Source organism: Sceloporus occidentalis, unplaced genomic scaffold, assembly GCF_023333645.1.
Source record: "Sceloporus occidentalis isolate IW3139 unplaced genomic scaffold, rSceOcc1.0.p SCAF_157, whole genome shotgun sequence".
Classification (NCBI taxonomy): domain Eukaryota; kingdom Metazoa; phylum Chordata; class Lepidosauria; order Squamata; family Phrynosomatidae; genus Sceloporus; species Sceloporus occidentalis.
Window position 1 is genome coordinate 1542096 of NW_028317137.1, and position 67616 is coordinate 1609711.

General features: G+C 46.7%; 10 protein-coding genes across 11 annotated transcripts; 6 read left to right on the plus strand and 4 right to left on the minus strand.

Annotated features, from left to right (window-relative positions):
- Positions 1-369: 369 nt before the first annotated feature.
- Positions 370-3333, plus strand: LOC149280382 (zinc transporter Slc39a7-like). Its single transcript, XM_089500706.1, has 7 exons — positions 370-819; positions 1047-1215; positions 1328-1393; positions 1621-1743; positions 1950-2090; positions 2246-2442; positions 3082-3333. Exons 1-7 carry the CDS (start codon positions 370-372, stop codon positions 3331-3333), a joined length of 1398 nt encoding a protein of 465 aa, XP_089356832.1.
- A 2035-nt stretch (positions 3334-5368) lies between these two features.
- On the plus strand, positions 5369-9795 carry LOC149280383 ((3R)-3-hydroxyacyl-CoA dehydrogenase-like). The gene is made up of 10 exons (XM_089500631.1): positions 5369-5414; positions 6153-6355; positions 6437-6553; positions 6724-6819; positions 6901-6986; positions 7061-7145; positions 7596-7638; positions 7957-8031; positions 8971-9096; positions 9728-9795. The coding sequence occupies exons 1-10, from the start codon at positions 5369-5371 to the stop codon at positions 9793-9795; spliced, it is 945 nt and encodes a 314-aa protein (XP_089356757.1).
- A 751-nt stretch (positions 9796-10546) lies between these two features.
- LOC149280384 (E3 ubiquitin-protein ligase RING2-A) lies at positions 10547-12671 on the plus strand. The gene is made up of 6 exons (XM_089500689.1): positions 10547-10624; positions 10723-10883; positions 11372-11587; positions 11683-11982; positions 12074-12251; positions 12570-12671. The coding sequence occupies exons 1-6, from the start codon at positions 10547-10549 to the stop codon at positions 12669-12671; spliced, it is 1035 nt and encodes a 344-aa protein (XP_089356815.1).
- Positions 12672-14236: 1565 nt separating this feature from the next.
- Positions 14237-22254, minus strand: LOC149280385 (vacuolar protein sorting-associated protein 52 homolog). 2 transcript variants are annotated; one of them, XM_089500676.1, is made up of 19 exons: positions 22182-22254; positions 21984-22036; positions 21663-21738; positions 21176-21243; positions 20794-20969; positions 20572-20722; positions 18505-18605; positions 18143-18275; positions 17950-18007; positions 17412-17545; positions 16945-17100; positions 16178-16296; positions 15837-15960; positions 15447-15542; positions 14990-15097; positions 14841-14906; positions 14655-14766; positions 14465-14583; positions 14237-14383 (listed from the first exon to the last, which is right to left on the minus strand). In XM_089500676.1, exons 1-19 carry the CDS (start codon positions 22252-22254, stop codon positions 14237-14239), a joined length of 2070 nt encoding a protein of 689 aa, XP_089356802.1. The 2 variants fall into 2 exon arrangements, with proteins under 2 accessions (XP_089356802.1, XP_089356803.1); XM_089500677.1 differs by lacking the exons at positions 17412-17545; positions 17950-18007; positions 21176-21243; ... (1 more) ...; positions 21984-22036; positions 22182-22254 and having other exon boundaries at positions 20794-20966.
- A 1161-nt stretch (positions 22255-23415) lies between these two features.
- On the plus strand, positions 23416-26436 carry LOC149280386 (small ribosomal subunit protein uS13-like). Its single transcript, XM_089500632.1, has 6 exons — positions 23416-23508; positions 23846-23944; positions 24457-24543; positions 24780-24881; positions 24983-25074; positions 26333-26436. The coding sequence occupies exons 1-6, from the start codon at positions 23416-23418 to the stop codon at positions 26406-26408; spliced, it is 549 nt and encodes a 182-aa protein (XP_089356758.1). The 3' UTR covers positions 26409-26436.
- Positions 26437-27952: 1516 nt separating this feature from the next.
- On the plus strand, positions 27953-33948 carry WDR46 (WD repeat domain 46). The gene is made up of 16 exons (XM_089500633.1): positions 27953-27979; positions 28592-28759; positions 28854-28934; positions 29455-29567; positions 29725-29812; positions 30003-30064; positions 30201-30305; positions 30761-30911; positions 31666-31801; positions 31981-32080; positions 32194-32347; positions 32477-32624; positions 32764-32858; positions 32990-33085; positions 33581-33694; positions 33841-33948. Exons 1-16 carry the CDS (start codon positions 27953-27955, stop codon positions 33946-33948), a joined length of 1746 nt encoding a protein of 581 aa, XP_089356759.1.
- Positions 33949-34498: 550 nt separating this feature from the next.
- Positions 34499-36811, minus strand: LOC149280388 (beta-1,3-galactosyltransferase 4-like). The gene is made up of 3 exons (XM_089500634.1): positions 36759-36811; positions 36426-36533; positions 34499-35393 (listed from the first exon to the last, which is right to left on the minus strand). Exons 1-3 carry the CDS (start codon positions 36809-36811, stop codon positions 34499-34501), a joined length of 1056 nt encoding a protein of 351 aa, XP_089356760.1.
- Positions 36812-37559: 748 nt separating this feature from the next.
- LOC149280389 (prefoldin subunit 6-like) lies at positions 37560-39198 on the plus strand. The gene is made up of 4 exons (XM_089500701.1): positions 37560-37623; positions 38091-38161; positions 38660-38784; positions 39078-39198. The coding sequence occupies exons 1-4, from the start codon at positions 37560-37562 to the stop codon at positions 39196-39198; spliced, it is 381 nt and encodes a 126-aa protein (XP_089356827.1).
- A 1020-nt stretch (positions 39199-40218) lies between these two features.
- LOC149280390 (ral guanine nucleotide dissociation stimulator-like 2) lies at positions 40219-47905 on the minus strand. Its single transcript, XM_089500635.1, has 15 exons — positions 47861-47905; positions 46766-46929; positions 45908-45961; positions 45414-45681; positions 44994-45212; positions 44613-44716; positions 44034-44118; positions 43885-43950; positions 43469-43543; positions 42806-42838; positions 42387-42508; positions 41556-41613; positions 40733-40999; positions 40543-40651; positions 40219-40412 (listed from the first exon to the last, which is right to left on the minus strand). The coding sequence occupies exons 1-15, from the start codon at positions 47903-47905 to the stop codon at positions 40219-40221; spliced, it is 1863 nt and encodes a 620-aa protein (XP_089356761.1).
- An 18171-nt stretch (positions 47906-66076) lies between these two features.
- Positions 66077-67411, minus strand: LOC149280391 (zinc finger and BTB domain-containing protein 22-like). The gene has a single exon (XM_089500636.1). The coding sequence runs from the start codon at positions 67409-67411 to the stop codon at positions 66077-66079; it is 1335 nt and encodes a 444-aa protein (XP_089356762.1).
- Between the last annotated feature and the right edge of the window lie 205 nt (positions 67412-67616).

Here is a 67616-nt window from a genome sequence, read left to right on the forward strand (position 1 = left end):
CGTTGTGTGACGACCTGTCCATAGGAAGGCGCCTGGGATGGGTTATTGATATTTTTTCTACATTTATTATATTTTTAGCAATTTCCTTGCTTGGAGATCGTTCTTTTTCGATGCGTCTCTTCTTGTTTTTGACCTGTGATGGAGCATTGTCATTATACACCGCTGTGTGTAACATTAGCAGGGTCACGGCGTGGGATACTAGCCCATAATGCAAGCAAAAGTGTGACATCAGCCATTCAATACAATGTCTGGCCGGTTCCGTGTAGCCTGGAGACCATTTAAATACCTCGAGGTATCTGATGTTATCTTCTCTCATAGTGAATGTCCTAATTAGTCTCCTGATCTTATCAGTTTTGCCCCTTAGGTAAAATGGGTCGTGTTTGGTTGCAAAGAGATGGTGTGGCGTGCATCATGTTGCTGGCGCTGATTGTGTTAAACTCCGTAATGTGCATGGTCTCTGCTCATTCACATGAAGATATGCACCACGGGCACAGCCATGGCCACCACGGGCACAGCCATGGCCACCACGGGCACAGCCATGGCCACCACGGGCACAGCCATGGCCACCACGGGCACAGCCATGAGGGTATGCACCATGGACACAGCCACGAGGAACTTCATCATGGACACAGCCACGAGGAACTTCATCATGGACACAGCCACGAGGGACTCGTTCATGGTCGAGATAAATGGAAGGTTGATGCAGCAGCGCAGAAAATAGCAGGAGAGGAGAGCAAAGAAGAGGTCAAGAATGTAGTTCCTCCATCACATACTCAAGGGTCAAGGGAAAAAATGGAGCCTGTCCAGCTGTGGACCTATGTGAGTAATGACAATATGACTGTTCATTTTAGTGTCTTATCGGCAGTAGCTCTCCTTCCTCTCTCCTTGGAGAGTTCATTGTATTGTATGACAGCGACGGAGTAATTTGAGTCTTGATTGTTTCTCCCTCGTTGTGTTAAGATGAATGTGATGTTTGCTGCATCCTCTGTACATTGTCGGTCCTCCCTTGCTGTGGATTGCTCTCTGACGCTTTATTTCCCTTGCAGGCTATCTGCGCCACGCTCCTGATCTCAGCCGCCCCCTTCTTCATCCTCTTCCTGATCCCAGTGCAGTCTAAAAGCAGCCAAAACCAGTCCCTGCTCAAACTCCTCCTGAGCTTTGCCTCGGGGGGTCTTCTCGGAGATGCCTTTTTGCATCTCATTCCCCATGCACTGGGTACGCAAACCATCTTCCTCGCATTTCTTGTTCCAGATATATTTTTCCATTCCCTACCTTGACCTTCCCTTTATTTATTCGAGATGCCTCACGTTTCTCTGTGTTTCCTTAGAGCCACATTCGCACCACGTGGAGATGGAAGAGCACAGTGACTCGCATGGCCATGGCCACTCTCATAGTAAGTACACCGACCCACCTAAACGGCATAGATAATACATTCGACATAACTCTGCTGGCCAGAAGATTGTCTTTCTGGAGAAGATGTTCCTTAAGGTTTCCACGATTGATGCTATTCTGTGTTTTTTGGAGGTTTTTTTTCACCATCTGTCTCCCTTGCCATCCCTTTATGCCATGTCCCCCGCCCTGCCACGTCTTTGCCTTATCCTTCTCTCTCCGTTCCCCTAGGTCACAGTCACGGTCACATGATGTCTGTTGGACTCTGGGTTCTTGCTGGAATAATCGCCTTCCTTGTTGTTGAGAAATTTGTGCGACACCTGAAAGGAGGTCACGGGCATGGACATAGCCACGGTAAGTTGTGTATGAGGAGGTCATTGCTTTTATTTTTTTGGAGGAAGAACATTACCCTTCACTGTCATTCTGAGAACATCCCTATGGGTGAGAAATGCCCACCATTGCTTTAGAACTTCTGCCCCCCGCCCCTTCTGTGGATCTGGATCTCTTATTACTTTGTCACTTAACACATAGCATCATCCTTCTTGTGCTGGTTCCCACAGCATCCAGAGAGAGCTCCTCTGATGATTCAAAAGAGGAGGAAGATGTAAAAGACGATGGGAAAGGAGGAGTCCGGCAGAGGAAGAAAGGAAATAATGCTGCCCAGAAAACCAAGAAGACCAAAGAAGGGTCGTCTGGATCGGGTACGTCTGTCTAGTGAATGGTTTCATGGGAAATACTTGTGAAGGTCATAAGTTGGCCCATTATGGCGTTTTCATATAAATCACACCTTGAAGGAATGTACCACGTCTTTGTCTTGTTATCCCTGGCACCATCTCCCGATGTCTGCCTCTCACAGATATGACCGTGTCGGGATACTTGAATCTGGCAGCCGACTTCACTCACAACTTCACAGACGGTTTAGCCATTGGCGCCTCCTTCCTGGTTAGCAGCAACGTCGGCATCGTCACCACGATCACCATCCTCCTCCATGAAGTTCCACACGAGATCGGAGACTTTGCCATCCTTGTGCAGAGCGGATGCACCAAGAAAAAGGTCAGCACTAGCCTTCCGTACTAGAAAATCACGGCCTGTCCCTTTCGTCCACAAATACGCTTTCCCCCCCCCCGCATCCTCACTGATTAGGCTCCAAACGTTTGACGTGTGGTACCGGTAAACGGGACGGAGCTGCCATTGTTGCATGTAGCCCACCCAGCAGCCATGTCAGCGAGAAGATAACTGGGTGGGGGATTTTACATTATATATATATTTTTTTTTACTCATACTTTTTCCTAGCTAATTGGCGAGCACGATGTATAGATGGAAAGTTAACCCCTACAATGTGGCACCTTGTCACTTGTTTTAATAAAGGGGGCTCATGAAAAGGAGCTTTTCTCTTCCAAAGGTATTGGAGATAGAAAGGGGTAGATAAGCATTTTTCTGAGCCCTCTGATGCAATCCTGTGTAACATCACACCTGGTCCCAAGGAGCCGAGTACAAACAGGCATGTGATGTCATAGGGGGGTCAAGACCCCTGCTTGTGTTATTGCCATTGGCTCGGCATCAGCCATCCCTTCTCTTTATCAGGAGATAAGAGGCTTTGTGGGCATTAAACATCAGCGTTTAATATACACAGGCTATGGGCGCGTTTACCTGCATGTCGTCTCATGAACTTCTGATTTTTGTGTCTGCCAGGCGATGATGTTACAGCTCAGTACGGCCCTGGGGGCCCTCGCCGGCACTGCCTGTTCGCTGCTGGCCGAAGGCATCGGGGAAGCAGCCACCCTGTGGATCCTGCCGTTCACGGCGGGCGGTTTTATATACATCGCTACCGTCTCTGTCATCCCAGAGCTCCTTAAAGACTCGAACCCGTCCCAGTCCATCCGGGAGACGTTCGGCCTGCTGCTAGGAGTCGCCATGATGGTCTTTATTGCGCAGTTTGAGTAGAGTGTTTCTGGTGTCGGCAGGGACGATGGGACCAGGGCAACTGTGGTGGACCTTCATTAGAAAGACATTAATTACTGTCATTTAGGGGCATGTAAGTGTCACATCATGAGAAAAAGGAACGTCATTGCTGGATTGCAATGACATCACCAGGTTGTGATGTCATCCTCAAACAGTGCCAGTGTAGTGGGCAGTCATCCTGTGCCAGCAGTGATGTCAAAACCCTTCTGGGTTTGACCCCCTGGTGTTCTATCACGATCTCGAAATAATTCCAAAACCATGTGATTCCGAATTATAATCTGGATTTTTCCTTTGGACCAAATCTCATCATTTCGTCACAGCCCGTACCTGTCAGCACTCCATTCCCTGCTGGTCCAACATTCCTCCTGTAAATCAGCTTTTTATACCATTAGCAAGGCTTTTGGGTCATATGGAAGTAGAGGTAGAATTTGGTGCCCCCGACATCTCCCTGCTCCAAATGATTTAATTTATAAGAGGAGTGCCCGGAAAATAATGGAGCGTTAGATCCACTAGGGGAACCTCGAAGGTCATTTCAAGGTCAACGAGAACCTGTCCATCATGAGACACAGGTAGAGAGACGGGGAAGTCGGCGGGTTCCTCTCGGGTGGATACCGATCCCGTCATCCCGCTCTGGCATCTTTTAGGTCAGTGATTGGGGGAGCTGTTGGTTGGCTGCCTCCGAGTTCTGCTGCTGATGAGCCATGACGGCCAGGAACCTGTATATGGACAACCTGAATCTAAAATTCTGGGGGGGCATATCAGCCAGCACCCCATCTCCCCGCCAGGTGATAACACGCTGATTGGATGTTCACAATGCGATCGTAGAATAGAACGTACCGACGAAGCTCTATTTGCCTCTGTAACCAGCTTCTTTCCTTGTATTCTGTTGGTCTACTTCAGCTGCTAAAAGCATTTATTAGGTTTTTGTGGGGATTTTTTTTCTACTGGGAAAAAAATAAAAACTTAAATCATGGGTTTTTTTCACTTTATTAAAGGGTTAATTTCCCACAGTAAATAAGGCAAGTGTGTCATTTTGGATACAGTTTACAATGTCAGCAAATATACAGATGCAATTGGAAACACCAAGCCATGACAAAGGGGTTTATTCACTAAAGCGAGAGTTGTGGCGTCGACTCATTTCACTATACATTATACAGGGCCATGCCTGTTCCATGTCTCTGCAAGAAGAGCTGAGCTGGCCCTGCATATTGCATAGTTTTACCGATTTAAGAAGGTAGATGTAGAATCTGCAGCCCTGCTGCGGTACGAATAGCCTTACAAGTCTTGCTACCGATTGGCGGGGGCAGGAAGGCACTCAAATCAATGGGAGTGCTTCTCGTGCAAGATGTTTACCCCCTATAGCATGGCTATATGGTGGGGGGAGGGGCAAATGCATACAGGGGGATTCTGCAGAATTCCCCCACGCATTTCAAAAACCATCGCCATAGAAAATGTAAAGGGGCAACACAGCTATCAAAGTGTATATAACGGCAGGAGTGCCCCTTTAATAATACTGGCAAGTGGTGACTTACACTTTATTGGCCCGTTACAGATCCTGATGTAGCAACTAGTTAATGGCGGCAGCTCTATGGCTCTGAAAACCTGTATTCAAGCAGAGATTTAAGCTCTGTGTGATATAGCGGAGAAAAGCACCCGTTGGCATGCCGCTATCATTAAATCAGAGTAAAGTATGAAGGACCCTGAGACCAGGGGTCAAGTCCTGCTTTAATAATAATTCAGTGGAAGCTTCGCAGACAGCAGATTATTCCAGGAAAGGGCCCTGCCCCCTGTTGCTGCCCCTGCGTAGTAACACAAACCGCTCTATCCCATCCCCCAGAGGGTTCTGCTACTACTGGATGCAAAATCTCATCCTGCCTACAGAAAGCCCCGCCCTGTGCCTCTTAGCTTACGCTGATTGGTCTGTGTTCTTTGCCGCTCGCCTTGATTTCATCTCTTTGGTAATAAGCAGGTACTCTGTCTGTTTCCGCGTCGCTTTGGTACGCGTATTACCGGTGTCATGGCTGCCTCCTGCAGGTTGAAGTCCATGCTGGCTCTGGTGACAGGTCGCTTCATTACACTTATCTGTTGTATTAATGGCGTTATAGCAGCGCTTTGCGTGATTTAAGTGTGTGACAGCCACAGACTCGCAGCTTATTACCCGTACAGGGCTGCCACAGGCTGCCGGTGACAACGGGGGTCAAATGTAACACCCGATAAATGAAAGGCTGATGAGGGTCCCTGTCAGTCTGCCAAGCCTGGCGCCTTCCACTGCGGGACTGCGGGTGTCGCTTATCGTGAAGACATGAGAAAGTGCCATTTTCCCCAGGGGCACCTATAGGGAATATATATATATATATACTGTACATATACATATATACTGTGTACACACACATTTATACTGTGTATATATATTATGTGTGTGTATTTGTATATATATATATGTGTATATATATATATTTGCAGTGTATTCTCCATATACATCTATATGCTGCAAGGCTGTCCTGGGTCACTACTGCTCTTGGTTAAAAAAGGCCATGGAGGGGTCACCCTGTGCTTTCATATCGAATTAAATAGAGATACACAAAACATACACATCATTGCATTAAAACCAAAGGATAATCTTTAATAGAAATAACCATTATTTTTCTCACCGATTACTGTCCTTTTGGAGACTTTTACTATTTTGTGTTTTTCCAGCACTTACTGTATATACTGTCTGTGGCCCGGTTTATCCTTTCATAGGCTGTATTGGAAACAGAGATTTTTTTCCAGGTTAAGATAAATCTCTGATTATTCCAAAGGTGGCGGCAGCGGGATAGGACGGGCTGTCTCTCAGAGACTCTCTCTAGAAGGAGCATCAGTGGTGGTGGTTGATTTAAATATTGACTCAGCCGAGAGTACGCTGCAGACTCTCTCACGTGGCCTCCCCGGACAGGAACATGCAGCGTTTTCAGTTGATGTCTCCAAATCCGAGAGCGTCACGTCCTTAATGGAACAGATCCAGGTAACGAGGCAGTGTACGGAAGTAAAATGTGTGTCGGGAACAAAAGAACATGTAAATCCTCTGTCTCTCTGTGTCCTGCAGACCAAATATTCTCAGCCCCCTCGTGTTGCTGTCAGCAGTGCCGGAATCACACGAGATGAGTTTCTTCTTCACCTGTCAGAGGACTCCTTTGATTCTGTGCTGAGCGTCAACCTCAAGGTGATTAAACGGAACCTTATAGAAACACGGCTGTTAGACCACATTGGGGCTGTCTCTTCGGAGAGCTGAAGAAGTAAATATCTATCGCTAATTTGAAATGGGTAATCATTAGCTTGAAAGCTTCTCTTCTGGTGGCTCCTTGTGAAAGGCTAGTGCTTCTTCTCTCGCAGGGTCCATTCCTTATCACACAAGCTGTGGCCCGATCGCTTGTGGCCAGTGGACAATCTGGAGGTTCCATCATCAACATTGGGAGTATTGTTGGAAAGGTGAGATGTAGTTTTCTCACATGGTAGCAGATGAGCTTCATGGAAGGCACAGTGCTGACACTGACATTCTTGGTGTTGCAGGTGGGCAATCTAGGGCAGTCTAATTACGCTGCATCAAAAGCTGGCGTAGAGGGCCTGACAAAGACAGCAGCCAAAGAGCTAGCCAGGTTAGCCCAGCTCTCTCGGCTTCTTGCTTGCCTTGTATTTGCCCCCCTGTAACCATTTGATTTTACCCGATCAGGTATGGGATCCGGTGTAACGCTGTGCTGCCAGGATTCATTTCCACACCCATGACGGATAAAGTTCCCCAGAAGGTTCTAGACAAGGTGAATCATTCTGGATTAGAGTATCTTCTAGCGCTTTCTCTTTTCCTTGCTCCAGTTAATCTACACCTGATCTTATTTCACGCTCCGTTCACTTGCTTTCTGTAACATACCTTTTTGAAAGGGGTCATCTACCTTCAGGAGAAGCTGCAGCTCCAGAGCTGCAGAATAACACCTTCTCTGTGGTATAATGTTACATTGTTTGGCTGCTTGAGCCTGTAAATCAGAGGCAGGGAAGCACTCTTATTGAAATCACCAGGTGGAATTTCTGTGCATGCGCACAGGGGGGTCTCCTCTTATTTCATTCTGTACCATTTCTCAGTCCGATTTATTGTCCCAGGTTTCTCCTGCATTGCAAAGAGCTTTTTTTAATCTAGGGCTGTCTGAGGACCTGCTTCCTGACACTTTCCTCTCCCTGTTAATGGAAATCTCTTCCTTTCCGTCTCTTTTCAGTTCGCTGGGATGGTCCCTTTGGGCAGACTTGGTAAACCTGAAGGTAGGAACCCATAAATGTATTTATTATTGATTTATTATATTGTGCCGCCATTTTCTGCTGCACTGATGTTTTATTGACATAATCATCATGCCAATGGTCACAAAATAGTGAGGATGTTATCACGGCTGCTGTTTTGCGGAGGGGAAGTTTAATGTATCTCCGAGCCGCCTGCTTTACAATAAATACGTTGTAAGCTTACGTTGTACTGCGATATGTAGACTGCTCAGGCATTTTTTAATGAAAACTAAAAGCATGATTTAGGGGGTCTAAAATTAAACACAGCGTGTCATTTCTCTGCCCCCCCCCCCCGTTTTCCAGATGTTGCCCACGTGTGTGCGTTCCTGGCATCGGATGACAGCAAGTATATCACAGGAGCCAGCATTGAAGTGACTGGTAATAACTTCTGATGTGCCACTGACATCAGTATTATCGCCTCTGTAGTTGTGTTACCGTTTTCTAGTATTGATAAAGTTTTTTTTTTTGTTTTTTTTAAATGCTGTGGTTACAGGGAGCGGCCTTACTGGTCTCTCATTGGCTGCTGGAGACGCGTTGGTTTTATACATCTGTGTACGTGGTCGCTCAGACGAAGGCATTTAGTCGTTCTGTTCACCTGATTTTATTTGTTGTTTTTTTTTACAGGTGGGCTTTTCATGTAACTCGTCCGGTTACCATCAAGAATAATCTGCCTCATTAAGGGACACGGCTCCATTACACCTCTCTGTGCCTTATAGCCAGGGTTCAGAACGGAGACCTACGGTATATCCTCTAACACTTTAGGTGCTCGAACAGCTCAGGATTGGGTTAATGAAGGGTTATATCGATGATTAAGACATTCTCTTAATGTCCTGAGTAGCCGAGGTCTTGCTAGTCATTGTATGTGTTCAACGGATTGTAAAAGCAGTACTTCAAAGTTAGCCAGCACTAAAGATGGCCGCTGGTGTCACTCCAAAAGGCAAATAAGATGGTCATTATATATTAACTATATATAAAATGTATATGAATCAAATATAGGATATTATCAATGGATTAATAAAATATACATTTATATATACGTTAAAGAAAACGTATTGTAATTATGTATAATTTACAACACTAACAATAAAGATATGACTACAAAAAGAGGCAGACAGTGTTTCATTGAACTCCCGCCTTGGGCACCGATTGGTAACTACAGAGAAGACTCGCTGGTGATTGGCTGTTCTATGAGAGGGTCTCGCGCGTGATTGGACCCATGCGCCCCTTTGTGGAGATTGGCTAAATACTTATGGAGGCGTGTTTGCCTTGGGGCTTGGAGCTGATTGGCTGACGCTAACTGCTGGGTGTGGTTTGTAGTCCGCGTCCTGCTGTGCTGCGTTAGAGTTAACTCTTCGTACCGGAAGTTGCGCGCTACTGGAAAGGGGACGCGTTTCCTGTTTTTCTCTCCGAGCGTCCCCGAAAACCGGGGCTCACGTGACGCAGGTAACGTAGAAGTGGGTTAGTGCGTCTCATGTTCTAATATAATACGTGTTCAGGGCGCTGAGGCGGTACCGCGAATACTGCATTTGTTCGAAACCGACGCTTTTGGTATCATTTAAGTTCTAGAAGTATATGTCATTCATCCTGTGGGGAATATAATGTGTATATTATTTGTGTGTAAGACGTATAGAATGTTTATTGCACGTTTTTTCGAGTTTGTATTTGGAGGCCTAAATGGGTAACTTCGTATTACCGGGAATGTTCATTATTTTGTTACTGAGCTTCTCGAGTAACCGCCTCGCCAAGGAGAACAAAAAGGAGGGAAACTGAGTAACAATCTGCCCTCCTTATAACAACAAACACGGGGAGCTTTTCCGAGCCAGAGGAGGGGGGTCGGTACCGGAGGGCTTGGGTTTGGATACATTTGGAATGATCTAATGATACAAAGTAACTGATTGACGGAAGGAAGCTGACAGCTGCTTCTAGGGATGGAGGTTTTCTGCATTATAGGACTTTGATTATATTGTAGAGTTTGATGACCAGAAACAGCCCACTTCTGACATTTATATAAAAGCGATCAGGAGATGAAGATACCTTATTATTTCGTAATACGCCCATCTCGCGCTTGCCGCAGTAACATGCGCCTTATTGACTTCTGTCCTCAACTACGGGAAGTGTCGGCAGCTGCTTGACGGCATATAAAACTTGTTTGGCCCTATCTAGTCTGCCCCAAAACCTTAATCAGTCCTCGGCTCAAATTCAAGAGCGGTGTGCTTTCCCTGTGCGTAGATAAATCCCCTTGCTGTATTAGCCTCTACCACTTCTGCCAGGAGGCTGTTCTACTTACTGAGAGTTTGGTAGATAAAGTTAAACTTTCTTACGTTACATCTCAGCCTCTCGCCCTCTAGTTTTTGATTATCTGCCTCTTGTTGCGGCACGTCAAATCCTGCTTGCCTACTTTTCATTGATTCAAACAGACCAGGGTTGTTTATTCTGGTGATGGGCAGTATAACTCCGGTATTGTGTTCCATATGAGCAGTAAATATTACGCGGCGGAACCACGTTTAATGCCTGAACTGATTTACGAAGAATAGTTTAAAATGAAAGTTGATGATAATCCAAAACTTCCGTTGAGGGAAGAAAGACAATTAAAATGATGGCGCTCCGTGTGTACGAAACAGTATCTGTGCCTTTACTCCCTCATCATAAAGTAGCTACAGTCTTTAGATACATAATATATTAAAATCATGAAATCCAGGACATCTACCTTCTATCCCCCCAAGCATTGCCTGGTGGAACAGACACCATTTGGCCTTCTCACGCAACAGGATTTGTTTGGAAAGGCTGGTTTCCGGAAGCCTGTCCCACGCTATCCATTTGTGGCTTTCAGCTGGGCTCGCACCTAACGCAGATACTTCTCCTCTCTTTTTGGCTCCAACAGGTTTGTGTGACGATGGCCACTCCAGTGAGTGCGCAGTGCTCCAGTAAGACGTGGGAGCTGAGTTTATACGAGCTTCACCGCACCCCGCAGGTACGTTTGCATGCAGCAGAGAATTAAAGTAATAAAGCTCATTGGATCATCTTATGGGCAGATGTCATGGAGATATTCGCTCGTTCTTGTCTCTGTAGGAAGCAATCATGGATGGCACTGAGATAGCGGTCTCTCCACGCAGTCTGCACAGCGAGCTCATGTGTCCCATTTGCCTTGACATGTTAAAGAACACGATGACCACCAAGGAATGTCTTCACCGCTTCTGCTCGGACTGCATCGTCACAGCTCTGCGCAGCGGGTCGGTGTCTGCATGCCCTTCCATCAGCGTGGTGTATAGTTGGAGTAGTAACTGTATATTGGCCAAAAATACAATTTTAACCCTCTTTTTGTTTTGCATACTGGAGCCCATTTTTCATGGACTCCATGCACCTATCAGCTGCAGTAAAATGCATGATTTTTTGGTTATTGGAGTTGGGGAAATAGGTTGTCTCATTTTCCTCCTCCCCTTGCTGCCTCCACTGTAAGCAGGAAGTGTAAGCATGAGGCATACTTAAGTACACTTCCTCCGCATGCTCTGTAGTCTGTAGAGGTCGTTGAAATACATCCTATAGCATGTGCTAACTAAACACTGATGACAAGTTTATCAAACTACACATATTTTGTCATTCAGTTGTGGATGCCAGTGTGGCACGTATACATTTTCAATTTGCTTTAAGTGTATGTTTGTGGATCTTTTTGTTTAATATTTAATACAATATCAATGAAAGCATTTAATTTCTCCTTTAGGAACAAGGAATGTCCCACGTGTCGGAAGAAGCTGGTCTCTAAACGCTCCCTCCGCCCCGACCCAAACTTTGATGCTCTGATCTCCAAAATCTACCCAAGCAGAGATGAGTACGAGGCTCATCAGGACAGAGTGCTCGCAAAACTGAGCCGTCTACACAACCAACAGGCCCTCAGCAGCAGCATTGAGGAGGGACTTAAGCTGCAGGCCCAGCACAGGTACAGAGTGGTAATGCACCCCAGCCGGATTCACTATACAGCAGCAGATGGGGCTGATGTGCTTCGTTCCTCATTAATGCCTGTCTTCCTACCAGGGCACAACGGGTACGAAAACCTCAACACGAATCGGACAATACGACATTCAGTGGTGGGGAGGACAACTGTGACAGCCGATCGCACGTCAGCAACCCTTCTGTGCACAGCAACCAAGAAGCAGGGCCAAGTCGCAAGAGGCCTCGCGGCTCAGAAGATTCTGGGGCCGAACCAGACCTTTCCCACGAGGGTGGCGGACGAAGCCCTGACCCTCCAGGGGGAGGAGAAACCGGGAGTGAGATTGAGCTGGTGTTCAGGGCACATCCGCTGCTGGTGGAGAAGGATGGATACAGTCAGACCAGGTAAAAAAAAATAGTCACACAGACTGATTTTCAGAGAAAAGGAGGGGAAACGAGCTTTGCAGTGAAACGCGTCCTTTGGTTTTCTTCCCAGGTATGTGAAGACCACAGCAAACGCTACAGTTGATCACCTGTCCAAGTACTTGGCTCTGCGCATTGCCTTGGAGGAGGAGGCTCTCAGGGGAGGCACGGAGGGAGTGAGTCTGGAGGACGTCAGTGAGAAGCAGTACACCATCTACATCTGCTCTGGGGGGGCAGGAGGACAATATACTGTAAGTGTTGATGGCTTGTTCCGTGTTTTACTAAATTGGTGAAACTATAAGCGATTTAAATAAGCCGGCAGCGGGCTGGTGTCTGTTTCTTCCGTTATTATGCTGAATAGTAAAAGAAAAGCTGGGAAACCTTAATAGAGAACAAAAAGTAGCACAGAAACTTAGCTGCAGCAGTCAATTTGTTGGAGTCCCGACTTAAACGCTTCTGCTTATAGTGGTAGGATACTTGTTTATGCTTTTGTTAAAACATCTTGCAACATGTCCCCGCAAAATAATTGTTATAAGCCACTAATATTTTTTTTGTCTCATCCTCTTTAGACCCTGAATGGTTCATTAACGCTTGAACTAGTCAATGAGAAGTACTGGAAAGTGAGTAAGCCTCTGGAGCTGTATTACGCTCCAACCAAGGAGCAGAAGTAGAGGAAGGACCCCATGGAAGGTGGGGAAGAGACTGGCGTCTTCCACCCCACCCGGCATTGCTGTTTGCGGAGTCGTGCCATTGAAGCAGCGGATTACAGGAAGACTCCTGGAGAGTGCAGCCTGCAGCAGAGCGGAGGTGTTCACCACACCAACATTGTCTGGCGTTTTGTATGTGATCCAGCGTGCCGCTGGTGAATTGGACTCCGATGGCGTGAGACACTACAGACGATTTCTCTTTGTTATGATGTGGGTTACAGCATTGTTGCAATGCCCCTAACAAACCCTGGCAATAAGGAGGGTATGACTAAAGCAGTATCTCTATTACACTGACTTTGTCCCTACGTAACACCCCGTCACATGGCTGTTCGGCCACTTTTAAGACAGCCGTAAGGAGACAAAGTCTCCGGCGAGTAAGAGCAATAACCGGCTCCAGCTGCACCCCACGGTCCGGACCGCAGGAACAAGAGTTCCACAAACACACCTCCCGCTTTATCATCTCGATTTCAATATCAATATTCCGGGTTTGTATATGACTTTAACTCCCCCTTTTTCTTACGTGTTCTTATTTAAGCAAATTTATTCTTTATTTTCTTTAAAAAAAAAAAAAAGAGAAATATCTTAAAGTGGAACCCGGATTATTTATTCCCTCTTTTCTATTAACATCAACATGTTCTTAGTATCCTTTTTAATCATGTATACCATCACCATTACGCTATCACTGTGCCATGCTCTTCCCAGCACCAAAGCCCAATCCAAAGCCGTGCGGAGAGGGAAAATAAACCCCTTCAGATCGTATGCAGCTCCAGCCCAAATGGAGCGTAGCTTGGGTTCCGTGTTACCTCCTCATTACGGGATTGCTTTGCATTGATCCCATTACCTGTAATCATTCTTAATACTCGTTTCTTAGATGCGTTCTGTACTCTGCTGTAGCAAATGCCTTCGCTTGAGCGACAGAACGGTAGCTTCGGTTCCTCTGAGGGTACAGCCTGGGTACAATGACTACTGGACTATGCGATGGTGGGGGGTCGGGCACACTGGGATACGGCCCCTGTCTCGCACTTACACGGCAAGCAGTTGTGAGTAAGGGATACGTTGTTGTACTGAACTGCTCTCTGTACAGACTGGGTTTATTTTTTAGTAAAAGTGGCTTTTGTGCTTGATTTATTTACGTAAGACTATGGAGTATGTGATTTGTTTTCGGTACGTTTGGGGCGCTGGACATTAAGCGAGACGCATGCAAAGAACCGAAAAGGCAGGAAACAAAAGTGTCTGAGGAGTTGTTGGTCAATGAGCGCAAGAAATGGCAGTTTAGCGCGTTCTTCATAAATGCATTAACGTCCTTATATCTATAATAACCGCAGAAGAGAACGTAGGTGGCAGAATTATAAACTTTATTTATGAAGGTAGAGACCAAGACTCATCATATACACTAAAAGCAGAATAGGACGCGACCAGAGAACCAAGTCTGTCTCAATAAATAGAAATGTACATTAAGTCCTACGAGCGGGAGAGACTCGCATCGCGTTATATCCACCGCTGACTAGAGATACGGCTGCGGCGCCTGCTCAGAAGTTCGGCTTGTGTTTCTTCAGTTCGACCATCAGATGATGCAGATTGATTAACTCTGAACAAACCGGCAGATTGCGCAGAGGGGGCTGGGAGAGGATTTTATGAAACCGGTGATAGTACTGGATCAGCTGTGTGAGCGCCCCCTACAGACACGGAATGTTAACAGGTCAGCATCGCGTCTACAACTAGAAGGTTTTCCTTCACAAAACGTTGGTCTGCGTTACCTGGATAATGCTTGTCCCGTTTTTGAAGTTTGTGAAAGACCTCATAACGTCCTGACTCAGCGTCTCCACCGCTTGCTTCCACGTGGCGGAGAATCCGCGAACCAGCTGAGCCACGTGTGCTGTAAGAGAACATGCATCAGGATCCAGGCGGCCATCGCCTCGAAATGATTGTATCAGAGAAAAATCTCACCTTCTTCGCTCCGCAAGCGGTCTGGCTGGCCCTTCTCCATGAGAGATTCCGACTCCTTAACGAAAGAAATCATTCCTCCGAACGAAGGGGAGAGGATCTCCTCTATGAATTCCTGGGGAAGGTGGACACGTTATAGACACGGAGGCTGGAGGGACGCCGGGTAGAGGTGGCCGGGTAAGTACTGACCTGAGTCCGAGCCGATAGCAGCTGCTGGAAGCTCTCCACTTCTTTGCTGTCTGATGACGCTCGTTCCTGAAAAGTTAAAACAGACTTGAAAGTTCCTGCCTCGAGACGGAGGCTCCACCTGTTAACATGCAGTCTGTTTAAAGATTTACCATCAGGACGCCGAGCATCATATCATAATTGTTAATCAGGAATACGAGCTGCTCCTTTCGGGCAGAAAACTCCGCTGCCATTCGCAGGACAAAATTCTCCACCTCGACCTACGAGGGAAAGAGAACGTGAGACGTGCAAGGAACACACCCATCAATCCGAGCCAGCGATAAGCAACATGTCCCATTAACTTGGAAGAATAAATGTACTTTACTTGAAGTAAGGTGTAATGATTTCTCGTGGAATTCCAAAGCACAATGAACTCGATCTATCTGCGTATATGTGGTTCTAGGACATGTAGAAACCTCGACATGCCAAAAGGGGTTAATAACGTAACGAGCCTTTTTTATACATTGCCATAGAAACCAGTTCTTAATACATGAGCCTCTCACCTGCTTACAGCGGCAGCGCGGATATCATAAAAGGTACGTTTTAAGCGCAACCACTAACCCCTCGTACCTGGAGCTGGCCGAGGAGGACGTTGGTCTTTTCGTTTGGAAACGTTTGGTTTATGCTCACAATGGCCGATGAGAACTCTGCGTAACGTCGGGTTATCTAGAAGAAGAGAGTTTGCGCATGAAGACACTCTTTAATCCCGAAAAGCAAAAGTGCGGATATCCATACAGCAAAGAAATTCATTTCAGGCTCAGATGTGGGTTTATCCTTTAGAAATATTACTGCTGGCATCTTAAATATTTGATTATTACCTCAAAGAAGTCCCAAATTCCACAAAACCCCCATCAGGCGGTGCAAGAATCAGCGGAAACATTAAAATTCTACAACCGAAAGAGCGTGAAAAGGCAAAATTCACCCAGAAAGGATAAAGATGGATAAATATGGGGTTCTCACATAGTGCGGTCTTGTATCGAGGGTTCCCAGCTTCTGAGGATCTGTATTTCGGATGCTCTGGATATTTAACTCCAGGATGTACTGGAATCTCGGCCACAGCATGTCTAAGACCGCGTCCCAGTACCTGCGCGACGAAGAATAAGAGCAGCTCAGGGTCGATGGAATCCTCAGCGCGGCCAGAATTATCCCGGCTACCAAAAAATAATGTTAAATAGGAGGGACGCGATCGAATCCGCTCAACCGTCAAGAGAAAATCTTACAGCAAAAGAAAAAGTAATAAAGATAATAAGTAATCGGAATGTGACACGCGTGGTGCGTGTAGATATCTCGGTTAGGCTCACTTGTCCACGGCAGGGATTTCCCGTCTTTGAGTGATGCCTTTAAACCTCAGCACAATGTGAATACAGAGGAAAATGGCGATGCTGTCATAACAGTCCGACACATAAGAGTCCATGTGCTTCTGCAGAAAAAAGAAAAACAGAAAAAACGTCAAGAAAAACCGACTCTCTCCTCAGCCAGTCACTCATACTCATACTCATTCCCGCATGTCCAGGTAAACCGCTGGGTCGCTGATAAACATCGGGCCAGGCTGCAGCCCGTAGACATGGTAGGTACGCCTTGTGAGTTGGAGAAGGGAAATGGTCAATGGGTGACGGCCAACGGGTTTAAGTCCTGTAATTCCCTGGCTTTCTATTGGTCAGTTTGAATGTTAATTGGCGTATCGCATATTCTGTATCTGCAGGCTAGTGATGAGTACACTGTCCAGGCACTTCCCAGAATTCACACACACGTTCAAAAGTTTGGGGTCACTCAGCTATTTTCATGGGAAACAAGGACATTTCTGGCTGTAACATAATTGCCAAAGGGTTTCTAACGATCAGATTAGCGAACACAACGTGACATTGGTAATTTCCAAGTGACCCCAAACCTTTGAATGGTAATTATAATATATATATATATATATATATATATATATATTACGGTGCTCTATACAGTAGCTCTAATCATGCGTGTAGCGATGGCCGCACATGCGTGACATGGCCTGGATCTGAAACATCGCAGCGGGGATTGGGACGGTACTTTGCGATTCAGTTCAGAGCTCACTCACCAAGAACATGGCCAGGCTCCTTCCCATCACAGAGTTGAAGAGCTCCTGGGCTGCAGATCCGGTTACCAGAAAGAAGTCCGACAGGAAGAGGAACTCCCGGCAGCTGTTGTCAAGCAGAGCATAGTGCTGGCTGCGGAACAGAGACTCGAAGGGGTACTGGATGGGAGACGAACGAGAAAACATTGAAAAACTACGGGGATCAGGAGAGGATCAGGGTGTTCAAGAAGACCTTGTCTGCCATCGATCTTCGGTCTTCACAAGCCCACTTCCCCCAACAGGGGCGCAAAGACTAAAATGTCTACTTTGGGGAGTTAATTTTCAGAATAGTTACTCCATACACTCGTTCTGTTTGTATTGGACAACTGGGCCATTTTAATTACCCAGTTCAGATTCTGATATCAGCACAATGTACACTCCGTTAAGTGACCCTCAATCCCAGTCTCTTACTGGCCCTCGGTTCCACTCACTCGGACGTCGCTCCTCTGCGCTGTGTGAGGCACGATGATGGGTCCCTCCAGCTCGGTCGGGCTGATGATCGCAGCTCTGTTGCCAACCGTAAACACCGTGTTCTTGCTACGCAAAGCTGGCTTTGAGAAGAAGCGTAACGAAGCTAAGGAGAACCACCAACAACCGGAGAGCGGAATATCAGAGGACCAGACAGTTTGTAGATCAGTAGATCCGTAACATCCAGAAAACATGGCAGTCCTCTGGGTTACACGAGATTCACTGACCCAAAAGACACCATAAGCTTAAGGAGATCCTACTGCTGGGTTTGACCGACTCGGCCCAAAATGGGATATTTCCCACGTATGACAACTTTTGGCCTGGTTGTCCACTAGGACAACCAGGAAGATTCAACAGCTTCATGTCGGGGTCCCTGGGGGGCAACCATTAGCAAGTCCACTAGTCAGCTGAGTTTGGGAGATGGAGCGGTCCAGAGCTACAAGACTCAACTGAAGTGATCCGAGTCCCTCTGTAACCCCTGACCGGGGAAAAAAAGGATATTTTTTTTAGCTGTGTCTTCAATCCCCATAAGATCATCTTTTTCAGCAACTTCTTCATACTGAAAAAAATAAGATGGGGAACAACATAAGGCTGGGACACAAGATTAATAAAATGGGGAGAGGGATGAAAGGAGACAGAGAACAGAGAGAACCCCCTGCTGTGCATAACACCCCCCCCCCCACGATCCGCTCACCTGCACTTTCATCAGTCGGCTGGTGTAGGATTTGAAGTAGGACAGGTATACTTTGCTCATCGTCTCCACGTACTCGTCCTGGATTTCCTGAGCCACCGACCGCTCGTTCCCCAGGAGGAACTGATAGAAGAACCTGCAGGAAAAGGGGGATCCATAAAATGCTGATGGGCAGAGGTGTGTGAGCAGTGCATTCTGGGAAACATTGGAGCAGCACAGGGTCTTTCTATTCATTTTGTGCATTAACCTTCCCTGAGAGTCAATCTCACCTGTATTAGAGCAGCGCATGCTGAGGGGCTGTGCGTAATCTCACCTGTGTTTGAGCAGCGCATGCTGGGGGGGGGGGAGTTGTGCGTTAATCTCACCTGTGTTTAAGCAGCGCATTCTGCGGGATCTGATAATTGGTCATAGGTTTACGGAAGGAGTAAATTTTCTGCAGGATAAACTCACGGACTTTAGACACAGCCTGGAATTGAAAACAGAAACAGGAGCATCAATTAAAAGCGATGATTAATGGGGGCGGCCAGGGGCGGAAAGGAAAAAAGTTATAATAATAATAATAATATAATAGTATTACTACTACTACGAATATAATACTACTACTACTACTACTAATATAATACTACTACTACTACTAATGATAATATAATACTACTACTAATATAATACTACTACTACTAATATAATACTACTACTACTACTAATAATAATAATAATAATATAATACCACTACTAATATAATATTACTACTACTACTACTAATAATAATAATATAATACTACTAATAATAATAATATAATACTACTACTACTAATATAATACTACTAATACTAATATAATACTACTACTACTACTAATATAATACTACTACTAATAATATAATACTACTACTACTAATAATTATAATATAATACTACTACTACTACTACTACTAATATAATACTACTACTAATAATATAATACCGTATTTGCTCGATTATAAGACGACCCTGATTATAAGACGACCCCCCAAAATCTGAATATTAACTTAGGAAAAAAAGAAAAAGCCTGAATATAAGACGACCCTAAAGGAAAAAAGTTTTACCAGTAAATGTTAATTCATGTAAACTATTTTTTTAAATAAAAGCTATGATTGAGAAAAATATTTTTTTTGTTTTTATTTCCTTGTATTTTCCAACCTGTCCCCCAGTTACGCACATCTGCCCCCAGGCTTGCCACACCAATATGGCACTGTGGCCCATGATATGCCTTTTAACCCTCTATATGCCACTGTGCCCCATGGTATGCCTTTTGACCCCCTATGTGCCACTCTGCCTCCAGAAATGCCTTATACCCCTATATCCCATTCTGGCATTTAGGGGGTTAAAATGCATATTATGGGGCAGAGTGGCATATAGGGAGGTATAAGGCATTCCAGGAGGCAGTGGCATTAAGGGAGTTAAAAGGCATTGTATAGAGCACTCTATAAGGCATTTCAGGAGGCAGAGTGCTCTATTAAATGCCCCCTTAACGCCACTCTGCCTCCTGAAATGCCTTATAACTCCCTATATGCCACTCTGCCCCATAATATGCCTTTTAACCCCCTAAGTGCCAGAGTGGCATATAGGGGTATAAGGCATTCCAGAAATGCCCTATGTCCCCCATTTAACACACACACGCACACACACTTACCGGTGCTTCCAAATTCCTGCTGTATTGCCGGGGCAGCGGGTTGACGTCTCCTTCCGCTGCAGCCGGAAGGAGGTGGAGTTGGCAGCGGGGGGTTGTCTGCGTCCGTCGCGGATACCTTTCCCGGCTGTCAGAGATCAGAGTTCCGGCACCTGTGCGGGGAACTCTGATTTCTGACAGTCGGGGAAGGTATCCGCGACGGACGCAGACAACCCCCGCTGCTAGCCACACCTCCTTCCGGCTGCAGCGGACGTTGTCTACGCGGATCGCGTAGACGTCAACCCGCTGCCCCGGCAATACAGCAGGAAGCACCGGTAAGTAAGTGTGGGGGGGGGGACAGGAGGATCCAGGTCCCCTGCAGCGGTGCGGGGGATCTGGATCTTAGTCTCATAATCAGACCTCTATTTGAGGTCTGATTAGAAGACGACCCCGATTAGAAGACGAGGGGTATTTTTCAGAGCATTTGCTCTGAAAAAAACCTCGTCTTATAATCGAGCAAATACGGTACTACTACTACTACTAATATAATACTACTACTAATATAATAATACTACTACTAATAATAATAATATAATACTACTAATACTATAATAATAATAATACTAATAATAAAAGTAATAATAATAATATAATGCTACTACTAATAATAATTATATAATACTACTAATAATAATAATAACTATACAGATAAGCGCGGGTGAGAACGCCGAAGCGTCAGATGTTCGTCGAGCTGTATGTGAACGCGGATCAGAATGATCTCTCACCTTGATCTTCAGTTTGTGGAGGGTCTCCTGCACGTCGGCGCAGGCCTTGGTGTCTCTGAACGCCTGCTCCTTCACATAATTTATTTTATTATTTAATTCCTGTAACTGTTCTACGAACTGCTGATCCGTCACGGCGACGTCCAGAATAACGCTGCAACGGGAGGGAGAGATTACGGGCCGTGCGCGAGAGAGGCCGGCGCCGCGCTGCATGTCTCTTCTTACCTGATCATCGTGTTGGGGATGATGAGCTCGTCCACCAGCTCGCTCAGCTCGCTTCTCACCGTCTGTCTGTTCTTCAGCTTGACGTTCATCGCCAGCGACATCTCCTGCAAGGTGTGAATCTCGGAGCTGATGGAGCTGAGGTCAGACTGGAAACCCCCGAGCATGAGGCCCATTCTCTTCAACAGAGGAAAAAGAAAAACCATTATTACGTCATAAGCGGGAAAACGGGAAAGATTTGAAGGATGGAGAGCCTGGGGGGGTCAAGAACGCATCCAACCAAAAGAGAAGATGGCAGCAGAGACAGAAGAAGAGGCAGGAACGGGCAGCGGAACGTCAGGGACATCTAGAACATCGGACATATTCCACACATACTGCGTCTCACCTCCAGGATGGCATCGCATGCGATGATCTGGTTATGGAGGGATGCGATGTTCTGGCTCTGCTCGATATCTACAACAGGCTAAGGAAAGGGATGCAGACGGGGAGCCGCTAACGGGGCACAAAACAGAAGCGTCTATTTACTAAAGCGAGACGCCAGTCTTCAGATCCTTGGCTTCGCTATACATTATGAAGGCCCATTCCCAACAAGCTTCTGCTGCAGGAAGAACGTGGCCGGCCCTGTATGATGTATAGTTATATCAGTATGAATTCTCCAGAAGTTACCGTTGAATTATGCATTATACGGGGCCAGCTCAGCCCTTCTCGCTGGAGGAACCTGCTCTCATTCTTAATGAATAGTGAAGTTAGGGCGTTGAAGCCACCGCGCTCTCCTACAAACTCTCCTACAAACTCTCCCACCAACTCTGCCTTCAGTGTGCAGAGCCCAGATTGGGGCGGACTAATGGCCAGATGACACGTTTAAAGGATACAGTCTTTGATTGAGACGTGTTCGATCTGCTGTAGCTCCATCTCCACCTGCTTGGAGTATTGTCTGAGATCCACGCCCTGGGAGAACAAAAATAAGGGAGTGTGGAAAACAGAGGGGGAGGGGTAATTGGGAGAAGAGCACCGGTTACCCCAAGTCCTACCCAGTGAGTAACCTACCCTCCGGGGCGCTACTCTTTCACCCGCACAAATAGTTTTATCCGGCGAGGGAACAAGGACTATGCCTAGTACGTCACATGTCATTTAACGTGTCCTTTCCGCGTAACAGTCGCGTGTTCTCTGGATGCTCTACGTCTCTTACTTACCGTTTTCAGGGCTTCTTGAACAAGAGCGTCTTCTAAGTTCTCCTGAATGTGAACTAAAAAAAAGAAGAGAACAAATAAGAAACAGGAGATGAAACGAGAAGGACGAGCAGAATCACAGGGAATCACATCATCGGCAGCTTGTGCAGACACAGAGCTTAGTGAATAAGGCTCAAAAAGAAAAAAGAATAGGATACTAACTGCCGACGTTGTCCATCGTGATGTCATCAGAGGTCAGATCGAGCTCCCCGAGGCTCAGCGTGAGATCCTCCATCTAGAGACAAGCAATATATCATGCAATGAATGAATTAAATGAGGCGCAAATTAAAGGGGAAGTCCCGCTATTCTTACTATTGCTCGTATCGGTTTAAAAACTGATTTGATGTCATTTTCACCCCGTAATATAATGCTGCATATCAGCCATTTGTATAAGTGTTCACTGTTATCTGATCCCAAAACTAGACAAACACCCAGACTCCTTATCATGCTGCCTATGGCAAAAATAGAATGACTCAGTCTCAATCACCCAGCCAGACACTCTGACTAATGAAAGACTATAGAGGAAGGACTTCATTAGCATTGCCATAAAGCATCAGCTCAGTGTGGTGTTTGAGAAAACCCTACAGATGTGGCTCCTAGAGAAGGGGGGGCAGGCAATGGTGTAAGAACAGCCCCGCACTGAGCAAGAGGTCATTATTTATTGGGTTCTATAACGCCATCATATTCCACAGGGCTGTACAACAGGTAATGTTGTAATAATGCTATTAAGACCTGTCTTCAAGCTGTGATATAGGACGTTTATTTTAAAGGACGAGAAAGAACATGAGGCCAGAATCTAACACTAGAGGGTCAGAGGTTTAAATGGAACTTTTTTTTTTACTGAAAGGGTGGTAGAAGTGGTACAGCCTCCTAGCAGAAGTGGTAGAGGGTAATACAGTGAGGGAATTTAAACATGCATGGGATAGGGATTTGGCTCTTGAATCTAAGACGAGACGAGACCAACGACTAAGGTCTGAGGATCTTCACTGTGTATATAAACGGTCAGGATCCAGTCCCCAGCAGAGGTGGACCTGTCACCATTACCCAGATAGCAATGAATCCACCTGCTGTGCTCACTTGATGACATCAGAGGACAAAGCAAAGCGTAATAGCTACAGGGGAGCGAGCTGGGCGCGGTAAACTCAGGCCCCGTTGCCCATATGAGGTGAGCTGTCAGGGGTTCCAAACAAACCTACTCACCCCGGCCATCTCTCCAGCTGATAGACGCTGCTACTGCTCCGGTTCAATCCCACTTCCGGGTTCCAACACGAACTACAATCCCCAGCAAGCCAGAGGATGATGTGAACGGAAGTGATGTTAGAACTCCGCGGCGGGATCTCTATAAGAAGGGCGCGCGTCACTTCCTTTTTCTCTCTCTCCCCCTGCAGCCGCAGCCATGGTGAGGAATATTCATGGTTTGGGTAGCGGTTGTCGGCAATCCGTTGCCATCCGCGGCTGGGGAGGCTCAGCTCTCTGTGCTGGCCGCGGGGTCGGCTCTGGGAGGGCTTGTGGGAGACTTACGGGACGGTAGTGTGGGAGGAAGGCCCGGCAGGGAGATATGGCGGGTCGCATTAGCCTGAGCGGTCCGTAGTGGCTGGGAGCCCGTGTATGGAGAGCTGCGGGCATTAGCCCGGGCCGCTAAGGCTTTAGTCCGCTTTATACGTTAAGCTGTCGGTGTCCCATGCTTTATACCGGGCGGTGAAGTTTACCGGGGATACCGGCCTGTGTGTTGGGTTTATAGTGTGTATATGTATATAGTGGCCCCCTGGATAGCCAGGAGCTCTATGGCCCATGAAGCACAAGTGTAACCTGGTTGTCTTTTCCAGTCTCTCGTCATCCCCGAGAAGTTCCAGCACATTCTGCGTGTCCTCAACACCAACATTGATGGACGCAGGAAAATTGCCTTTGCCATAACAGCCATTAAGGTAACTGTCCGTGTGTGCGATGCGAGGGTCCGTGATCCAGATATACTCGGCGTCCCGCCACGCTCTCCCCGTGACCCGTCACGTTAAACTGCGGCTGCTTTTAAATGCTATGCTGATGATTTAAAAGGCTTACTTTCCTGCACTAGCTGTATTGGTAAAGTTAAAGGGTTAACTGCGCTGTAGTGTTAATCGTATACCGCTGTAAGCGGACAGGTGAGATGTCTGTAATTTATGTAAAAAGTCCCATAACTATTACAGCACGGTTCGTGGCGTGCAGTAGCCTGTGCATTTCTAGATATACCTTTACTTGTAGTGTAATGTGTTTGGGCTACTGGTTGGGCTGGCTGGGCTCTTACATTTGCTTATCTCATTGGTAGCCCTGGAATTGGGGAGACTTAATAGACTGTAAGCTTGCGAGACCAGGTTCCCCTCCTGTCCCAGTATGTGTTGACATGCTTGCCATGGTTCTATGGATTCTATGCATTGAATGTAACGTTTGCCGTACATTACAGGGTGTTGGGCGCCGTTACGCTCATGTGGTTCTTCGTAAGGCTGACATCGACTTGTCAAAGCGAGCTGGAGAACTGACAGAGGATGAGGTAAGAATAGATATGTTGTGGATTTGCAGGTCCAAGCTGACCCTGTTGATTGGAAGTCATTGAATGATGGCTTCCTGGCAGCGTGGACTGTTTAAGACCCCCGCTGTTAGGAACACTTAGTGGAGAACTCCATGTTATAGAAGCCTTGAAATCAGGAACATTAGAAGTGTCTTGCGGGATACATGACTTCTCCTGGTCTTGCGGGATACATGACGTCTTCTGTGCTTTCCTCTCAGGTTGAACGTGTTGTCACCATTATGCAAAATCCTCGTCAGTACAAGATCCCAGACTGGTTCCTGAACAGACAGAAAGACATCAAGGACGGAAAATACAGCCAGGTATTGTACCCGGGATCTTGGTCTGTGAGGGAATGTTGAAAGGGTTGATGAAGTTCTGCACATCAGTGGCCTGGTTTGTATTAATAATTTTCTGCCTTCAGGTTCTGGCTAACGGTCTGGACAACAAACTCCGTGAAGATCTTGAGCGGCTCAAGAAGATCAAAGCCCACAGAGGGCTGCGTCACTTTTGGGGGTGAGTTGGCTTGGCAGTCCAAAGTGGCTGTGTTCCCTTCTGTTGGTTGTCTATGGAGAACAGATGGGTTCTATACCTATGTGGTTGGGGTTTTTTATCTGCCCTCCATGGTGGCTGTTCCTATGAATAGTGAATTGGAATGAGACGTCTGAGAGGCTGCTAGTCTGCATCATAACCCAGTGACCGGAGGCACAGAATATGATGCATAACATACTTGTTGCAGAGCCGGTCTCCTGAAACGTTGTCATTGGGACCGGTCGGTGGTGCTCACCCTGTGCCAAATCCCAATGTAATATTTTGTTGGATGTTCTGGGTCTTCCAACCCCTGTGATGCTTCAATTGCCATAAACGTATTTCTGTAACTGGGTTTTCTGTGCCTAAAGGGCACTCCAGCCATCACGTGCACTTTAATGCATATTATAGGTGTGAATGCGGAGTGCTTTCGGGTCGCTGGCTGCCAATTGGTAGCAAATATTGTCTAACCAGAGAGGCTGCAGCTTCTACCTCTGTCAAATTTGTAGTTCTAACAAAGACCCGATGTGCCTCGAAGTCATGGTTTGAAGTGCAAAACATGCGGTTATTAAAACAACCTGCAGAAAGTTTGACTGTTGCTTGCAGTTTGCTGATCCCTGTCTCGCTTGTCACTGAAGCTTATATTAATCTGTGTTCAGAAAAGGTGCCTTAAGGCTATAGGTGGTCCCTCAATCTCCCAGGGCATTAATGCAGACAGCATCTGATTTCAGTTAACTATGCAATGATTATACTGTCTGTTACCGATATGTTTCCTTGTAACGAGGCTCTGTATTCATCCTGGCCAGGCAGCCTTAGAGCGTGGGGGGGGGGGGGGGTCGGCAGCTGCCGGATTTGTGAGGGGAAATAAATGGCTGTATTAAACAAATTGTGTTTAAGATACTGGGCTTGGTATACGACTTGTGCTACACAACTAGCTGAGCTGTGGTCTATAGATGGGGCGCTGCAGCGCATGTACAGCAGTACCCAAAGTATACGTCCTGCTTCAGTCACTGGCTGACGGGGCAAAAATAACGGTCGCTTCTAACGGCGCGGGATTTACACGCAGTATTTATACTCATAACTCCACTCCCCGGTCAGTTATATTGAGTAAGGGGAGCCGGTGCTTAATACCCCATCATGGAGCCTTACTGCCCTCGCTGGGTTCAGTAGGCAGGTAGCCATCTTATCGCTGCAAATACCTCTTCTGATTTGGTCCTGTCTAATGTATTTCCCTTCTCCATTACAGCCTGCGTGTCAGAGGTCAGCACACAAAGACCACCGGACGCCGTGGACGCACAGTGGGAGTGTCCAAGAAGAAGTAACATGTTTGCCTGTGTTATTTGTCAATAAAGCTCTGTACAAAATTTAAGTTTGGCTGTATTGTGCTTAATTCAATGGAAGAAAGTGCTGCGATGGTGAATTAAGACTCGGCCAGGCTTATAAATGTCATATACTCCACACGGTACATTTTCCTCATCATTATACAGGGTGGGGGTCTTCCCTATACATGTTGGCCTGATCTTCCTATATATATATATATATCATAGTGAGCACCAGACTTCTACAGAAGCTGTATGGAGTCTGGTGCAATAACTTGTTGGGACGGGATGCTGTAAACTTGTGTTACATTGTGACATGCAGGGCATGGACTTCCTTCAGTTACTTTATCAGCCTTCACTGCTGTTACGTTGCCATCTCACTTAGATGGCCCCTTGATGTATATTATAGAATAATCTGGCTCTAGAAACTCCCGTAGTCTGCATTAGTTGTGCTAGCGGATATAGACTGTAAAGCATGCCGCTGCTGGATGGGGCTTCATCGTGTCCGATGCCCGATCTTTAAATTACTGAGTGCATGGAGAACGTACTTGGTGTTATTCACCGAGGAGGGCAGTTGTGGTTTCAACTCTCCATTCACTACACAGAGCGCCAAGACTTGTCTCAAAATAGAAGTGTAAATTGCACTCAATAGATGAGTGAAGACTTTATAATCTGAGTCTCCGTGTAGCAGAGGCTCGCTGGTTTTGGTTCTGTATAGTGAAGGGTCTGAAACGGCTCTCCATTTAGAGAACAGACTCAAAAGTGGGTTACCAGCTGGATCTGTTTGTGCGTCGCTACATAAAACGGGCTGACTACTGCAGCAGGTCCCTGGGTGATGTATAGTTAACTCAGATTTTTCAATGTGTCTCTGATCATTTAGTTATACATTATACATTTTCACTCTGTTAGCCCTTCAAAGTGAATAGTTAAAGCCACATCCCACCTGTATGAATGGACCCCGCTAAGTACTTATCTTGTAGTAGTCCAGTGAAACAGATTAAGGATCCATGTTACAGGGCACATGTATGTTTGGAGGTTAAATATAAAAACCTCCCTTGACAGAAGGGAGGGAATGTTTTGCGTGTTATAGACACGGGTGTCTGAGATTCCACGGATGTAAAGCTTGCTGGAGTACGCACAGAATCGGCGTAGTGTGTATGGAACGCAATGACGCTTATAAGCGGGACACTACGGTAACATTTTACGCTTCTACGCGTAGCAGGACGGCCTCCCGAGTACCGTACTCTCTAGAATATTAAAAAGCCCTGCCCGTGCGTTTCCATATACACCATTAACTCCATACGGTGTTATATCATCATATGCCTGGCTGAGGATCATAGCAGTTGCGCTGCTCGGCCGTAGTCGCCGTTTATGCTGGGTTTTCGCTATCTTTCCTTATCAGTAACAGCAGCTGCAGACACGAGTTTGCCCGTAACCAAGATGGCCGACGGCGCTTTCCCCTTCCGCTTTATTGTAAGAAGACACTCTCTGGTCGTGCTTGTTTTAACTTTATTTGCACAACTTCCGGCAACATTACAGAGTCCGACATGGCGCCGGCCAAACCTGAGAAGCGGGTGAGACACGTGGGGCGTTTAAACATTTATAAATGGCAGTAAATGCGTTTAGTTCTGGGTTTAATACGCGGGGGTGGCGTGCGGAGATATGATCCTGCTAATAGACCGGATTCTTTACCGGAGTATATGGGGAATGTACACATCCGCGGGCATGTAGCGTATTCTGCGTTAATAATCTGGTAATAAAATCCGCTTCATGGTTTCTATATTGTGGTCATTTCTATATTATTTGGTTCCGTTTAACGGATTATATCATAAAACATACACGTGAATGCGTTTTTGTGTCATTTCAATGCAAGTAGGTACTGGGACCAGACACTAAAAAGTAAGCTGCACAAACTGTCACAGTAATTGCCAAAGCCCTTTACTTTACTGAGAGGGCGGTAGATATGTGGAGCAGTCTCCCAGTACAGGTGGTAGAGGTGCATACAGGGATATATTATGAATATAAACGACTAAGGTTTGGGTTCCACGTCAGGAAAAAACAGACAGACTAGATGGGTCTCGTCAGCCGTCAGATTCTATTTTTCTAAAGGCCAGACATAAAACGGGTAAACTCCGATAAGTGGTAGAATCCTGAATATAATTATACATTAATTGCTAAAATTACAGAAAATGAAGCGATACTATGAGGAGAGCGACGAGAAGAAAGCGCCGGGGGCCGCTGAGGAGAGCGCAGAGGCGGCACCTGTAAAGGACCCCGCTCCTCCGGGGGAGAAAACTCCGGGAGGGCGATCGCGGAACCAAACGAAACGGCAAAAGAATGATCTGATTTCAGGGGTAACGACCGATCCGACGTTTCCACGCAGAGCTTGATTGCCAAACCCCCTCTGTGTCGGTCGTCTCTCGGGTAACTCTGTTCTGTCTCCCGCAGGCTAAAGATCCGTTTCCCGGTCCGGTTCCGATTTCCAAAAAGCTGATATCAAAATACGAGAGAGCAAGAAAAGCAGAATTGGTAAATGAAACGGGTTATTGTGGTCATTTTATACAGAATAATACCATCCGCGGTTATATTGTCTCACTAAACCCTTTTAGTAAGTTGGAGAAAGCAGCTTGATCCGGTCGCTGAAAGCCACTGGCTGCGGCGGGAGACCCGGTTTTTATCTTAAATAAATAGGAATTATAGCTTATTACTGATTTGGTATAAAACGAGCACCTCTTACTACAGGAGCAGTCAGAAAATGGCTTGCCTGGGCCGGTCCGCTGGATCAGCGCAGAAAACTTGATGTGTCTCAGAAGTTTGGTTTTCTGAAAAATTCCAGCTGGGATTAAAGTTATTTTGGGTTCTGTCAGAGAAGCCCAAGTTCTTTTAAGTCTTTAATGGCCCGGTCACGTCATACGGAGTCCGCCGGCGGTTGGGGTCGTTTTATCGAAGGCATGCTGTGTGATCGGTCCGCCAGTAAGCGCACATTGAGGTTGAAAACGTTTATAGCTGCAGGGTGCCGGATCGCTTTCTGATGCGTCCCTTGTTCTAGGATTCTACGTACTTTGATCACGTTAAGCATCGTGTGAAGTCTCAAGAGGAAAAGATCCAGACGGCCGTGGGGTTAGCAGCGAAGCATGACATACTGCTGCCGGAGGAGGAAGGGTAAGAGCAGCGAGCTGGGAGTAATGGGGTGGGGGGGGATCTCCCCATCCCTGAGCACTGCGTGCACCACATCACAATGTTCCCTTCAATGATTAAAGGGTGCACCGCGTGTACCTGCTGCGAGGCATGACTGTTGTCTTCCTTCCACACCATTCAGGTTCCTTGAAGGTGATGAAGGCCAAGACACGTGCACCATAACCCAGGAGGACATTGTGGAAGCGGTGGACATCACCAGCGCGTCAAAGGTGAAAGAGCGGCTCAGATTTCTACTAATCTAACAATCTTCTTTCCTTTGGTTTCTCTTTCGATGTTTCTCATTCGTCGTTTACCTTTCCATCGGTCCTTTTTCTTTCCTCGTCTTCCCGTTATGCTTTTCACCTCCTGAATCCCTTCCACCTTCCAATCTCCGTTAAATCGCTTTTTATTCTCTTGCAGCACTTTAACCTGGTTCTCAATCAGTTTGGTCCGTACAGAATCAACTACTCAGGAAATGGGAGGTATGCTGTCCCGGAGCTCTCCAAGGCTTCGGCTTTTATTTCCTTACCGTTGTCGGCCTCTGATCTTTCACATCCGCAGCTATTTAGTTTTCTATCGCTCTGTTTTCCGGTTGTGACGTTCAGTGTTGTCTCTCAGGCACCTTCTCCTGGCTGGACAGCGAGGCCATGTCGCAGCTTTAGACTGGCAGTCCAAGAGACTCACGTGTGAAATGAACGTGATGGAGACGATCAACGATGTGAGGTAAGAAGTAATCACGTTGTCTCTCTCTCTCTCTCTCTCATTTACCGTGTGCCTTAGGGTTCACAATTGTGGTGTATTGTGGGTATCGTGGTGTATCATTGGCTCATTGGTCTGCTAGACAGGGTAACAAGCGGGTGCCTGAGAGGAGCTTAGCGGCTTCAAAGCGTGTTTCATGTAGAAGAACCAGATAAGAAATGTCATTAAATATAATAAGTGTGTCTCAGCCGGTGTACAGCGCCTGGTCGCAGAGAGTAATGTGTGTTTTGGAAAGCAAACGAGGGCAGATCAGCCTGTATTCTATAAATGCTATGAAACTGCTTTATACCAACACCTGTTTACTAGAGCAACCACTACAAACCGGTAAATGCTGCAGAAACACAGCAGGGATGTGACCAGGCGGGCCGGCCACCTCGTGTATTCTTCCTCTCTGTAACACGCATGTCTTTGTCCCGTAGGTGGCTGCACACACACAGCATGTTCGCCGTGGCCCAGCGCCGCTGGCTGCACATCTACGATTCCTTGGGAATGGAGCTTCATTGCATCAAGAAGTTTAACGATGTTCTGCGCATGGAGTTCCTGCGCTACCACTTCCTGCTCGCAACCTGCGTGAGTGCACACTCCCCTCGCTGACAAACTCCTCCGGCGCGGGTGTCTTCTTATCTTACCCTGGTTTCTGTACCCTCCCGTCTTCCCGTGCAGATGTTTCTTTTCATTTACTCCACTCCATTGACACAGACCTGGGAGAGAACATCAGCTTTGCTTATGTCTTTTAATCAATTTTAATGTAAAAGAGGCATTTTAGTGTCTGAGGCGGCCTCAGCAACGCAGAATCAAAGTACTTTGTAAGGAAAGAGGCAGATGCATACGGCAGGATTCAGCAGAGAGGGATTGCACATTTACCAGGATCGCTCGGCTATCGTGCATTAAAGTGTATATGATAGCTAGCGTCCCTTGAAGTATGGCCTTCTGGAAAGCATCTACCTGGTTTAACTTATGCTCGGGAAAAAAAGTCAGGAGTTGGTGCTGTCGCGCTTCCAGCTACTAACAGAGTTAAAATCCCATTTCAAATCATTCTGTGCTGATCCTCGCACATTCTGTCCACATTCTATGCTGATCCTCGCACATTCTGTCCACATTCTATGCTGATCCTCGCACATTCTGTCCACATTCTATGCTGATCCTCACACATTCTGTCCACATTCTATGCTGATCCTCACACATTCTGTCCACATTCTATGCTGATCCTCGCACATTCTGTCCACATTCTATGCTGATCCTCGCACATTCTGTCCACATTCTATGCTGATCCTCACACATTCTGTCCACATTCTATGCTGATCCTCGCACATTCTGTCCACAGAGCTCCACGGGGTTCCTGCAGTATTTGGATGTCTCCATCGGGCAGGAAATAGTGGCCACTAATGTGAAGAGGGGCAGATTGGGCGTCATGTGCCAGAACCCCTACAATGCAGTCATACACCTCGGCCATTCCAATGGTCAGTACATTTACTCTCTTCATTAAGTTCATTTTAATCATCGATTTCATCTGTATGTACGTTTGCTCTTTAAGGAGACGACGTGAAGCGTTTAGTTCTTTTATTTGAAATTATATACGTTATTGGTGTGCGGTAAGTGAGGAAAGAGTTTGTTGGCCTGAATCTTGTCCCTTTTGCAGGAACTGTCTCTCTCTGGAGTCCTTCTATGAAGGAGCCCCTAGTGAAGATGATGTGTCACCGCGGGGCTGTCAGAGCCTTAAGCGTCGATAAGACCGGGATGTAAGTGTCAGCGGAACCTCTTGCCGCACAGTTAAATGATTTCTCCCGCTATATCTTCCGGTATCTACTCCACATACCCGTAATATATTCCCCACGTGGCCTTTCTCTCTCAGGTACATGGCTTCCTCCGGCTTGGACAGGACGCTGAGAATCTTCGATCTACGTACCTTCCAACCTCTTCACTCGAGTGTTCTGCCTTTGGGAGCGGGGACTCTGTGCCACAGCCAGAAAGGGCTCTTGGCAGCGGGGACCGGGGACATTGTGCAGGTGAGTTTGGGGATGGAACGAGGAAGACGAGAGGGAGAGTGACAGCTCAGGGCAAGAGAAAGCTGGGAGATAACCGCCGTGGCATTTGTGGAGTTCGTGATTGGGCTTTGTCATCTGTACTTTATCCAGGTGTATAAGGACACTCACATTGCGCCCCCCAGCGCCCCCTACTTGTGTCTGTCAGTCAAGGGACCAGCCCATGGGCTTCACTTCTGCCCGTTTGAAGACGTCTTGGGCATCGGCCATGGAGCGGGTTTCACCAGTATGATTGTGCCTGGTAAGGACGATGTCTGATCCTTCTCAATCCATCTCTCGCTTCCCTTGATTGTTCTTTCAGTTGGCTTTCTACCCCTCTCTAAACCCCTAGTTTACCCCGGAACCCCGTCTTCCACCATTAATTCTGTTCTTTTTAATAGGTGCCGGGGAGCCAAACTTTGACGCCTTGGAGTGTAACCCATATGAGAACAAAAAGCAGCAACGAGAATGGGAGGTCAAGGCCTTACTGGAGAAGGTGAGGATGGAGGGATTCTTGGTGACCTTGGGAAAATGGCTTCCTGCTAGAGGGTCAGGGAAGTGTTCATAAAACCTTAGAACTTCTGTCACTCTTTGTATCGTCTCAACTAACGGCTTTCTGCCCCACAGATTCCTGCAGATCTCATCACCCTGGATCCCACCCAGCTTGGTGAAGTTGATGCCATTACGCTGGAGCAGAAACGCAAGGAGCAAGTGGAGAGGCTGGTGAGCATCTCAGTGAGAGAATATGTCCGGCTTGGGGGGGGGTTGAAAGATTTAAATAACGTACAGGAGGGAAGTTTTCTCAAAGGAGGAGAAATGTTACAACTAGAGGGTCAGAGGCTTAGATGGAATGAACTTATACTTAACTGAGAGCATGGTAGATACATGGAACAGCCTCCCATCAGAAGTGGTAGAGGGTAACAGTGAGGGAATAAAACATGCATGGGATAGGCATATGGCTCCTGAATCTAAGATGAGACCAAGGAATAATGGGCAGACTAGACGGGGGGCGAATGGTTTTCTGATGTCAGATTCTATGCTTTTGTGTTTTCATGTCCTACCCGCACTCTACTCTCTTGTCAAATGGGTCCTCGCTGCTCTCCTCTCTCTTCCCCATCACTCTTTTCCACCCCACATCCTTTGTTGTGCTAATAACACAATAATCTTTAATCGCTCTGCTGTCTTCTTCCATCCACATCTCTCGCTCTCTTCTTTCAGGGATTTGATCCTTTCGAGAAGACTCGCTTTGTGCCTCGCCATAAATTAAAGGGTAGGAGTTCATCTGGAAATCTACTGAAACGTAAGAAGAAGGTCGCTCATGAACAAAAGAGGGTGAGTGGGCATCACCGTTACACTAACGCATACTTTAACGAGCGGATGCTGATATTCCGGCTCGCAGTTCGGTAAATAAAATATTACTCTCTGCAGTGAACGCCGGTCGTTCTGAGGGCTGACGTTATTTCCGCTTCTTTTTTCAGGTGGAGATTCGGAACAGCGTCACAGCCCACGAGACCCAGAGGAAAGAGAGCCCTGCTACGGATACCCAGGAGGGTCAGAGGTCAACCCTGGACAGGTTCAAGAAGTGATCAGCGCGAGACTTTTTCATACAGATCATGGCCTGGATTGGGCATAATCTGTAGACCTTTTTGTTTTACAAAACTCGGCGCAAGAAAAGTAGGAACTGAACTCCTGTTTCAGTCCTGCCCAGAAGGATAAGCGTGGCCCTAAAATTGCACAGCTCAGAGTACACCATAGGCTTTAATACTTTCATAACCAAGAGGTTGACTGTTTCTGGGCCCAGCATCCCATAAACCTTATAGTACAACCCGATACCGAGACAGCTCTGGTTTACTTAATGACTGTATCTGCACCCTTTAAATTCCACCTCTTTCTGTGTATATATGTTTCATAATAAAATTCCTTAAACCAGCGGTGTCTTAAATATATCTTGTTGGATATACATTTTCATTAGAAAAATAAAGCCAGATTTACGCAGGTGAAGACTCGGCGTGTGTTCTCGGAGAGGCAGAGATGAAGTCATCTGGTTCCTTGTTCTCCTTTCATGGAATTCACTGACATGACGCGTAATAACAAAACATGATCTCATAACCGTTCTACCCGCTCCTTGCAGTACATTTACAGCACCCCAAAACCCCCATTTTCTACCAGCTTCCCAAAAGCTAAACACTGCACCATTGCCAGCGGGCACCATGCCTCCTCTGCCATCTCGCGCATAATCCATGCCTCTACCATGCGTTTGGGAGGAACGCCGTGTGACGTGAACATGGTTCTGTAACAGCAGCCCTTGCGCGGTAGCGCTCTGGATCCTGCGATCTTTGCGACGTGCCGGGGGGCCACGCCGGCAGCCTGCGCTAGTATTCCAACGTACACGTCCTCCATCGAGAGCAACGGGCCTCTCTTCACCTCCTGCAACATAAGTACGGCAGCCTCCCGTGATAAAACATAGCCCGTGCCGCTGCAGTACGGCGGGAAATAGCCGCCGGGATATACGTCCCGTGATGTATAATGACGGCTTTCCGGGTCCCTTATAGGGCCGACGTGCCAGTGGACCCGGCCCAGGTACTGCAGTCCATCTTGTCCGCTTAAAAACTTGGATAAAGACGGGGTGTTCACAAAGACATCATCATCGGTCTTCAGCATGAACCGAGCGCTTCGACATTTCTGTAGCCCCCACGCCAGCCCCGCCAACGTCTTAAGCGTTAGGTTGCGGTACGTGTCCGCGAAGGCAACCTGAACGATATCCCTGTGAAGCTCGGCTTCGTGAACGACGGCCTCGTTTTCTTTTCCTGAATTTGAAACGGCCAGAACGAAAAGGGTGAGAGAGTTTGAGGCTGCGGAGGTCGAGGGGCTTCCCCAGGTCTGACGGATGGCATCCCGGCGGTCCCGATGCGACGGCGCGCTGGACACCAGAATGAGAAGGAAAGGAGCTTGTGAGCAAGCATTGGAAGGGGAGATGAGAAAGGAAGGGAGGCCGTGACGGAAGAACGAGTAGGAATTAGGGTGAGACGGACTGGAATAAAATAAGGGGAGAAGGCAAGAGAGACTCTCCTCCAACTGCCCTGTTAAGGAAAATATGAGAAATAAACCGGCAAGAAGTATAAGAAGTAAGAGGGAAGACCGGCGAGGCAGGAGGAACCGGCACAAGCGCAGAGGACGTGAAAGGAGCATCGCGGACAAGCAGGGGGTCCGCCGCGGTCTTTACGTCTACAGAAATCCTGGTTCCTGCATCTTCACAACCTCAGCGTGTTTTCACCGGATGTTTTATAGAGACGGCAGCCGGGCGCGGAGTCCTTGATGGTCCACCTCGGAATCTACCGGGTCCTGAGGCTCATCCGCCGTCCGAGTGACCGCTACGAGCGGCTGAGGTTAAAGTGACTGCTCGTTGGGAATGCGCCGGGCGCCGGGAATAATCTCCGCAGCGGGTGAGACGCGACCGGTAACAAATCTGGAAAAGGGGAGAGAAGAGTGAACGTCCGCAGAATGGGAGGGAGCGAGACGTGGCGGCGGAACTCGTCTTACCTGCGCTTCCAGCATTACTCAGAAACCACATACCGCTCCCTGTCGTGTCTTTATTCACATGACAATCCCGTGATCCTGACATGTTCTACAGAAGCTTCACCCCATATAAAACACTCATCCGTTTCCCTGTTTATGCCAATTACTACCCCGGCACCCAACAACCCCCTCAGCCTCCCTATCCTCCCTCTAGATTGCAAGCTCCTATGAACAGGCCCTTTGGGGTCTGTAAGTCCAAGTAGCTATTTGATGCACTTCTTTTGTTTACTCATTGTACAGCGCTGTAGAATATGATGGCGCTATATAAATACATAAATAATAACCTATTGTTATTACCTATAACCTATTGTGTAATACAACCCAACTCCCTCTAAACTGTAAGCTCGTTTGAGCAGGGCCCTCCTCACCTGTTGTCTCTGTCACTCAATTTGTTATGTCCTGTCTACCCATTGTACAGCGCTACGGAATTAGATTGCGCTATATAAAATAATAATAATAAAATAACTGCCCCTTATATAATCCTTACCGACTGTCACAGGTCACGGAAGCTCTCCATATTACACGCACGGTCACAGCCTCGTCCACGCTCTCCACCAGGCCCTTTGTTCTCTTGTTGTGTAGCAATAAAGTTATACTGTGTAAAACAAAAAAAGGGGAAAAGGCAGCAGACATTGGGTGGAGACGAAAGGTAATCTCCATGGAAACAACGGCATCCTTCTTACAGGGGGCGGAAACGCGTCGCAGAGGGAAGGACTGCTTCCGGGTTCGCGCTTCAGGGGGATAGCACGTTTTCGGTAGCAGCTGAACGGTAAAGTGTAATGTTATAGAGCGTAACCCCCTAGGGCTTGTCTCTAATTACCCCTCACCCTGGAGATTATTAAGATGGCTGATGGGTAAACCAGTGTCTGTCATGGCGCAGGGTGTAGTGTATATACCAGACCGACAGCGGAAAGCTCATATGCTTTATGTATCTCCCGTGTATATTATCATGGATGCAGAACTCATCTGCCCGCATTTACGTCTGAGGTGTGTGTGTGTGTGTGTGTGTGTGTGTGTGTGTGTTGTGTGTATCCCTGTCAACCAAACGCATGTTCTTCCTGATTGGACAAATCCTTTGCTTACTATGGAGATAGGATCACCTTTCAAGCCTTGCATCAGGATATATAAACGTGTATATGTAGTAGGGGTTCTCCCCATATGTTAAGATGACAAGATCGGTGTTTGTGTGATTTGCAGTCCATGAAAAGTTTAAGCAACCGAAGAATGTGCCGTCCATGCGCTAAATACTGATTCCCTACAGAGTATTATATATGTTTCGTTGTATTTAATATGGTGATCGGGGTGCGCAGCAGAAGAGTAGTAATAACACTAAATCCGGGTTTATATTGGTTCACATATATCGGAGGGCCCTGAGCAGAGCTTTAAATAATAACGCTTCAACCGAGCCAACTATCTGGCAACCTCGTGCCGAGTAATTGTGGGTAATAATACCGCGTGTGACGGCGTGATCTGTGACATGGTGATGCTGCTGTTACTTATTCATTTTATACATACACGGGCCTGACTTCTGCTCGTATAACGTTCTCTTTCTTTTGTGATATTTTATATCTGTATTTTGCGTGTGAATTCTGAGCGACTTGTTTCTTTCATTCATCTGCAGATGGCAGATCAGCTACAGGAGAAGCTGCAGAATGAAGTCACCAAGTACCAGCAGCTCCAGAAAGGTGCGACGTCTCTGTCTCTTCGTACGCCGGCCTTAGTTTAACTTTCTTTTTTAAATGGATGTGTTCATTTTTTTTTTGTCCTTTATTTTTTCTTTTGATCCTCAGCAACCAGATGAATGAACACATTTTTAACACAGGAGCCTCCACCAACTATTCCGGATTTTTTAAAATATTGCACTTTTTTTTCTTTTATAAGCCAGTTGTAGTATTTGCCCCATAATATAATGTTTTCATCTCACTCTGTCATCGGAGTCCAAACTACTAGACAACTCTCTCTCCCCCCCCCCCGACTCCTTATACTGCACCTGGGGGGTTATTGCGATGGGGGCTAATTACCCTATAGAGTAAGCTTAAGGAGAGAAATATCTTTATAGCTTTTTTTTTTTTTTTCTTCTATGCTCCCCCTTGAACCTGTGAGTGTCCTCGTGTCTCTCCCACACTCTGTGATGCTCTCTGTCTGCCTCCAGATATCAGCAGCAGTATGTCGGCCCGGCAGAAACTAGAAGCCCAGCTCACCGAGAACAACATTGTCAAAGAGGTAAAACTGTCCACTGCGGGAACAAATAAACCGTTCTGTGACGTATGAACGCCTGTCCAGTCCCGAGTAACTCGAACCACATTGGACCATATTACCCTTTTAATTAGGACCCCCTGAAGAGATATATTCTGCTTGTCCGTATTATCAGTCCCCCCAGCATGTATTTTTACGTAGGAGGGTATGGAATATGCATTGGTTTCTAAAAAGTAATAAAATAAAAACGTTTGTGTATTCCAGGCTTGGATGTCTGTAAGTGATGAGAGTTGTTTTGTTGATTTTTTTGATGATTTCAAGTTAAAGCAGCAAAAGATGCATTGTATTTTATTAGGATAAAACATACTTAGTTACTTGTGTATTTATTTGATGGGGGCTGATATCACAGCGCTGCTGATAAGGTCGAGGTGTTAGTAAATAGTTTGTTCCTGCGCAGCTGTACGTAGCAGATCAGGTCTGTGGAGCCACCATTTTAAAAAGCCCACCTTCTGTGTCCCCCCGCAGGAGCTGGGCTTCCTGGATGACAGTAACACCGTGTATAAACTGATTGGACCCGTGTTAGTTAAACAGGACTTGGAGGAAGCCAAATCCACGGTGGATAAGAGACTGCAGTATATTAATGGAGAGATGTGAGTATGTCTGTGTATCCCGTGAACACCTTCATGATGTTCTGCATACCTCCCAACAGTCTCGAGGGTTTATGAGCATTGTCCTGGATCGCTACCTGTTTTTTGTTTTTTTTGTTTCTTTGTGAGGATTGGGGATCACGTTATCCTGACCGGCCCAGGAGCTGTGAGATCGAGAGGCTTTTGCGGCACAGATCTATGCAGCTCCCACGTGGCCACCGTGTGATGCTCGGCAGATGCCTGGCTGGGTGTCACCGGCCGTACCGATCCTTAATGCTCATCTCTCTCCGTTTCAGAAAGAGATACGAGACTCTGATGAAGGATCTGGAGAAGCAGTCGGAGCAGCACAGAGCCTCCCTGTCCAAGCTCCAGCAAGAATACCAGAGGGTGCAGGGCAAGGGGCCGGTGAAAGCCTAATCTCCGCTCCCCTCCTGCCCTCTTCACTGCGCATGAAATACACATCCACGTTACTACGTCAGGACTTGGCTTCCCACAATGCTTTAGGATCTTTTTTTTTTTTGCCCCTTTGTGTGGGTAGGAGATGGGTTACTGTTGTTTTGTACATACATGTACCGGAATAAATTAATAAATAACGTGCCAGTGGCACCTTCTCCATGTCTCACTCCAGGGCAGTGCAGATATCCTATTCATCTTCTATTCCTGCTCGCCCCATGTCTAAAATCACCAGGCCTTTTTCTGCTCTATGACCATTTTGTCTGCTTTCCCTCTGTCTGGTTCATTCCAGTTTTTACTTTACTGAGCGGGTAATAGATGAGTGGAACAACCTCCCAGCAGAAGTGGTAGAGGCTAATACAGTGAGGGAATTTAAACAAGCATGGGCCAGGCATACGGCTCCTGAATCTAAGACGAGTCTTTACAACAGGAAAAACGGGCGACTAGGCAGGAGCCGAATGGGTTTGATCTGCTGTCGGATTCTATATTTATATAGTGGTGACTGCTTTTCCACTGGTGAGATGCCCTCCATCCGAGTATCTAAAATAAAGCAACAATCTTTGGCAAAGAAGCAGCATTTTTACTCATTAAAAACAGTTACACAGGTATTTATAGAATACTTAGGCACAAAGTCATTAAAAACATAGATCTTTAGTTACAGGATATAAACGATACATAGTGTTTTAGTGATAGTGTATAGAACGCAGCAGCACGATACAGTCTGATGTCAACGGCCTGGCTGGGAAAGAAAGGAAACCCTGCCTCGTTTGATGGCTCGGGTCCTTTTTGTAAATGCAGAAGCACCATCTGGTTCGGTACGTAACAGATTACCCCGGCCCACCCAGCCTGGAAGGCATTGGGGGGCAGAAAAAGTGGTTGCTTGGTAGCTATTTTGCACCACGATCTGTCGTCTCACATTTTCTTCAAGACCTGGTGATGTTCCTGACCCCAAAGAAGAGTGAACCCTCCGATGCGCCATCTCTTCTAGAAGAGGACCCTTGCAAGGTCCCCCGCCTTGGCTTTAACCTTTGGAAAGGTGGCGCTGATCTGCATCCGGGTGGCATGCCGCACGGTGGGAGAAAGCGGCGGTCGCGCAGGCTGTTGCGGACGGAGCAGGAAATCCAGACTGGCCGAGCTCATGGCGTAGAAGACATTCGCTGTTCCCGGGATAATTAGCTCTGTAGGGGTAAATGGTGACACGTTATACTGTGCGATATAGAGTTATTCTGTAGGATGCAGACCTGGCATTATGGTGCAGAAACACAGGAATGGGTAAATGTGATCAAATATGGCATTTGGGACACTGACCTTTGCCCCCCGGCAGTAGTTGCACTAGTTCATGCTGCCCCTGGGTGTTGATATGATGTTTCCTGAGAATTCGGTCAATAACTATGGGTGCTTTCTCCTGGCTGCTGATCTGTAATGTGGAACGATACGCGTTGTGATGTATAGAACTTCTGTTTGTGCCGTACGGAGCCCGGTCGGGTCTCGCACTCACCCGCACACTCTTGTACACGCTGTTCTCCTCGGCGGGCTCCACTCTTACACGTATGATGCGATGATCTCCTGTCGGGTCGGAAGATGCATGCAGATCCGCCTCGTGGTTCAGAGGGCCGCTGTTCTGCGACGCGGAGATTATGGTGCTGCCGCAGGAAGCCGAGCGTCTGTGCGTGCGACCCGCGTTGCCGGCGGACGGAAAACCTTTGAGAGTTTGCTTGGGAGACTCCAGGGTGTCGAGAGCCGGCACTGAGGGGCTCTTGTGCTGCTGTTGGTACAAAGAGAATAGTCTGATTTAGGCCATACAGAAGTGCTGCGGGAGGTAGGAAGGATCCGGCCGGTGATACCTGGCTAAGGCTGGGGGTCATCAGTCGCTCGCAGGGTGAGTCCCAGGACACCAGGTGCAAGCCGGGGCCAAATGGAGCAACAATGGAGGCCAGAAGGCTGTAAAATTAAAAACGTGAATTGATTGTCGTCACAACGAGGTGCCTTCTCTAGCAAGAGTTATTTCCAAGTCAGTGACATCACCATATATTCCTGAATCACCCATTGAACTATACATCATGCAGGGCCAGCTCAGCCCTTCTTGCAGGAGCCGTTCACTTAGGATGTCCCATGGGGAGATCCAGAGCCAGCTCTGGGGAGGACGACCCTGTACACCTGCCCGACCCACCAACTCCAGATCTGCCCGTGGTGGCACTTTAGTGAATAGGTTATAGACTATCTCAGGCATCCTGTGCATGCGCTGCCGTGCGTTTCCGCGTGGCGTGAATACATCCATACACTCACTCAGTGCAGTGCGTGATGATCACCGTCGGTCTCACCGGGGTTGTATTAGAAACCGTATCCTGAGTGGGCTCGATGTCACAGGACAGTCGGTAGCTGCAAAAGAAGAAAGGATGTGTTTCTGTGCACGTGGAACATAGTACATGGAATGCACACGCATATACTGTACATATACATATAATGAAGCACTCAATCTTCATTAAAGCTGCTGTTCCACCTACTCTGATGAATGTAGCTGTTGTCATGGGAACAGAAAAAAGGCTGCTTCTAACTTCTTGCACTGTCAGTAAGAAAGTTTGGAAACAGATTAAAGGGATGGATAAAGAGAAAATGAGAGAGATGCGGGAAAAGGGAGAGAAAAAGAGAAGAGATGGGCAGAGAGAAAAGAAATAATGAGAAAAAGGAGTGATGGGGAGAAAGGAGGGAGATAATTAGAAAGGGGAGAGAGAGTGTTTGTGTTTCAAAGTGTGTCTAATGGCAAGTAAGTGTGTGACTTCAAGGCCAAGTGTAAGCCAGGATGTGTGTGTAAGGACAAGTGTGTATGTGCGTGTGTATGTATGTGTGTGTATGGCCAGGTGCTATAGTTAGTGTGCATGAATGAAGGGAATGAAGGTGTGTGTATGGAAACATATGTAACGGCACCTCATTTAATTTATAAAACAAGCACTAAAAACATCTTTAAGTTATAGTTGCAGAAAGATGGCACCTATGGCAGCTCTATATTCAGTTATTATTCCAGAGATTCTTTTTTAAGATGTTTTAGGAATAAGGAATAGGATGTTGATATAAAAACTCTGAGCCCGATATTTTCACAGCACGTGCACATGTATGATATAGACGTGTTTAATGCACGGGGTCCAGACTCTCACCTGTCGTCCTCGCTGATTGGCTGCAGTCTCCGGAACCAGCTTACAAATTGTGGGTCAGTATCAAATCGATAGCCGAGGCAGACCGATTGCAGAAGACGTATATGTGAGAGAGACTCAAACTCCTGAGGAAAGGTCACACCTGAGTGAGAAGGAGCGTCACGGAGGGACAGAGAGCTTTCGAATAAGGGGTGGCTGCCCGCTATAATAGCGGACAAGGGAGGGCCGGAGGGAACGGCAGCATTAACGGTAACGGTATTATCACCAATAATCACCAGGGACACACAGCGTTATCAACAATAATCCCCCACAACAGCTGGGGTGGCGTTTGTTATTAAACTAGGGAATGTTCCTGGAAATCTATGACTTTTGGCAGGTATACAAATATGGAAACAATGTAAAAGTGTTAAAAACAGACTCACCTTTCTCCGCTTCTCGAAGTTTAGATATCCAGTCTGAAAACATGACAATCAGCGATTAGATATCCACAGACTGAGTGGCAGCCCATTTATTATACCCCATTCTATACACCCTCAGCCATCTGATGGTTGATCTGGATAGCAAGGTCACCATCACAAATCAAGGGGCATAAACCTAAAAAAAAAAACCCCGTGCACTGTCCCAGCCCATGATCCTTTCACTGCCCTCCCCCATTCTTGCAATGGAGACACCAGACCCCAATCCCTGACCCCCAGTCCCCACAAATGAGCCATCTGCACCCCAAATACAGCAAGGATCCAGACAGGGATAGCTGACCACGAGGGCCCAGTCCCATGTAGCAGGCTGTGGGAGCCTCTGAGAGGGCCTGTGAACGATCAAAGACCCCCTGCTTGCCTGGACCCCTGATGACAGAGCCAACTTTATTATTTTGTTACCCTATCCTTAATCTCATTTTTCATTTAAGGACAGACTTTTTAGTTTTACTAATTAAATAGTTAAATGCATGTTTAGTAGATAAAGCAATCAAAGTACCACCTTATATCTCCCACTTAAATAATAAAACGGAACACTTAAAGGTCTGCAAGAATACAGAACCCATCTCAGACAGGACCCGACACGCGTGACGGGGGTTCTATCTATCTTACCTCTAGATGATCCCTGATAGCGGAGTCTAACATGACAAGGTCTGTAAGGAAGACCCCCAGGTATGGAATAACTCCCTGAGAAAACAATAAGGATCAAGAGACATTCTAGATTGTAAGCTCCTAGGAGCATCTTTTCTTTATTTAGATGATTATGCCCATTGTACCGCGCTGCAGAATATGCTGGCGCTGTAAAACATCAGTAACTAATGACGATACCTATTAGCCTATTGCGGGGAGCGGTCATTAAGTGTAAGTAGAATATTAAAGAGAGATAAAAGCAGTTGATCGATATACAAAGTGATAAAGAGAGATAAGAATAATGGAGAACATTTAACAGAGATAAGAGGAACGTGATAAAGAGAGATAAGGGGCAATTAGAGTACGCCAAGGGTATGGGGGGGGCTGGTGTCTCTCACCGCTGCTCTTGGGTCTTTGGAGCGAGGGGGGTGTCTCTTAGAGGTCACTTCAGCGGAGTCCTGAGACTGCAGAGAGAGACAATTCAGAGAGGGGAAACCACGCTGTTTTAAGATTCTATTCTACATTATTAGAGCTCTCGGTGTCTCACCTGGAACAGCAGCTCTCTCATTCGGGCGTAGTTGTCCTTCTCGGAGAAAACTTCGCTTATTTCCTGGTAACTGCGCTGGATCTCCCTGCGCGACATCCCCACCATGCCCCGTTACAACAAAGACAGCTCCCACAATGCTACCGCCATCATCGGACTGTCTAAGGATACCTATTTAGTGGATCGCTACCACAGTCACATGGGGGGGGCTGGCAACATTCACGGGGGGGGGCAATTCCAGCCATGTGGTAATAATGCAGCTCAAAGCACATGGAAGCCAACATGACCAACGTGTTCTATACGATCTTATCCACCACACAGGGACAGAAAATGAATGCAGAAAAACACATAGAGGGAGCACATAAAGGATTCAGGCAATGTGTAAATGCTTCCCAAAGCCCTTGTTATTCTAGACCTGGTGGCTGCATGTGGATTTTTTTTAACTCTTTGCTTCATATTCAAATGAACTACAGATAATTCATGTACTTTAACTTGGTGGCTTGTTGGACCTCTCTAATTCGCAGCCAATAATTCCAATTTTCACCCCGTTTTTATACAGTATAGTGCCTGGACGTTGGTTACCTGGAAGTCTCGGCCCACACTTTCTTTAGACGGTGGACGGCCGTGCTCTGTAAAGCTGAGATAATGGCGTAGACAGACGAAAAATTCCTGAGACTCCAGCACTCCTGAAGATTTAAAAAGGACCGTTAGGATCGGGGTTTTCCTACAGAGACATCTATGTACTCAGAGTCGAACATTGGAGGTCTGCTGACATATTGCTGTCAAGAGCACTCCGTCGAGGTCTAGCTGCTCTATTGAGCTTATCGAGCTACTTTTTGGAAGTCAGCACTCAGAGACAGATAGACAGTAGGGCCTTCGGGTCAGGCAAAGAGACAGAAAGAAACACGGACTAACATTTTGCCAGGTAGACAGCAAGGAAGACATCTCTCTTTGCTCTCTTACCTCTGCCACCCTCACCCACTTCTCGATGACCCGGGCTCTCTGCTGAGGTCTGAGCTGGGGGTCTTTTACACAGGAGGATGTCACAGCCCCCGACAAGCGGTTGAAGTGACGGACAGTCTCTTTGACGCTGTGACAGCGATCGCCCTGTTCTCTTCCTCTGTCTCTCCGAGACCACACCGATCCTAGGCATTCGTATGGGACAACCCGCAAGAAAAGTGTCTGCCAAAAGAACGAGGAGCCCAAAGCTTTAGGGTTTTAATGACTATACAGTCTATATAAACCTCACTATAACCCCAGACCATATATCCCCTATACATATAATGCACACAACCCGGTAAGGGTGACTCCAAAAAATGGAGGACAGAAGAAAGAGGACCATATGAAAGAAACAAAACAATAAAGAGCAGCCAGTTCTCTCACAGCTTCTAAAGAGGTCAGTTGCTCCGCCACGTGTCCAGCCTGGAAGGCCAGGATGTCTAGTGGGTCGGAGGGACTTGTCTCTTCTGCCAGCGTGGGGAGAAGCTCTTGGTCCTCCTTCTGTTCCACGCTCAGCTCCTGCAGTTTTGCCACCAGGTTGGATTTCATCAGTTTCGAAAGGCACAGAGACAGACGCTTTCTCTTATCGGGGTCAAGAGAGGCAAAGTCCTCGGGATACTGAGACATCCAGCCACAGAAGAGACTGCTGATACTGGAAGAACATACGCATTACAGAACAGAAGTGAGAGGGATGAAAAGGAATTGGAGACTTCTGCCAAAGTCCGACAAATTTAGGGAGATGATACAGGCCAAGGCAGGCAGAATGGAAGCCACATCCAGCACAATCCAAAGTAGCGCTGATATATCCACAGGCCCCAATTGTACAGCGCTGTGGAATATGATGGTGCTATATAAACCAATAAATAATAATAACTCACTCATCATCTTTTCCACCATCTTCGCCTCTCGGTTTTTGAGCATCGCTCTCCAACCTGTAAAGAGCAGACAAAGGAAAGGAGTTCAGAAGTAAAAATGGCATAAAACTAGGGGGAAGACTCAAAAAAAAATAAAAAATGGGGAGTAAGAAGTGTGCAACCGGAATATTCTACCTCTGTGACTTTATTACGTATTAAGTACCAACACCAGTAAGATTCTTCTGCAAGAACGGCTCAGCTGGCCCTGCATAATGCATAGTTAGAAATTTGGGGCTATCTAGCTGTGACTTAAGCAAGGCCAAAGGAGCCCTTATTCCTGAGAAACGTGATGGTCTTGGCCTTCCATAATGCATGGTAACATTGGCCCTTCATAATGGATGGTAACATTGGCCCTTCATAATGGATGGTAACATTGGCCCTTTATAATGGATGGTAACATTGGCCCTTTATAATGGATGGTAACATTGGCCCTTCATTATGGATGGTAACATTGGCCCTTCATAATGGATGGTAACATTGGCCCTTTATAATGGATGGTAACATCACACATTAACACTCTCTTGTAAACAAATGTATAGTGTATAGTTTACAAAAGAGTTTACATACGTTTACAAGAGTTGAGAGGAGGGAATGAAAGGCAGGTGAGAGAATGAGACTGTTGATGAACCACTAATGACAACGCAGAGATGCCCTGCCTGCTAATGGCATGTAGAGCGATGGGTTTAAATTACCCCAATTTATTAGCGATGACCTAGTTCTCTTTATTTCACATCAGACTGGAAAGCACCTGATTTCTCTTGACCATGCAGGCTGCGCACTTGTTATAAATACACAGATAAACGTACGCACTCATCTACGCACCTGCCCAACAATATATGCAGCACTTCGGCGGTGCTGGTGAAGGCACGGTACGTTGCGAGAAATGCTGGGATATAGGAAGTGTCCCCCAGGGTTCGGGCATCCAAAAGGTGGAGGACAAGTCTTACCAGCGTGCCAGCCCGTAGAGCTAGCACTCTAACCGGAGTCTAAGGAGATACAAGTGTAATTATTAACAACCACAAGCACGTAACAAAACATGGACCTTTAAACTAGACCCTCACAAAAACAGCGCCACCTAGAGGTAGTGAGAATAATACACCCAAAACACACATAATAGGCCGTGGGGGTCTAGCTTGATGCGCACTTTACAACATTTATGATGACACTTTTGTTTTAGTGGTGTGGGTAGATGCATGGTTAGGTGGCGGGCCAGCCAGTTGTCAATAACCCACGTGTTAATTTGTATACACCACTTTAATTTACACACATCCTGGCGCTGGAACACTTGTGTTACCTGTTGTGTGCTTGTGGTGCGCAGGTACACACTATACACAACTCCGTCACGCTCCTCCTCTCCATCGTATTGCAAACTCTGCAACAAAACCATATCACAACAATAAGCTGCGCCCTCCATACTGTGCCAAAAATACATGAATTGTCACCAATTTACACACAATATGCGGTGTGTGGAGGACCTCAAAACATAGGTTTAAAATAAAAAAGTAGCATATGTTTAACCTCTTTCTTTTCTAAATTATATTGATATTGTTGGAGTTAGAACGTTATCCGTACACTCGTGGGACCATACAACGGAGGTCAACTGACCCATGGTGACTCTTCATACCCTGATCAGGTGTAGAACAAAGCATTGGGGTCATTTATTGGATCAAGTATTATCTTCTTGCTCCACATCATCCCATATCGTGTGCCCACCATAATAGAATCATCCTGATTTTAGTTTTAAGGATAGAAATACGTCCCACGTCCATGAACAAGGAATGATGGGTTGAAGTTCCAGGATGTCCTTCTGGGTTTGGACTTGGCCTGTTCTGGACCACATTGTCCATCCTCTGCCTGTCTTTCTCATCAGCCACGAGGCAGGTGTTGGTAGGAAGGTCCTCGCTGGCTCATTCTTACCCTCTCGTCTTCCGCCAAAGATCCATTGATTAGAACGATAACCATGCTCGGTATCTAAAGCTTGCAAACCGAGCCCAAAATGTCCATAGAGCAATAAAATTCCACTAAAATAATAACACAATAACCGGAGGAGCCAGCGGTGCGTTGGAGACCACAAGCACATAAAAACATAATGTTCAAAAGCACACACGCGTGTACTGGACACGGAAACATGTCATGTGATACCATCACTTAGGGTCCAGCTGTGTGTATACAATGGGATATACATACTATTACTCACCTTGCCAGGTAGACAGTACCACGTTGTTTTGGAAGTGACACAGGGGACTCCCCGTGACACGCACAGATTGAGGGCCACATTCATAGAAGGGGAAGGGAGGGGAAGAGAAAGGGGGTGTTCAGAGACGAGACGAAACGATGGGGGAGGATGAAATTAAAACGAGGGGGGAAAGGGCTGGGATAGAAGGAGCAGCAGGTGGGAGCGACAGAGAAGGTGAATCCATAAAGAAGAGGAAGAGGTGCGGGGGTCAGATTACAGGGGCAGAAAACAAAGGAAGGGAACGCCTAGGGGGCAGGTAACAGGTAGAATAGACAGCTGAGACGTCAGAGAGATCACATCTGGAACAGAGGCAGTCACAAGGAGATCTTATTCCTGGGATTCCGGATTTGTCACTTCCTGAACTTCACGCTCACACATGGATACGCGCTACACGCCCTGCAGAACCGGTTTCTACGCGCATGTATAATTTACACATACCTAGTTCCCTCAAATACACGCCGCCAAGCAGCAGACGTTTCACGGGGCAGTCCCTACTATCCAAAGTGACCTGCATTCCAGGCGTCTATTTCAGATTCCGGACCCCCCCCCCCCCGGAACCAGAGCAGGGATTTTAATGGGTTAATAGATGGTGCGACACATCTGTGCTAGAAGACTTTCCACCAGTGGCTGTTTGTGGCTCTCCGGCACGAAAACATCCTGGATAGTGACTAATAAACACATGGGATTGGCAGGCTGGTGGGTTAACCTTTTAAATGCCAGAGTTAATTTTAACGGGGATCCTCTACTATAGAAGCATAACTATTGCCCCTATCCAGACAGAATGACCCCTCTTTGGATGGGATTTTGCCCCCTGGCTGTCCTGTACACAACTATTCTATGGTGTTTATGTATAAAATGCAGTAAAGATACTATACGGAGCCGTAACATTCCACTGGTTGCCAAAAAAAAAAGTTTTTCATGTGTTTTTACCCCCACGGGTCAAGTTATTTTTTATCTGAATGTACTTTGTTTGGCTGTAATGATAGCTATACAGTTGTTGCTATGGAAACACCAGCGGTATTATCACACAGCGTGATATTATACTGGAATGTACAGAGCGGCTGAAGCAAAGAGACATTTCATATACCAAAAGCTGGACGCTGGTCGTCATTAATGCTACAAGATTTTACCGGTCAGAAAATCCTCACATATGTTCTCTATTCAATAAAAATACAGCTACGTGTATATATATATATATATATATATATTTATTTATACAGCTGGATGGAAAGTATTGGCCTGTGTTCGTAAATTGCATTTATGAAAGTTAAGTTAAAAGCCCCAGGGAGGGGTAATTGCTTTGCAAGTTAAATAAAGCACGGCTCATGAGATTTGCAGATTGTGTTACGGGAGGGTGAGCCGGAGCTCCAACAGCCTTAAAAATCCAGGATTCGCCCCGCACCGTAAAGCTTTTGCTGCTGGCTGCAGCTTCCTCCGTCTAATCGGAGGGTTTAAAAAGCACCCGGCCGCTCCAGTTCATGCTCTCCCCTCTCCCAGCCAGGAGAGCTGGGCCGCTACCAATGACCGGCCTGCTACTGGGCTACGGGGTCTCTGTTAAATGGGGCGGCCACCCCAACCATAAAGAGCAAATCGGGCGTTTAGAGCTCAGAACGAGCAAGGATTTATTTTTGTTTGTTTTAATCCACTTTCTGTCGTTGCTGGCAAAGCATCAAAGTAAATGAAACATTTGAGCCGGATCTTTACCCTGGAAGATGGTAATTTCTAAAAAAACAAACGAGAAAGATCCTTGCATTCGAAACGGGGGTTTTGTCTTTCCTTTTCCTCTCTCTTTCTCTCTCTCTCTCCCTCCATCATTCTTTTCTGTCTCTCTCTCTCCCTCTCTCTTTTCTTTCTCTCTCTCCCTCCATCATTCTTTTCTCTCTCTCTCTCTCTCTCTCTCTCTCTCTCTTTTCTTTCTCTCTCTCTCAGAGGTAACCTCTCTGTTTAACAGTTTAAAGCTATGGAAATGGCAATCAATCTAATGCTCATCATCACAAATAATAACTTTACAGGGTCCTGAACCGTCCCTTTATGGGGGGCCGGAGGTGGTCACGTCCACCATGGCTCAGATTACGGTATATTCTAGTTTAGTGCGACTCCCACGCCTTAGCATTCTCAGCCCGAGACCAAAGACGCTGCTCACCTCTGTCTGTGCTTCACGTGCCCTGTGCTCCCGCCTCGCCTCCTCCAACGCCCTCCTTAGCGTGCGCGGGATCATGTGTGTCAGCACACGCTAAACATAACAAGCCTGCCGTGGAAAAAAAAAAAACAATAGTGAATTGTGAATTGACGTCATACTGTGAAAACAATCACAGTATGACGTCATGGAACGGGCAAGCAGCGATCCTATCAAGAAGACACCTTCTGAAACGTTCCTCAAGAAACGATTCATCGGCCAATGAACGAAAACTATGAGTTTCTGTGTCTTCTGTGAAAAAGCAGTTTTTAAAACAGGCAAACAGGATTAAAAAAATATAATAAAATGTAAAAAATCTATTAAACAAATAAAATAAACAGATATATAATAATGAAATATTATGGTTGATGATAACGAGTCTGTAGTACGGATGAGATTTTAGAAGCTCAGTGAGATGCCTTCTTTCTCTACTTAGAGGATCTCCCCTTTCATGCAGACACTTCCGATAATAATTATTTTTAAGTTTCTGGACCCATCATTAGGCAAAGGGTTGAATGTGCAACTATTGTCATTAAAAACCAATTTTTTTTGGCCGACGTTTCTTATTTTGCTGGACTTTTACCTTTAGATGTATCGCCTATTGTATTGTCCAGAGCAACGCAGACACACAATGTATATAAATACAACACTCACGGGGTTAACTATGGACACGGAAGCCAGCAGAGGCATGGAGCCCGGCTCTCTGGTACCGTTCCTTGCTGTAGATGACTTGGAGATATGCCTCAGAGATGGAGGTGTCTAATTGTAACGAAAGGCGTCTCACTGAGGTACGAGGGGTCTCTTTGGTCTCTCCGCAGAAGGGTCTTCTTCTGTTGTGTTTTGCTTTTCAGTCTAACGCTTGCGTTTGTCTGGCCAGCGGTAGAGGGGACATCTCGCAGGAGGTGGAGACGCCTCGCAGCTGGGAGAGCGAATACTTCACGTCTATAGACTCCTCTTTGGCCTCACCTTATCCTGAGGCTTGCGTCACATCCTCCGCTGCAGGAAGGAAGTCAGGAAATCTGTAAGCGTGCGCTTCCTGACTCGCGAGAATACACAGTAACTTTGTATCAGTCTAACCAAGACGTCACCTACAGTGGAACCATACCGTGACATTCTCTCACCAACGCAGCTGCAAACATGTAGACCATCAACATTAACACGTGCGAGCCTGTACATAATAACGGGAACATGCTAGGGGTAGAAAGATGGACCTCGTACCATGTTTCGACCCCTTAATATCGCCCCTGCAATCATTTAGGGCAGATGTTACTCATAGACTTTATTGCCACCAATTTGTCACGCATAGTGAACGTCATTTAGGAGTCAGGACCTGGTAACACGAACCTTTTGCATTTCACTTCCAAGTATATATTCACTATGGACTCACAATTGGTTTGTTGGAACCGTCAACTGTATCAAGAGCGAAAGAACCATAAAGCTCAAACACACTCAGTTACACCGTAAGCCTAGGATATATCTGAGGGTTTTGTGGAGAAATATGGCGGGTTTGAGACTGGGAATTATGGGAAGCAGTTGCTGGGTGACCAGGCAATGAGGCTACTGGCAATGTGTTGACTGCAATGTCTCCTTTCGTAGCCTTGGGCTAAACCCAACTGGTGTTTCTCCCGTAGCATTCTTGGAATTCCGTCAAGTGAATGTTAACGTAACGTTGTAGCACAGTGTTTCCATGAAATGTATGTGAATAAACAAAATCTATTCATGGAGATCAGGGCGGGACCGGGAGATGATTTGACGGCCCTGGCACTTTAAGGCCAGCGATCGCCAAACGCGTGGCCGCTGACTGGATATGCGTGGCCTCACATTATGTTGTTATAGTCGCACAGCCAGGCACATCCAGATAGCAGCCACACACCACAGCTCCAGGTCTACTGCGAGGTGCGTATGGAGCGCTGTTGGCCGGGGGCCCACGGGCCTATTCGTTGGGTCGCTTAGCTTCTCCATCTGAGTCAGGAGTACCTGGCTGGTATGGGTGATCGCACATGTATGAGTTGTATGGGAGTATAAACCAGCTTCCGGTACGTTCTTCCCCGTCGGTCTAGACCTCCTAACGTGCCGTCGCATGAAACGAGGTGGAGCTCATGTGTCGGGGGAGCTGGTGCTGCATTACTTTTACTGCAAGATTCTGATATTAAAAGAATAATGTAATGTAACATACTGCGTGGGGTGCCCAGACGTGCCGAGAGCCCGGAGCTTGAGTGTCAGCCTCTATACCTCCACCATCCCTCGGAAGGTAGTGCCAGTATAGAGAAGAATATATTGTTATTGGTCCAAAATCAACACAGAACCTGCCGGCAGATCAGACCCATTCGGCCCCGTCTAGTCTGCCTGTTTTCGCTGCTGTAAAAACTCAAACCTTAATCAGTCGCTCGTTTTGTCTTTAGGAGCCATACGTCTATCCCATGCATGTTTAAATCCCCTCATTGTATTAGCCTCTACCACTTCTGCTGGGAGGCTGCTCCACTTATCCATCCTCTCAGTAAAGTAAAACTTCCGTCCATTCCATCTAAGCCTCCGACCCACTAGTGTTAGATTATGACCGCTTGTTTTAACACTTCTCCTCCTTCGAAGTAAACTTCTAGACTTCTCTATTTCCCAATCTCATTATTCTATTTATTCCTGATAATGATTAGGGCACCACTGCTGTATCAGCAAGTCATGCAGGGAATGATTTAGGAGATAGCCCAGAAACATGTATGTTACATATACTCTACCCCTCATTTATACTGCCTATAAGCGCTATATGTCTTTATTACGCTAGCATATAGATCAGTTTAATACCAGGGAGCCCTGCTGGCACGCACACAGCTCCAGACCCAATGAAAGGGTACCAAATGTACCCTCTGGCATCTACAAATGCCTCAATTATGCTCGCTGTGGCCCTTATGGGACCCTCCGCTCTCAACATAGTCTTGTGGTTGGTTCCCCTAGTACAAGGTGAGGCGAGAAGGCGCTGCAGAGAGACTTACCCAACCTGCGCGACATGGAGCCTGGATCTGCCGGCGATGAGGTTTTTGCACCAACCCACCGGTAAACAATCCAAAGGAGGACTCAGCGGCTGCCTCCTCACTAAGAAAGACGGACGATCAATCTTTCCTGTAATATGATTAAAATAAGTGCGTCTTTGGCAGGCAATCGGTGGGAGGGGAAGAAAGAGCCGTGGAAGTTTGGCACCGCAAGGCATTCAATCATATATATATATATATATATATATGGGTTATTAACAAGTCCTGCTTACCGTCCGCGATGACTCGGAAAAGACGACGCACTAAAGAATGATGTAAAAAGAATAAATCGGGTTATAAATTCCGGACCGATGCTCCACACATGCCGATGGAAGCATCGAAGACCAAAGTCACGTTAACGCGTCGGGTCTCCGGGTGCCCTGGCGGAATCGTTTCGGGGAGCAGTCACGCCATATGGCAGCACAAGCCTTCAGAATGTACATTGTAGGAGCTCGGAATGTTTGCTGGGTATGGGGGTATCGGAGGGTTCTACAGCCCTAAAACCCCCAATAACGTGGATGGAAACAGCAGGGAATGTACATATAGTTAAATTATGTAAATAAAATGCATCCTTCCTACTTAGTTACAGAAATCGCTATGAATAGATTATTTAAGGCTCAGAAAAGCCCCGATCAATACCTCTGACCACAACGTCTGGGACAAAACTGTCCCTCCTGGTGAGATGCCCGCCGTGCCAGCTGGGGCAGAATGCTTGGGGTTTGGGCTCTTTGCATTATTTTGCATGGCCCATGTATAGCTGAGATGACATACATGGCACATATTACATATTACCCGTACCACACATGCCATACCGGACAAAATTATCTGTGCAGCTAAGGGAAGGCGGAGGTGACCGTGACTTTCCCTCCGTGACCCGGAGCCGCGTCGGTTCACCGGAGTCTCCGGGAGAATCCAGGGAGCTCCCGGATATAAGAAATGCCCAACACATCCGCCTACTGCGCTCACCTCTGGCACCACCTCCTGGTAACATTTGGAACAACAGTTTGTTTAGAACAAGCTTCCCTGGTGGGGGCTGCAGCGCCACTTTTCCCCATAGTGGTGGGATTTGGAACTTTCTTTCTAGCCTGCTTTACATGACATTGATTTATAAAGCGCCACCAGATTCCGTAGCGCTGTTTAGAATTATAAACATAATATTTATATTACAATAAATCATTTAAAATCACGCACAATGACAATATGGTACAAAAGGGAGCCATGAAAGTACATGACAGCGGATAAGTACGTTTTATTTTGGACACTATACACCCAAAGGGGTAGTAGATAAGTGGAACAGCTTTCCATCCGCAGGTAATTTAAACACAATGGGATCAGCATAAGACTATCCTGAACATAAAGCTACTCCGAGGACCAACCAGTCTTAACCCTTTACTGCCTCTGCTGTTCATGCAATAAACTCAGCAGCATTGTAAGAATGTCAAGTATCTAGAGATCAAGGGGATACTCAAACACTCGAGGCGCGCCAGTTCGGCACGTTTACTGATGGCGACTATTTTCCAATAAGTGGGGCCGGTCTAGGGCTGCCAGTTTTAGGGAACCTTGCCCTACATGTACTGAAAGGCAAGGAAGCTTTACTGAGAGGGTGGTAGATAAATACAACAGCCTCCCAGCAGAAGTGGTAGAGGGCTCCTGAATCGAAGACGAGACCAACGACTGGTTAAGGTTTGAGTCTTTACAGCAGGAATAAATGGGCGACTAGATGGGGGCCGATCTGCCGGCAGGTTCTGTGTTTTTTTTTTTGTCTCTGAGCAACTCAGGAAACATCAGAACTAACCTCGCCTGTTGCTTCGGATGCCGTTTCTTTAGTCGTTCGCGCCACACGTACAAATTCCAGCTTTAATAAAAAAAAGTCCATAAAAGATTGTATTTAAAGCTCCTCCGCCGTCATATAACGCCTGCCGAGGACGCCACGGGCGATAAATCTGAACTCACGCGCTTTCGGGGGATACTCGGCACTCCTGTACGCGGCGGCCGCTGCTTTCCTCCAAGAACTGGTCGTAAGAGCGGATCTGGAAGCCGGGAGGCAGGCGGGGACTAACCAGGCGAGGATGTCATGTATGTCAGGGGGTCATGTTACAGGTAATGAGAGCAGACACGTTCGCAAACACGGCTGACGGTTGACCACGCCATTGGTTGGCTGGGCATGATAGGATTAGTTATAGTCCAGAAGCAGGGTGTGCCTGAAGCTGGATAAGTATGATGGGAATTATAGTCCACAGAATTTTAGGTGCCAGATATTGCAGTTCACGGGCAAAAGAAGACAGGCGAATTGTTAGAGATAGAAGACGTTCTGGGGATACAGGGGATATAGGGGCTAAATGGAGATATAGGGGGATATAGGTGGATAAAGGGGGATACACGGGGATATAGGGGGCTATAGGGGGATACAGGGGGCTATAGGGTATTGGCGACTGGTGTCACTATGATAATACCTCTTTGTTCCTCCACTTCTTAATGCTGCTGGTCAAATAATTTTAATGGCGGTGGTCGTGACCTCCACGCGGATAGAATAATACAGACAGCGCCACAATTTTCAACCAAGTTTTATTTTTTTGACCAAATGATTTCAATGACAGGAGCAGGATGCTGTTTTAAGGCATTTTTACGTGAATTTAGTCCTAAATATGAATAGACTTTTTTTTTTTTAAGCACACAGGGACACAAAGAGGAAATTGTAGACAACGCTGGCAAAGTACAAGAGATGCCTGTCCTGTATGATAAAGGAGTTAATGCGTCCCCCGGAATTATACCTCAAAATCCTGGCACAGAGCCTCGAGTCGGCCCCATTGCGGGACTGTCCCGGGCCAAATCCGGGACACATGGTTACCCTACTCCAGGTAGCCGAGAGCCTGGACGTTCCCAGATGTGTTTTTCCATCATCCTGATAACAGAGATAAGTCGTAACAATAAAAGCCCAAGATAAGTATCATAGAGTTGACCAAACCGTACTAAAGCTGACAGTTTGCCTTCATTGCTTCTCTGGGGGACTTTTTAGACCTCCAGCTCTTTATGATACAGGAAGTAGAACTAAAAGATTTACCCGCCACATCCGCACCAGATAAACGCACATAAATTATTAAGGATAAAATATATCCTCGGAAAAAAATAGACACGTCACATGATTAAAACGTTCCATTAATCAATTTAGCATAAAAACAGTCTATATGTTGCACTTAGAACTATTTTTTTTAGATATTTCATTGAATATTCCTGCTTCCTATTCCATGTACCTGTTATAAAACAGCAGATTTTTTGTTTTGGAAGTAAAGAATATTTCTTTAAAAAATACATTAAAATGTTGCCAAAACACGTAGCAAGTTTTTACGCTTAATTGATTAATACGATTTTTTTTGTTCCTTCAAGTAAAAAGTCTGCTTTAAGTGCTAAAGCATGGTTGGGATTATTCCTTAAAAGGAAAAGATGTTTAAAACTTCTCTGATGATGTCATCGCCAAAAAAAAGATTAATAGTAGCCTGTTTCTGAGCTTCCGGACATTCTTTTATTCAGATTTGACCTGGAATTAAAAATGTAGGGTCAGAAGAGCATCTCATGACATGACCCCCACCCTGAGACCCCCCACGAGATCCGCTTGGTCTTATACTGTGACAGTCTATATGCCCCATGTTATGCTATCATCAATTGAGACAGACCCTCTGTCTGGTTTGGCATCTGTATCTACAATTTAAATGGCCACTATATGCAGAAGCTCCCCTGTCTGGCCGGCTGCTAGAATTTTAGTTACCTTTGTGTCCTCCTGTCTTCTGAAGAGCTTAACTGAAAGAGAGAAAGGCAGTTAGTGGGATTTATTGACTAAACCGCGAGTTCATTGAGGTTCTCTACAGCGTTAGGTTCTTCACCCTAATTCAGTAGGTCCTCTTAACTTGTGTGATCTTCTCTCGCATTCTCACCTGTCCAATTAAGTAAGCTGAGAGCCCCGTACAGAGCAAGGGCCACCACGAACAGACACATCCCATCTTCAAAAGACAGCCCTGATAAACCTGTGGGTACAGAGACGGTCATGCAAAGAACATCCATGTACCATGATATGAACCTCTTAGGTCTGCTGATGGCCAATGAAATCATCAGGCAATGGACGGTTTTCCCACCCCATGAGTTGTATAGCATGTAGGTGGAAGGTTGAAATCCCTTACCTGAAACACGGAGGGTACGTGAGCTCGTCAGCCCTTTGGGGGTGCTGACATGGTGGACGCGGCAGGAATAGCGAGCTCCGTGGAGTTCAGGGCTTGCTATGATGTCAAGGAACGCGGTGAGACCGAAGGTGCCGTCTTGTTTCTCAGAGTGTGGAGACAGAGAAACTCCAGGAACGAGGGACCAGTGACTCTCTCCTGGAAGCTGCACCAGGTACTCCACCGAGATTTCAAAGGGATGGAAGTGAGAGACCTCGCAGGTGAGTGTCAGCTTCTCACCCGAAGGGGCAAAGGGAGATTCAGGCAGAAAAGTGACCTGAGGAACGGCTGCGGGGAGCGAAACAAGGTTAGAAACTATTAGAAAAAATCCCAAGTCAGTCCAAAGAACCCTCATAACCAGTCTACGGTTCTTCTCTTTCCCACCAGTGTCTTGCTCTCCATCTATCCTCTGGCTGTCCCCTCCGTCTTCTTATATCTTAAATGAGTAAACTGAATCTTCCTTCTGCTCTCGAAATGTAAATCTAAATTCAGGTCCAAAAGCAACATAGATTTTTGACAGCAGATCGGCCCCATTCGGCCCACGTCTAGTCGCCCGTTTCTCCTGCTGTAAAGACTCAAACCTTAATCAGTCGTTGGTCTTGTCTTAGATTCGGAAGCCATATGTCTATCCCATCTTTGCTTAAATGTCCTACCTGTATTAGCCTCTACCACTTCTGATGCAAGGCCGTTCTACTTATCTACCACTCTCTAAACATTTCAGAGTCGTGGTTGCTCAATTATTAATTTTTAATAATATTTTTCTCTATCGCTTCAATTGTCTCATAATTCCTTCCCTAGAGGTTCTCTGTTTCCACAACATCCATCTCTGTATAGGTCTCACCTGTCACCTTCACTTGGATTTCTCTTTGCGCTCTCACATAGGGCAGGTAGACGGTGCACAGGAATGTTCCTTGGTCTTCAACGGTTACATTATCCAGTAAGAGAGACGCGTCTCCATGAGAGTGTAGGGCGGTGAAGTTCATCTTACAACTTGGACATTCCTCCTCAACGCGGTCTTGGTAACCGTCGTAAGCGTACAGAACCTTCCCTTCCCCTACAGCTCGGTGGCGCCACTCCACTGCAAAACGGGCCTGCGGCCCTCGCCACACATCACAAGGCAGAGACGCTGGTTCACCAAGATGGGCATAGAAAGTCTTAGAGGGGGAATGCACTACCAGAGACACTGCGGGGAGAGCGATGAACACAGAGATGTGGATTTTGATGGCAATTGGACTGGTTGTAGACTTAGGATAGCCATATGTCCATCCCGTACATGTTTAAACAACTTTACTGTACTATTAATAACTAGTAGGGTAAAAAAAGGAAATACGAGAGATAAGAAGATCATAGAAAGAAGCAGATCTGGGCATCGAGCAAATTTGGGTAAATGTCCGGGGGGCCAGTGCCTAAGCCCGCCACTTACTTACCTTTTCTGTGGGCCATCAAAAGGTGAGAACAGGAGTAGAAGAAAGGGAATTGTAGACAATGACTCTGACTTGAGCTAGAGGACATTTTTAATATGCCTCGTAAAATTTATTTTGGCCATGATGAAGACCATTCATGGTTTAAACATTGGTTCTTGATTTAGTAATCAGTAGAGTTCTTTTTTGTGACGAGAGAGCGCATGGTCTATTTCTTTTTGTCCAGTACAGTGAAGCCATACCTGTCAGATGGTTCTTTTGGTCACCCAGCGGCCCAAGGACAACACTCAGAGTGTTTCCATCTGTCTTATCCATGACAGACAAGATGAACCACGACCCGCCGAGGGACTGTGGGCTAAGTTGTTCCTCTGTGAGCGATAGCACCCATTTTATGGGCACCTCCTGTGGCAAAAGCTGCATCATCTCACAGGTCGATGGTGCAGTCGGCAACTTCCCGGAGGTATCTGATAAAATAAAGCGAGGTGAGGATGAAGGTTACCTTCGGAGATAGGAGTAGATGGAGGATGAGTGCAAAGTGACATCGCACGTCTTTAACTCTCATGGTAGGATCACTCACCAGTCACATAGTACAGTAGGGTGCCTGGCTCCACGTTCACGGGAGGTTCTATCGTCAGACCGGAGAGGTCGGTCATCAGCAGTTGGACCGGAGTCCTCTGGATTGTACGAGGGGAGTTTTCTTTAATGATCTCCTCCACGAACCAGCAGGAGAAAGATCCGGCTTCAGTAGCTTGAAAGGTACCCAAGAGGACAGCTCCTGCGGGCAAGAGATGAAGGAGAACATCATTGATTTATACAGGTCCTCTACAGGGGGGCCCTGCTAACGCAAACGTACAATCTAGAACTGTTTATAAAATAAATGTAACCAGGTTCATCAGCAGCCCCCGCCAGTATATTCCCTGCTGATTACATTGTATTGCTCAGCTTTTCCGCCCCATTGGGTTGTCTCTGAGGGTAATTTGACATCAAGCATAAGGAACTGCCCCCGGCAGAGCATAATTTTTCTGTTTGCCCACCGGCTTCTAAAAAACACTAGTGACCCTCCTGAGCACTTTAGGAATCCCCCCTCCCGCCTTGTTCTAGATATTTCTATCAGTTCATCCAAAATGAAAGCGTCCAGGAAAGTCCCTTTATTTCCGGGTGGGGGATGGGGGGGCAGGTACAGTCACAATGCCCCACGGAGGCCAAAGTGAGCAGCTCATCAAACTTAGGTTATGGACGACTGAGGCTGGATAACTAAACGGTGATATCAGGACAGGCAACGTTTATTATCAGCGCAGAATAAAAGTGAAATTAAAAGCAGGGGGAGAGAGTGAAAGAGACACGAAAGCCTCCTGCAGGGTAATTCCAGGAAGATAAACTACGGCGCTGTATATAACAATTCTATACGGTGTGTTCAGCAAAGTCAAACCCCTTTAAATGGGATTTCAGGACAATGTGACCAAGATAAACCGAGAGGGGCTTAAGAGGGCCACCCCGGGGCACAGAACCCAACCCCAAATCCCATCAGCCCGGGGAGGACACAGAACCCCAAATCCCATCAGCCCGGGGAGGACACAGGCTATGGATAGGGTGAGGGGATTGAAGGGCCGGAGCTGCAGCCACATTCAGTCCGGATATAACTTAAAAACACCCTCTAAAATATTACCGGCCCATGGCATCAGAAACCGGACACAGACGCGCTCCATGACCCGGCTAAACCGCACACGAATCCCCGACAAAGACCCCCAAAACACCCTCACCCAACAAAACACTTTGTGCAAACTGCCCCCCAGACAACAAGAGGTCCGGGCCCTGTCACCCCCGGCGTCCCTGAGCGTGCGTCAGCACCCGTTACAGAGGTTCGCATAGCGACTGGGGTAATTATTAGGGTACAATGTGGGGTCAACTAGGAGGTGGGGTCCTATATGAGTCCTCGCCTAGGGACAGCGGCATCTGAATGTCAGGGGAGACGGGGCAAAGACCAGGTGCGGATCAGGCGAGTGAGTGCGTGGGGGATAGTGGATGAACTTGGGGCCCCAGGCACCCACATTACAGGGCCCTTCCTTCCCAACAACGCATCTGCATTCAACGCAGAGAAGTGGGGGGCACACTGAGTGGGCCCCTGTAACAGTGGCCCTGGGCACTTACCCAACAGTGAAAAAAGACACCGGTTGTAAATGACGAAGCGGGTCATGCTGAGACGTGTCTGGTGACGGCCGTTGTAGGATGGCTGTTGGGGGGCACACTTGTGGGGGGCACACGCCTGGGATCCGGCCCCCTTTCTTCTCCTATGCTGGGATCTGACCGCCTTGGCTCTGAGCTGCGTTATTTTGTCTGGAATCTCTTTCACTTTCGCTTTCCTGACATATCTGTGCCAGAAACATTGTAACCACGCTAGAAGCAACACCATTACACAAACAGTAACCCTTTAAGGGTTAACACTGAAAATACAGGAAACGGGTTTTTCTACAAAAACAGGATTATACAGAAACGATTCAACGAGCTTTCCAGTTACATGCAGTAGTGGTTGTGTTTGCTTTTAGTTACACTACAACTCTCATTAACCCCTTAATGACAAAATGCATTGTTTTCAATGGGTTTAGGGACCGCTCATTGTCCTTAAGAGGTTAATCTTATCCCCCCACCCTCCGCGAGGGGCAATGATTGTATACAATCATCTAAAGTCAATCTATTTACAAGGGATCAGCTCTACAGAAAGTGTTGCTTTATAAATAAACCAGTGATATGATGTATATATGTAGGTGTAATGTAAGGAAGTTTTATGGTGGTAGATTAATGGAACAGCCTCACTGCAGATGTGGTAGTGGTTAATATAGTGGGGAAATTTAAACACGCATGGGAGAAACGGCTCCTGAATCTAAGACGAGACCAACGACTGATTAAGGTTTGAGTCTTCACAGCAGGAATAAGGGGTTGACTAGAAGGGCCGAATGGGGCCGATCTGTCTGATCCTCTGTTTCGAAGTATATTCTTGTATTGGTTTTGTAGATATGGCACACATTGTGAGTGAGTATATTAGAGGCAAAGTGTGAAATCACACACTGTACACAATGCTTATAACGCAGAGAATAACACAATATCATTTATTAGAATTTGTTGTATCGCATTCCTTCTTATCCGAAAGCCACATCGTCCCGCAGCCGGCCGGCTATTGCATGGAGGTATTTGCCGGTACTGGCCCGGTACTTCCACCTGTCATCATACATTCATTATTGCGTCATACAAAACATGATACAAACATGCGCAGCCCGTTGATAACCTTTATTTGAAACAACACACAATATTCCAGGTAAAACGTACTTTATTCTAACAAGCCAAACATTAATTAGCCACCTTAACGAGGCCGGTGCCCGCTTACTACAATAAATAATGGCATAGAAAACATATGGAGAGCCATCATATACACCAGAGATTATATACACACACACGCGTGCAGATATGTATGCAAAGCCCCGTCTGTGTCTCCTACCCCCACCTTCTCAGTCTCATGTATGGGAACAATCAACACTCTCCCTATATATATATATATATATTATATATACACACGTACTATCTATACCTACACGCTTGCATGTGACATTTCTACGTGTAACTAAACACGTATGTTGACATACATAATATATACACCCTGACTTGCATGTGCATACAGACAACATCCATATAGTAGCTGGAATTAAGGATAAGGATCTGGATTGTAGAAACTTTGATACATTTTGGTTCTGCAACAAAAGATGGTTTATGATGTAAAAAATGTTCTTAAAGGGACAGTACGGCCATCGTATGTACTTTAATGCACATGAGGGGGGGGGAATCTGCAGAAAGTACTCTATAAGCAGTTTAATGTGCATTCTTCTTTGGTGAGGCTGCCTGGGACATTAAACTGTCCCTTTGAGGTGGATTTTAATTTATTTACATTTATTATTATCTCAATATTTTGTTGTTAAAAATATAGAAGCTTAGGACCTGCCGGCTGATCAGATCAGTATTACAGACATCAGTCCTAATGATTTACTCCCAAAAATTATAATCTTATTGATATCTTATCAGGGGGACAGGAACGGATCCGTTGCTGTTTGTAAAGTTTTTTAAATGCTTGTAAATAAGGGGTTAAGGGGACACATCGGGCACTTTAATGCATCGTAGGCATGTGATGGTCGGAGTGGCCCTTTAATAATTTGGCGGTTGCTGTATACGGGTCACGCTGCGAAAAATGATTACCCATCAGCAAACAGTGGAGAGCACCAAGGGTTAATTTTCACTACACTTTATGGCAATGTAACCGTCTCCTCCAATACAGGTTATAGACATATTATATATACATGTTATAATGCCAGCGGCATTAATTCTGGGGGACCCCACTCATTATATATATATATATATATATATATATACACACACACACATATATATAATATACATATATACATACACACCTCCTGTCGGTTTACATATGGGTATATATAAGACCGGATGAGTGCGCACTCGGTTCTCTCAGTATATATATACAAATAGATCATTCTAGAACACACAATGTATGTACAAATCTCCATGAAAAAAATAAATATATATCACACTCACGTGCAATGCATCCACTACTACCTGCAGAGGATATCGTAAATATATCTGGCGTACAACTCTAATCATATCGTATATGTGTACAAAATCAGTGTGCGCGTAGGAGGTATACGCACAAACGCAGTATATTATTAGTGTATAGAATGGGGTAAAAAGTCAAGCATTTATATTCAAACGTGAGTTATAGCCAATAATAATAACAACACATATTATACATTATTATAATAAAGAAGGGTATAGGTATCCAAAAGAATTGGATTGGCCAAAAGGTATCTACAAAAAGGTGGGCCAAAAAGGTGTCTGAGAGTCTTGGGATTTGTAGTTAAAGAACAGCCGGGCTCGTACCAGTTGGCATTTGCAGTGCTGCCATCTAGTGGCAGGTTTTCAGACATCCCCAGTGCCCATCCGCTTCTAGATACCTGGGCAACTCAGCCTGGGCAAATCTCTTACCTCCGATTGCTTCTCTCCTGATGGACTTCAAGGTCCTATAGAGCGAGGTGAACCCTGCAGATCTTAGCATCGGGCGCTCTGGGGTCCTTCCGAGTCCTAGGGAGATGATGCCGAGGCTGCTTTAGTGAATGCCCAGTTTAACAGAAACTTTAGTTGGCACACAAAGGGTCCCTTAGAGTAATTTGGTTCCCATGCACCAGCGCGTTGGTTAAAAACGCTCAATAGCTTTCATGGGGGGGGGGGGGTTTGAGACCCTGGTTACGCTATGCAGTCAAAAGTCCTAACTTTTATATATCTGAGCCCCTCTCATATAATTCCAAATTAAAAGATATTTTCACAAATAGTTAAAACGGGCCACAAACCAGGAGGGGGTGTTACCGAGTGCAACGAGAGGAGGGGGTCGGCTGGTCTTTAAAATGTAATAAAATTCTTTTTTTTTTTTCTCATTATACGAGGCTGTTTTTAAAGCAGTTACTTCCATTCGGGTGTCACCGTTATATTTAGGTGACCACCTTACAGACAGCTTACATACGGAAAACAGGATCATTTAAGCTATTCACAAGCGCCTTCTTTCAGATAACCACGAGTCGCGTCACAACGATAAAAACGGCAGAAACGGGAAAAAAAAAAAAAGATAAAAACACATTATTTTCCCATGGATGGTAAACTAAATAATAAAAGTCATAAAAAAGTATGGGGATCGTCCCTGCATGCCGATGAGATTCTCTAACGACAGAGCGGCTGCCAGCATGCAGCCCCCCCCGCTGTTGGTTACCATGGAAACCGGCAGATACATTAAGATGCTACTTATCCATACAGCAGGGATCAGATTTTTTTCCCTCTTTACAGAGATGACGTTAATTGGTCACAGAGCAGCTTGCAGGGATTTCTTCCGGGTGTAACGCCTGAGACTTTACCCGTGGCAGAAAAGAAGGGACGAGGATATACATACACATATCTATCTCCCGTTTCTAAAAAAAATATTTAAAAGGGTGTAAGAGACCCCACGCTTCTACCACAACACTAGTGTTATTAATGTTTGCTACGATACACGGGGTTATCTTCCATCAGAGTGCGTTATATGGAAACCCCAATGCAAGGTGACCTGGCGCCCCAGAAGGGAGACCCTCCTTAATCAGTCGCCTTACATGACCCTCCGAGTTACCCGCTTCTCATCGATCAACGCGTTCAGATAAAAAAAAAATGCGTAACCTTATATTCCTGAACGTTGAACCTTCCAACTTTCCTGCGTAATAATAATAATAATAATATACTCCACACGAAGTTCCCTTTCCTGCTCGGGAATGTGATCATACATCATTGAGATCATAGTAATGGCTGGCAGTGTACATGACATATACATATATGCAAACCGTGTGTGTGTACATACAGGATACAGTTACAGAATCAGCGTCCGTCCGGCAGCTTAAACGGGAGAAAGAAAATCTACGTAAAGGGGGTAAGAATAGAAAGGGAAGCCAAGCGTGAAAGCGAAGACACGGCCGGCGTAGCGTGAACGAGTCTTCTAACTAAACGGAAAAGCTGTACAGCGGCTGCGTTACCTTTACAGCCTTCAGTAAGTACCTTATTGCCCTACGGGGGGGGGGGCTCTGCCCGCCATCAGATAAATACACATGAATACAAACTGCATTGGGGTATTACCGCCACCTGCCGACAACGGACGAAAAGTTCTGGGTAACTATCAGAGGTGTTTGAGTCACGGACTAGCGGGGAGAACTTATATCTCGGAGGGCAGAGTCGAGTCCGTGAGTAAAAGTGCCGCCGGCTGCCGCTCCTTTAGTGAATAGCAGGACATGAATGGGAATATATCTTCTTTGTGCCATTTAAGTAACAGTCTCTTACACATCAGGTTTCTTACTGCCCCCCCTCGCTCCAACCCATCCACCTTAAAGCTTTCTCAAAGCACCGGAAGACTCCTTTGACCCTCCCTCGCCAATGTCTCTCCAACCCGCACCTCCCCGTCTCCCAGTACCAGTCACAGCAAGAGTGCACCACGTTCCCGTCATACGCTTGGAGTCTCTTTCATCCCTTGGCCCCCACCGGCTCCTGCCCTGTGTCTCCTTTCACAATGCCCCCGATGCCTCATGAAGCTGTCCCTCCACATGAATTTCTTGGCACAGACCTCGCACTCGTACGGTTTGACCCCGGTGTGCGTCTTCATGTGTTCCGTGAGGTGGTGCTTCATTTTAAACTTTTTTCCGCACACAGGACAATCGAAGGGACGCAGGTTGAGGTGCATGTTGACGTGGCGGTCGCGCATGCTCTTGTGCGAGAATGCCTTTCCACAGTGGCACAAGAATATCTTGCCGCCTTCGCCTCCTTGGCTGGCCCCTGACCCACCTTGTCCTGCTGCCCCGTGTCCTGAAGGCAAAACCAGAAGCTGGTTCCCTTGCATGTCCAGGGGCAGAAGTGGAGGACCTTGCGGGTAACCTGACCCACCCCCTGACCCTTCCTCGTAGGGCATGCCATCCGAAGGCTCACAGAAGTTCACTTGCTCCTCGGGAGCATTTAAAGTTCGTACATCACTGATGCTCAAGTGCTCTTCCTCTTCTTCATCTTCCTCAAGTTCGTCTTCCTCTTCTTCTTCCTCTCCCTCGCAGGTCAACAAAAGGCCCTGGTGGGGCCGCTCCTTCTTCACATACACCCAGTGCCTCTGCGGCACGATACTCGGCCTACGGTAACTAGAGCAGCTCGCCACCGCCGCTTCCCCGCCACCTTGCTCAGCCTCTCCACCCGCCTCTTCGGCAGCTTCGACGGCCGCCTCGCTCCTCCTCCGGCTCCGGTCACCGCAAGGCTCGGGAGGCGCCTCGCGTGGACTGAAGTAGTTGCTGCTACTCGGAGACTGATTCTCGCTGGCTCGGCCTGAGTGAGGACGTTGAGGGGTAGGGGCACTTCCACCAGATGTCCCCTCACCGCTGCCACCACCACCACCTCCGCCACCACAACTGGTGCCACCACGCGACTCTTTTAGAAGCTCGGAGCATTTGTCCACCACGTGCCACATCTGTAGCACGCTGCCCACCGTCAGGTAGTTGACTATCTCATCGGCCAACATAGTGAGACGGCCCGTGTAGGCAGCGCAGAGCACGGCCTCAAACGCCCCAGGATCCACGACCCCAGGTAACGCCACGCAGCTCATGCCTTTAAGCAGCACTTGGTCATGGAAGTACGGGGAGGAAGCAGCCAGCACGGCGCGGTGGGCACGGAACACGCGTCCTTGGGCATGGATGGACACGTCGCAGAGCTTTCCTTCCATGCGCTGCTGATTCAGGCTCTCCAGGAGGGAACTGGCCACGTCTGGGAAGTCCACGTGAATGACAGAGCCAGCGGAGTCCATAATGAAGGCGTGAAGGGGCTTACCTAGGGATGGAGGAGGCACAATGAGTTTTACATACAACACGTATGATAAACGTATGATAGAATAACCCAGTGCAACAAACAATGACCGAGTATATAAATCAGAGATACAGAAACCCAGAAAAATTGCCCCGACCAACCGCAGACCGCGCCTTATTACACATTCTGGTGAAAACTCTTATCAC

Coding starts and splice junctions, on each gene's coding strand:
- LOC149280384 (XM_089500689.1), top strand. CDS start 10,547: ATGGCCACTCCAGTGAGTGCGCAGTGCTCCAGTAAGACGTGGGAGCTG. Junction 11,983..12,073: donor GATGGATACAGTCAGACCAG/GTAAAAAAAAAT, acceptor TTTTCTTCCCAG/GTATGTGAAGACCACAGCAA. Junction 12,252..12,569: donor GGGCAGGAGGACAATATACT/GTAAGTGTTGAT, acceptor CATCCTCTTTAG/ACCCTGAATGGTTCATTAAC.
- LOC149280390 (XM_089500635.1), bottom strand. CDS start 47,905: ATGGTTATCGTTCTAATCAATGGATCTTTGGCGGAAGACGAGAGG. Junction 41,614..42,386: donor CCAATCAGCGAGGACGACAG/GTGAGAGTCTGG, acceptor CTTCTTTTGCAG/CTACCGACTGTCCTGTGACA. Junction 40,413..40,542: donor ACTACTGCCGGGGGGCAAAG/GTCAGTGTCCCA, acceptor TTACCCCTACAG/AGCTAATTATCCCGGGAACA.
- LOC149280388 (XM_089500634.1), bottom strand. CDS start 36,811: ATGACAGACACTGGTTTACCCATCAGCCATCTTAATAATCTCCAGGGT. Junction 36,534..36,758: donor AATAATCTCCAGGGTGAGGG/GTAATTAGAGAC, acceptor TGTTTTACACAG/TATAACTTTATTGCTACACA. Junction 35,394..36,425: donor TCCGTGACCTGTGACAGTCG/GTAAGGATTATA, acceptor ATTTTATTCCAG/TCCGTCTCACCCTAATTCCT.
- LOC149280385 (XM_089500676.1), bottom strand. CDS start 22,254: ATGGAGGATCTCACGCTGAGCCTCGGGGAGCTCGATCTGACCTCTGAT. Junction 17,546..17,949: donor TGAAGACACAGCTAAAAAAA/ATATCCTTTTTT, acceptor TAGCTTCGTTAC/GCTTCTTCTCAAAGCCAGCT. Junction 14,907..14,989: donor TGATGCTCGGCGTCCTGATG/GTAAATCTTTAA, acceptor TTAACTTTTCAG/GAACGAGCGTCATCAGACAG.
- LOC149280386 (XM_089500632.1), top strand. CDS start 23,416: ATGGTGAGGAATATTCATGGTTTGGGTAGCGGTTGTCGGCAATCCGTT. Junction 23,945..24,456: donor TTGCCATAACAGCCATTAAG/GTAACTGTCCGT, acceptor CGTACATTACAG/GGTGTTGGGCGCCGTTACGC. Junction 25,075..26,332: donor GGGCTGCGTCACTTTTGGGG/GTGAGTTGGCTT, acceptor TCTCCATTACAG/CCTGCGTGTCAGAGGTCAGC.
- LOC149280382 (XM_089500706.1), top strand. CDS start 370: ATGGGTCGTGTTTGGTTGCAAAGAGATGGTGTGGCGTGCATCATGTTG. Junction 820..1,046: donor CTGTCCAGCTGTGGACCTAT/GTGAGTAATGAC, acceptor TTTCCCTTGCAG/GCTATCTGCGCCACGCTCCT. Junction 2,091..2,245: donor AGAAGGGTCGTCTGGATCGG/GTACGTCTGTCT, acceptor TGCCTCTCACAG/ATATGACCGTGTCGGGATAC.
- LOC149280391 (XM_089500636.1), bottom strand. CDS start 67,411: ATGGACTCCGCTGGCTCTGTCATTCACGTGGACTTCCCAGACGTGGCC.
- LOC149280389 (XM_089500701.1), top strand. CDS start 37,560: ATGGCAGATCAGCTACAGGAGAAGCTGCAGAATGAAGTCACCAAGTAC. Junction 38,162..38,659: donor AGAACAACATTGTCAAAGAG/GTAAAACTGTCC, acceptor GTCCCCCCGCAG/GAGCTGGGCTTCCTGGATGA. Junction 38,785..39,077: donor CAGTATATTAATGGAGAGAT/GTGAGTATGTCT, acceptor TCTCCGTTTCAG/AAAGAGATACGAGACTCTGA.
- WDR46 (XM_089500633.1), top strand. CDS start 27,953: ATGGCGCCGGCCAAACCTGAGAAGCGG. Junction 28,935..29,454: donor GAGCAAGAAAAGCAGAATTG/GTAAATGAAACG, acceptor CCCTTGTTCTAG/GATTCTACGTACTTTGATCA. Junction 32,625..32,763: donor CACCAGTATGATTGTGCCTG/GTAAGGACGATG, acceptor TCTTTTTAATAG/GTGCCGGGGAGCCAAACTTT.
- LOC149280383 (XM_089500631.1), top strand. CDS start 5,369: ATGGCTGCCTCCTGCAGGTTGAAGTCCATGCTGGCTCTGGTGACAG. Junction 6,987..7,060: donor GCAGCCAAAGAGCTAGCCAG/GTTAGCCCAGCT, acceptor TTACCCGATCAG/GTATGGGATCCGGTGTAACG. Junction 7,639..7,956: donor CAGACTTGGTAAACCTGAAG/GTAGGAACCCAT, acceptor CCCGTTTTCCAG/ATGTTGCCCACGTGTGTGCG.